Raw genomic sequence first — 72,089 nt, 5'->3', positions numbered from 1 at the left:
ATACTTTGGAGCTGAGTGATTCCCACATCTGATTGATCATTAGAAGAGCCTGGAGAAATTTTAAAAATTTATATGGCCTATCCCTCTCCCCATACCTACTCAATTAGAATCTCTAATTGAGATTGGAAGGTGCTGGTGCATGTATTTTGTAAACAATTCTCAGTGATTCTGATGATCTGGTATATGTGGGATTCCCTGCTCTAGGGCAGATGTATTTTAGAGGGGCCCACAGTTTACAGCACCAACATGAAATCCAGCTGGATGCAATGAATGGAATTTTAGGATTCTTAAGAGCCTTTTAACACTAACAGGTGTTATGGGTTGAATTGGGTCACCCAAAAAGATATTGGATCCCCAATATCTGTGAATATGACCTTATTTAGAAATAGGGCCTTCACAGATTATCAAGTTAAGACAAGGTCATCAGTGTCACCCCTAATCCAATATGACTGGTGTCCTCATAAAGGGAAATTAGGACACAAAAATAGACATGCACACAGATACACTACCCTGTGAAGATTAGAGTTATGCTGCTACAATCCCAGGCACTACCAGAAGCTAGGAGAGAGGGCCGGAACAAATCCTTCTCTAGTACCTTCAGAAGGAGCGTGCCCTGATGTCACCTTGATCTTGGACTTTAGCATCCAGAACTGTGAGACAATACATTTTTGTTGTTTAAACCACCCAGTTTGTGATACCTTGCTGCAGTAGCACAGGGGAACTAATGCACAGGGGAAAGAATCATGTACAGCCAAACCACCAAAACAGTGAAAATGAAACTAAGCCTAAAATGCCAAACCACCTTACCCCCTGCTTTTTTCTCTTCTTTTATATATATATTTTCCAATTGCCCATGAGAGACTGTCTACTTTTAGGATGAATAGTATAAAATATTCTAATCTAATTGTGATTAAAAAGAACAGTTTAATTTATGTTCCAATATTATAAGTAAATATGTACATTCTCAAAAACTTAAAAAGATACAAAAATGAAAAAAGAATATGAACAACTATACCAGTACATACAGTGTAAACATTTGGTATATTCCCATGTATTCTTTTTTCCCTCTCTATGTTTTTAAAATATATTTAAGAACTTATTAACATAGCATATTTTATCGGGGTGGTTGGATTGAAAATTATATCTATATTCCCATATTTTTAAAAATAGCCATAGACCTCTGGTTAAACATGTACATTTATCTATACTCCCTGAGAATAAGAGAAGAGAAAATAAATCCATATGTGCAAAGTGAATGAGAGAAAAGATGACAGCAGAAAAGAGGTGTCAACAAAATTACAGAAGAGAGAAAGCAAAGAACAAATGGTAACTGACCTAACAGATCAAAGAAAGGAGAAATTAGACTGCCTGTAGTGGAGGCTTACAAACAATGGGGTGAGTCATTTCCTTCTGAAAACACCTTGAAATGCTCAGGAATTGGAGCCAGCAGGTACATCTAAAATTGGAGGAGGAACTTAAAACAGAAAGAGCTGTTGAAAATTCTTGTGAGTTTCTTCCAGATCCCACATAAGGAGAATTCTTCTTTCATTTTTTGCAAGGCATGGAAAAAATATATATCCTACAAAATATTTTTATAGGATAACGCATGCCTCAAAACACTGAAATGTTCTTGTTAGAATGATGAATGCAAAGTGCAATATGAACTTATATGAATTAGGGAAAATTAATTCTGTCCTAAAAATAGCATCATTTCTATTACCTTTTTTAGAATAATACTTTTAGATAAATAATGAACCATTAAACAAAGGATGCTTATATGTGCATGGTTATCTTAATGCCAGTGTTTGCTAATAATTCAAATACAGATAATATTCAGTTGGTTTTTGTCAGACTTTGTTCAACATAAAGATATTCCTTGGGAGAGGAGTATATTGGTTAATATACTTTTTTGTTTTCTTTTTTTAATTTATTTTTTATTAAAGTATTGTTGATTTACAATATTGTGTTAGTTTCTGGTGTACAGCAAAGTTTTATATATTCTTTTCCATTGTGGTTTATTACAAGATATTGAATATAGTTCCCTCTGCTGTACAGTAGGACCTTGTTGTTTATCCATCCTATATATAATAGTTTGCATCTGCTAATCCCAAACTCCCAGTCCATCCTTCCCCCACCTCCCCCTCCCTTTTGGCGACCACAGTCTGTTTTCTATGTCTGTGAGTCTGTTTTTGTTTTGTAGATATATTCATTCATGCCATTATTTTAGATTCCACATATAAGTGATATCATATAATATTTATGTTTCTCCAGGACCTAATCTCTAGGTCCATCCATGTTGCTGCAAATGGCATTATTTCATTCCTTTTATGGCTGAGTAATATTCCATTGTATATGTATATACCACATCTTCTTTATCCATTCATCTGTCGATGGACACTTAGGTTGCTTCCATATCTTGGCTATTGTAAATAGTGCTGCTACAAACAATGGGGTGCATGTATGTTTTTGAATTAGAGTTTTCTAATTCAAATATAGAAATATACCCAGGAGTGGCTTTCTGGATCATATGGCAACCCTATTTTTAGTTTTATGAGGAACCTCCATATTGTTTTCCATAGTGGCTACACCAGTTTACATTCCCACCAACAGTGTAGGAGAGTTCCCTTCTCTCCATACCCTCTCCACCATTAGTTGTTTGTAGACTTTTCTTTTTTTTTTTTGCAATACGTGGGCCTCTCACTGCTGTGGCCTCTCCCGTCGTGGAGCACAGGCTCCGGACGCACAGGCCCAGTGGCCACGGCCCACGGGCCCAGCCGCTCCGCGGCACGTGGGATCCTCCCGGACCGGGGCACGAACCCGTGTCCCCTGCATCGGCAAGTGGACTCTCAACCACTGCGCTACCAGGGAAGCCCTGTAGACTTTTTAATGATGGCCATTCTGAACTTGTGTGAGGTGATACCTCATTGTACTTTTGATTTTCATTTCTCTAATAGTTAGCAATGTTGAGCATCTTTTCATGTGCCTATTGGTCATCTGTATGTCTTCTTTGGAGAAACATCTCTTCAGGTCTTCTGCCCATTTTTTGATTGGGTTTTTTTTTTGTTTTGTTATTGAGTTGTATGAGCTGTTTGTATAATTTGGAAATTAACCCTTGTTGGTCACATCATTTGCAAATTTTTCTCCCAGTCTGTAGGCTGTCTTTTCATTTTATTTATGGTTTCCTTTGCTATGCAAAAGCTTATAAGTTTGATTCAGTCCCTTGGTCATTATGATTTTAATTATGTATTATAATCATTAATTCATAGATTTGGGTGAACTTGTGATGAAACTATTCTAGTTTGTACCACCTGATACTACAGCGATGAAGTAGTACTACCCATCATATATAAGGCTATAATAATACCCTTATAATGGTTACTTATCTAAGTTATAAAAAAGTCTGGATGGAGATTTTAAAAGTGAGTATACATGATATAGTATATCCAAAGTTCAATTACTTCTTAAAGATAACTAGAGAATCCTTGAATTCTGAATTTAACAAATTCTTTTTAGCATCAGTACATTCAGTGTTTTTCTAAGAGCTTTGGGGTACCTAGGAATGTGCAGTATAATATATAATAACTATTTAATGGTGAATTAAAGCAACTAACAATCTGAACTTAGTTTCAAATAATTCAGTTCAAAATAAATGATGATCTTTCTCTGGTAGTCTTAATGGTCTTTTAGAGCAGGGCTATCTGAACCTGCTGAACCTTTTGACTGTTGACAGGTAAAAACTGAAATGGGAGAAGATGATGAAGCATAAATGGTTTCTATTATGGACTATACGGGTTATTTTGCTGAGAGGAAATATCTGTAACAAAAAGTAACAATTCATCTTTTCCTTGGAAATACTGGTTCCTCTTTCTTTTCTTTTTCTCTTTTTTTTATTTTGCTAAAAATGATCAAGTAGGTCTGCTTGGATTAATTTTGCATTGCTTTCCTTTTACACGTTTGATGCAACATACAGGGTCTTTTAATGGGTAACTAATTCTTAGCAAAAAAGTCACTGATAGTTGGTGTCATTCTTATCTTAAGATACTCTACAAGCCTATAATTTCCTTTCTTTTCTTTCCTGCCAATCAGCTACATAAAGTGTATGTATTATTTTGTTAGAACTCCATCAGGTTTGTAGCTTTTTAGTATAAACTCACTGATATAGATCCTATTTTATTTAAGAATGCAAACTAATTTCATTTTTTTCTTCTATAATGAGAATGCACTAAAGAATATAGTCCTGGTTATTAGATTCTTAAGATATTTTAAGTGGGTTATTTGAAAAGCATAATATAAGAAAAATTATTTATCAGATATTAGATAAGAACCAAACTTTATAGTTGAGTTTAGTTTGTGCATATTTGATAACTTCAATGAACTGAATTTATTGGAGGAAGAATAAATGGTTAAAAGGAGCTATTGAAACCTCCTCAAAGTCAATTGCCCTGAACTTTTTCACCAAGAACGTCATTCATCCATCATACTGAGTGAATAGAAGGGTAGAAAATTATGTTGGTGACAGCACTGAGTAGATTTTTCTGAAGAAGAAGATAAATTATTTAGCAGTGAAAATCTAAAATGATAGATTAATACATAAATACATGCAAACAAAGGGAGAGAACAGGTTTCTGAATATTGAAAATTCATTTAAAAATATTTAATTATGACCATCTAGGACTAGGCATTCTGCTATGGCTGAAAATGTGAACAAGTAGACATGATCTCTGGCCCTTTTGGGTTACATTCTGGTGGGGGAAACAGATAATAAGATAAGGAAACAAAAAAATAATGAATTGCAAATTGTAATCAAGTACTATTAAGAAAAAACATGGTACTGAGATGGATGATAGTGGGGAGGAAATTTTTATTCTTCTTTTCTTAAAATCTGACCCTACTTTAAACAAGGATAAAGAAGATACATCTTTGACAGTGACATTTCCAAAAAGATAGACTCATGAAATGGGACTAGTTAGGCAAAGAAAAGGGGGAAGGTCAAAGCCTTCGAGCCTAGGGAGAGCTTGGTGTGTTTTAGCAATTGAGAGAAGAAATGTTTAGCTGTAGTGGGAAGAGAATGTGACATTCTAGGTAGTTGAAGACTGAGATAGGTTAATGGTTAGAACAGATAGGTCCTTCAGGCCATAGAAGAGGCTTTGGATTTTATTCTAAGTGCAGTGCAAAGCCTTTGAAGGGAAGTAACATTATCCAATTGGAGTTTTAAGAACCTACTTTCTGCTCTTTGTAAAATTAATTTGAGGAGAATAAGAATGGAAGCATGGATTTTATTTAGAGTCATTTACTGAAGCTTGGCCAGAAATATTGGTAATCTAGACTAGGAAGCTGTCACTGGAGATAAAAAGAAAAGGATGAAATTGAGATCGGTTTTAGAATCAGAATCGTAAATCAGAATTGTTAATGTGTTGGGTGTGATGCAAAGGCGGGGTGAAGTCAAAGAAGAGAAACTAAGGATGATTTAAGTTTCAGACCTGGCAAATTGAAGTTTGACATGAACTACTCAATTGGGAGAATGTTGAGGAGCAGGTTTTATTCTATTTGAAGCATGTTATGTTTGAGGTATATGAGGCGTTTGAATACAAAGTCAAGGAAGAAGGCAAATATACAAATCTGGATCTCACTGAATGGGTTTATTCCAAAGTCATGTGATTGAATACATTCACCTAAGGAGGACTGTAAAAGGAGAAGAGGAGAAAGTTCAAGATAAGAAGCAAGAGATAGCAAATGAGGCTGAACCGAAATAGGCAGTTCAGGAGAAGGAACTCCTGGAGAGAGTGATGCCGAGAGAAGAGATTATTTCAAAAAGTAACTGGTAGCCATCTCTGATGAGGGCTTCAGACAGAGCAAATGAGATGAAGAGTATTTGGCAGCATGAAAGTGACTTTAACAAGAGCTGTTTTGGTGCCATATACCTTTGCCATTCTACAAACTCAGCTCTAGTCAACTCCGTACTAAAAATAATAGTAGAGAGTAAACTCAGGTGTGCATATGGGATTACCATAGATCTTGTGAAAGACAAATAGACTTTATTTAAACATAGCCAATTTGATTCCAGAAAGTTGTATGGAAACGTCTTATAAGATTTTAACTCAATTTCTCTAAACTCATAGAAATTTTTCCAACTTTTTTGCTAAAATATTTGAGATGATTACTAACATCATGCTGTGCCCTCTGCTAGATCTAGGTTGGATGGCAAAGTCAAGAAATAGCCAATGTTGGGTTGGGTTATTGTTTTGTGTCCTATTTCTATTTACTCGATTGCAGCTAGAAGTAGAATTCATCCCAAGTAGTTCAAATGAAGATGATTTTAGTGAGCAAATTATTTGCAGGAAACACACATTAGTGGTGAGACACACAGAAGACCTGCAACAAAGGGAAACTACTGCTACCCCTAGAGCTCCTGGGACAAAAAGAGGAAAGAGTGTTATTGGAGCCCAGAGAACTGCTGGGGAGGCAGACTGCTCAGTGGAAATGACAGTCAGTCCCGAGATGCTGAATTATTGCCAGGGACATTGCAATGAAAAGGAAAGGAAACCAGGAAAGAAATAGCCCCTTCTGTTTCTCATTTCATCCTCTGATACCTGCACCTCTCATTGATCAAACCTAAGCAGAGGCAAAGTGCCATGGTGATACAGTCTGCAGAGTTCAACCACTCAGAATTCAGATGAAGAGAGAGAAAATTAGAAAAAGGATTTGGGTGGCTTCTGGTGTCCAGTCCAGCATGTAAGGTCCTTAGAAGTTATCACTCCATCCTAGCAATAGGTTACAAGGCTGAACAAACTGAAAATTAACAACTCTTCTTAGATCCCTCAGAGAATTGAGATCCCAAGGCAAACCACTGCTCCAAACATTGGAAAGACAGACAGGCAGAGACTAACCAGTTTTCTTACCAGAGCAGAAACCTCTGTGGGAACTGCTGAAGTAGAACTGAAGTAGAAAAACCTAAATGAAACTGACAAATTGCTGGAGGCTCAGTGTAGACAAGCCTGAGAGTTAAACGCTTTAGGGGGCACCAAGTCTGAGGAGGGCAGACCCTCCCTTTCGTGAGTTTTACCTCCAGGATGTCTGCCAGGTTATCACCATAAAGATTGTAGAAAAATTCTTTTGCGTTTCCAGCAGGAAGAGGGGAAATGTAACCATTTGAAATATGTTAGAACAAGCCGTACTTAGCAAAGCCTGCCTTTGAGAGAAACTATTTTACCAGAGCCTAACCTGTTGGGATTTTATGAGAGCCTAACTGATCTGGGGGAAGGGGAATACTCAACTCTAGCCCCCTCTAGACATCCTGTCCTACATTAAGGAGTGGTGGAAAACTGAGAAGCACTTGTGAAGTTCACAGTCCAGGGGCACAGGCTCACTAAAAGGCTGAGACTTAATCAAGGACTACAGAATGTTCCCCTCTCCCCACAACTTGCCACCACATTACTAAACACCCATTTACTACAGTTCCTTTCACCAGTTTCCAACAACATATCATAAGCCATATTAAATGGCAAAAACATACTTTGAAGAGACAGAACCAGACTCAGATATGGAAGGAATGTTAGAATGATTAGACTAGGAATTTTAAAGAACTGTGATTTATATGCTGAGGACCACAATGGAAAAAGTAGACAACATGCAAGAGCAGATGGGCATTGTAAATAGAGAGATGGAAAGTCTAAGAAAAAGTCAAAAAGAAATGCTAGAGATAAAAAAACAACTGTTACAGAAATGGAGGATGCCTAATTAATAGATTGGACATAGCTGAGGAAAGAATCTCTAAGTTTGAGGATATTTCAACAGAAACTACCAAAACTGAAAACCGAAGAGAAAAAGGACTGAAAAAAAACAGAACAGAATATCTAGAATCTACAGGACAAGTACAAAAGGTGTAATGTACATATAATGGGACTAATAGAAGAAGAAAGAAAGGATCAGAAGAAACATTTGTAAAAGGATTTGGGATCAGGGGATGACAAATTATAAATAACCAGAATACTTGATTATTTTACTCCTGTTTCTTGGTAGGTAATATCAGCAAAAGTCTATTCTGTCTTTTGTCTTATTGTGGCTTGGGAAAAAAAATAAAAGAAAATCAGTATAAAATATACCGAAAATCAGAATAAAATAGAGAATTTATTTGCTACACTTGGTGATAGTTGGGAAATAGAAAGAGAAAGGGGAATAGAATAAATGTAATAGTGAAAGTCTATTGCAATATCCTGTCTCACCTTTTGCCATATCACCTCAAATCATTAATAAAATATGAAATTTCTGAAATTTTTGTTGTTAGGGGATCATTTCCGTATAACTATGACAAGGTTAAGCCTTGCACCTAGGTTAGCATGAGGTAAATATAATTTGTAGATGCAGATATTGAGAGAAGCGGAACCATAAGAAATTTAGGTACGAGGAAGAAACCAGAATCATGATTTCTGGAATCTTACATGTTGACAAGTTGCAGGTTAGAATTTCATTTACCTAACCTGATTCCAGATTATTAATGTTATAGCTTTTCAAGATACCATACCCCTCTGTATACTGAGTCAGTACTTAGAAACCACACTTGTTTACTTTAAAATAAGGAGATAAGAATCCAGTGAGCATTAGGAAATCAATAGGGTCCCCAGGCCATATTCTCAATTGGAGAATCCAAAGTGAAAAAAAACAACAGACTTGTTGAAGCTGATTATTATGGATTTTTTGTGTGTTGCTGTTAGCAGATTCTCAAACCATTGGTTAAACGTTGACTAGAACAATGTTTAGTTTATATTTATTTTTTCTAATGACTTTGTTTTTTCATTTTGGATTTGTGGGTTGGGGTGAGGTGAGAGGAATGTTTTTCTGAGTTTTGTCGGTCTATTCTTGTAGGTTGTACCGTGTGCTTCCCAAATGTGTGTATTAATTCCACGGCCTGAAACAGAACATTAATTCTTTTCTTGGCAATGAGTCCAAACAACCCATTCATGAGATCACCTATCTGTATTCATTATATAATTGTACTGATATCATTTTATTAGCTTCTTATGAACAAAGCTAGAGCTCTATACTCATTCATCTAACTATTCTTTCCATAAATATTTAAGTCCCTACCGTGCCTGAGGCACAATTATCAGTGACATTTTGCTGTGGTCTTGTATGTCATATTCATGCCTATATCATAATGCAAAATTAAAATGAAGTACTGAAGACAGGGCAGTAAAAGAGGGGGGAAAAAGAAATAGATTAATGAATTTCTCATCCATTTTCCTATGAAGTTGACTCCTAAAGGTATTTTCCAAATTGTGTTTGTGATTAATTCGATTTTTTATTTACAGTGAGGTTATTGATGACTTGCATTTATCTAACTAAATTATGGTTTTTAATATTAATGGCTATATTTATTTTTTCTGATCTACATAAAATAATACTTTTATTACAGGAAGATACAAAAATTAAGAAAAAACATAAATCAAATGCAGCAGTTCACATATTCTCCCTCTGCAGATTTAACATTTAGCTAAATGGAAGCTTAATAATATGTCAGTTAGTAACACATTAAATATTTGAGTTAATTTATTGTGGGATAGCTTTATTATTTATTCTTATTTTTCTGTGATAGTCATGGTGTTGCTGACTTCTAAGTCTTCAAGCATATTTGTTTATGTTGCTGGATGCCTGCTCTTCTGCTGAGAATAGAGGCTTGACTCTCCTCATAGAAAATTGTTTGTTGACTGTGTTAAAAATTTCAGTGAGTAGTTCAAGACTGAATATGACCTATATTCTTTATCTCCTTTAGGACTTTTATTGCTAGGGTTTGGCATGATAATCCATGATAGTAGTGCTCAATTCACATCTAGCTGGCAAATTAATACATCAACTAATTACACTAGGGCTTTGGGCTGCAGCTTGTGTTGCAAGTTTATACAGACCTTTATTAACTCAAAGGGAAAGATTCAGACAGAGACGGTTGAGGGCACCAAGACAACTCCTATTCAATGACTGGAAACATGAGAAATTATGATTCCAGTTCTGTCAACTGATTTCTCCAGAGTACCTTACACACAAAAATTTTCCTATACTAACCATTCCTTCTACTAGAGTTTGAAGAGATTTTCTTTTTTTTTTAATTCTCTAAATTTTTTTTAGTGTGTTGCTATATTTATTTAATGTTCTATTATTTTCTCTTTTAAAATGTTCAATAAATATAAAACAGGAAGCGAATTCCTCTCCCTAAAGTAATTCATATACTTGCAATGCTTATCTACATTGTTAGCACTCCTCAGTATTCAATAATTTAGGATTATTAATATTATTCAGTTGAAAATGATTTATTTTCTTAAATGTCCCTCTTTTCCTTTATTTCTAGACAGGATGTTACTAATGAATGGCTTATATTTTACATGAATTATTAATTACTGAGGGTGCTGAAATGTCAAGTTATAATTTCAAAATCATTTTCTTTTAAATCAGCTTTGAAAATTCTGGATTTCTTTTGTGAGAAATCATGGCATTTTGTACTTTTCTCTCAATTTTTTTCTCACCTCACTTCAAATAAATTTCTTAAGTTTGTATTCTAGACTGTATGTTAGACTGTGACTTCTGTGAAAGCAGGGACTATATTTTATTCTTCATATCTTCCCCAACATTTTGCCCAGTGTCTTGCACATGGCACAGTACGGGCAAACAGAAAGCACATGTAAGCCAGCCTTTGGATTTGAAGTGAATCAGAAAAGATGTCCTCAAGTAGGTCATATTAGAATTGAGTCTTAATCAATGAGGTAGCTCAAAGAGAGTGTGGCCTCCTACTCTTTTTTATTTTAGGACAAACTCTTTGAAAGCATTGAGGTAAAGCACAGCATGCAGTATTCTGTGAATTGCATAGTATTCAATGTGGTTATGGTGTCAAGCAGATAGATTGAAATTTTTGTTGAGGAAAGATTGCAGTCAGCTTGTATACCACGCTCATGGAATTTGAATTTTATCCTGAAAGCAATGTACAATCATTGTTTGGTTTTAAGCAGATTGATGATAAACTTTCTTTTGTCTCCCTTTTTATTCTCCCTTCTTCCCTCCCTCTCTCTCTCCCTCACTCCCTCCTTCCCTTCCTTCCTTCCTTTCCTTCTTCCTAATGATCAGTGTCATGCTAGGGTGTATATTTTGGGGCTTGCATAAGATTGTAGGAGGTAGAATACTGGTAATTGGATCTTCTATAAAGAAGACCAATTGCTGCAGTTCATCAATATTAGTTAGAACTCGAACTAAGGTATAGGTCACAATAATGCAGAAAATGGGCAGATTTGGGAGATATTGAAAAGTTAGAATTGAAAGATTTTGGTGACAGGAACTGGAGGATAAGGGAAAGAGTAGAATCTAAAATGATACTCAATTTTGTTTCTCAGTGTGAATGTTGGCACTGTTTATTGATATCAAAAATATTCAATCAAGATATCTGGAGATGATGAGTTTGGTTTTGTACATTTTGGATTTTAGCTGCCTATGGAACGTCCAGATATAAGGGCCTAAGAGACAGATATTTAATTGAGACTTGGATTTGCATACGAATAGTTTATTTGGGAGTTAATCTCAGGAAACACTGGTAGAGGAGTGGAGAATTGAGAAAGGAAAGAGAAATAAGTTAATACAGAGTGTGCTATTAGCAAGTTACCTGTGTGGCACAGCTGAGGTTTTGTCCCATTTAGGTCCCATGACAGACTGTGTAGAGCATGCCTTAGAGTGGTCCTCCCTGAAGGGCGAGGCTGCTGGGGTATTTATCCACTACCTCTGGTCTGTACTTGGTTGAGGCTTGTCCTGGGACCTAGCTAATCACACCTGTGGCCTAACCTTCATTCAGGATTCCAACAGGCTCCTGCCAACAAAGTATGCCCTCAGGCAGAGAGTCACAGATCCTGGCAGGAAGAAGATAAGCAACTGTATACAGGTGTTGGAGGCAACAACAGTTTTTCCTTAATGTGAGGTAGGTCTTATCTGGAGAGACAGTTCTGAAAGCCATTGGCATTTAAAAGATAATTAAAGCTAATACAGTATAATGAGATAATTCAGAGAAGAGGGTCTAGGATAGATACCTATAAACACCAAAATTTAAAGCCAACATAGGGAACAAGAAATCTGTGAAAAATAATGTCTATCATCTTTATGTTATTAATATATCTAAGAGACATGCCTTGAATATTTTAAAATAAAACAAGACAAGCAAACCAAAAGTTAATGGAGTCACCATTTATCAAAGTTAATGGAGTCACCATTTATCCACTGTTTTTATTTCTTTGATACACCCACAAGTATATTTGCTTCATAGTGGCTATGGCCACATCTAATTCATCAGTGAATCTTTAGTACCTTAGATGGTACTTGACATGGAACATGTACCAAGTATTTTTTCTTTTAAATGAGTTATTTAGAATTACTGAATTTACATACATAAACATTTTAAATAAAGTTAGAAAATATAGATATTATCAAAACATAAATATTTTATATAAAATATTTTAACTTCATACTTTAGTTTTCTAATACTCGGTTTTTTTTTTTAACCTTTTTTTACCTTTAAATTAAGAAGCTTTATTTTTTAGAGACGTTTTAGTGAAACATAAACGGTTCCCATATATCCCCTGTCCCCACACATGTACAAACTCTCCTGCTATGGACATCCTGTACCACAGTGTTACGTTTGCTACGATCAATGAACTAGAATTGGCACATTATTATCACTCAGATTCCACAGTTTACATTAGAGTTCACTCTTGGGATTGCCAATTCTATTGGTTTGGTCAAATATATAATGGCATGTATCCACCATTGCGGTATGACACAGAATAAGTAGTTACATTGCCCTGAAAATCCTCTGTGCTCTGCCTCTTCATCCCTCCCTCCCACTTCAATTACTTTAAAGACGGAAACTGATGAAAAGAGGCTCCCTTATTCCTCGTCCAGTGATTTATTTCAGGGTCTTGAGATTTGTTCCAAGTTAAGAGCACAAAAATGAAGACATAAGAGAGAAAACATATGTTTAACCTGTAATGAAGTGTTGGTTTCCTCAGGGCATTTTTATGTATTTGTTAATATTTGATTCAAGTTATTTCTCTGAGCCAACACATGAAGTCAGAAAACTGTGAAGAATGTTTCCAAATATTTCTGGCACAATTGATTATGGCATTTCTGCCAAAATGTTTCTTTTCCTTAGATATACATCCTCTGCATTAGTTCACCTGAATTTTATTTCTGCATTCTACTTCAAGTCATGACCTGTATTTACATGTAAGGTCTTTCTGTGATTTGCTTAGTAGCAGTTGGTGAGCAGGGAAACCCCTAATGATGATTTCTGTTGTTATTATTATTATTGAAAATGACTCAGAAAAGAAAAATATATATTGATGCCAGACATGACTCAAATGAATTATCTTTTCCAAAGAGCTTCCCAGCATTGTAGTTACATTAGCATGCTTGGACATCTACTGCATCCAGGGGGGAATTAGCTGTGGATTACTAAGAAATATATCACAGGCAGAAAATTTATAACAGGATTGCCTTTTAGAAAGAGATTATATCCTAACTTCTACTGAGAGTCAAGTCAAAAGTGACATTGATAGATTGGAATAAAAATTATTATTGAATGTTTGTGGCATTTTTAGATGCAATGGACATTCTGTGTCTGCATTTTTCTCTATTACTATTTAAAGTGAGTGTTCTTTCGTAAGTGCAGCCTTGCACTTCTTTACATACTTCTTCTAAGGGAAAGTTAATCTGCACCTGCTATGTTTGTCTGAAAATTTTGAAAGAGATAGCTTTAAAAAGTCTTTGAGTTTTTACTTTTACTTAACAGATTTGTTGTGTATTCTTACTTAATTTTTTTTTTCTTTCACTGAGAATAAAGATGATCCTGTCAAGCAAATATCATTGCTACTGGCTCTTAACTTTTGTAGATTGCACCAGTTTGATTCTTAATTTCAGTAGGATCCTTTACAATGGAACATCATTGAATTAAGTTGACACTTGATAGCAAAAATTTAACAGCCCAGAAAAATCCTTCTGAGAACGTATTTGCATCAGTGGATGCTTCTGCTTTCCTATTTTTAGAGATTTGAAGCTTATTTATCAATTTTTCGCCCTAAAAGTTAATGAGCTTTAGAATAAGAAAAACATCACCATTTTTGGAAGAGTGAAACAATTTTTAAAATTTTTATTTCAACCCGTATGAGACTGAATTTCCTCATAGTTAAACTGGGATATAGCTACCTTGCAAAATGATTGTAAAACCAGAAATATGTGTGAAGTATCTAATACAGTATCTACAGTAGTTCACGTAAGGTTTTCATTAATACTGGATGGTCTTCTTTTCCTTCTCCTCTTTCTCCTTTTTCTGCTTCTTCCATGTTTGATCTAGATCAGTGGTTCTCAAACTTTAATTTAAATCAAAATCATTTAAAGGGCTTGTTAAACAACAGATTGTGATGCTCTGTCCCCAGAGTTACTGATTCAGTAGGTCTGGAGTGGACTTGACTCTGCCTGTTTCTAAGAAGTTGACAGTTTGAGTCAAGAGACAACACTTTGAGAACCACTGAGTAGAAAAAATAATGCAAATGTAGTGAAGTAGAGCTTTGTGGCTACCAATACGTTTGCCTGTAGTCATCTCTGACTAATAAATAGCATCACTTTCCATTTCAAAAATTAGTACCCATATACTTTAAAACGTTTACTTATCTACTTCCAAATAAGTCTCCCAGTGTCTTCGTTTACTTAGACAGTAGTATGAATGTTGCTCTTCTGAAATTATGCAATCTTTTCATGAATTTTAGAATTCAGGTCAAGTGAATGAAGAAAATAGAGGTCTTTCCTCAGCTGCTCATGTTTGAGACAAATGACAGTGATGGAGTTTGTTAGTTTTGCCTTTTAAACTGACTGAGAACAGGAAGGCTGCCTGAAACTTGAAAAATCTGTTCTCTATATTTCACTGTTATGTAAAAAGAGTTGTTCACCATGGTAGGTATTCTTATTGTACTTGTTTATAATTTAGAGACTATTTGTTTAAACTGAAGGGTACTTCCACTTTCATTTTATCTGCCAGGTTTATTTATCTTGTTCAGTGGCCAATCATGTCACTGGTAATGAGAACCTGAATAACACAATTACAGTCAGGACTAGCAGAAATGAAAGAATTCCTCTTTAAAAGATCACATTTAATCAGAAATATCCTAATGAGTCATAAGTTAACAAAAACCTTCACTCTTGATATTCAACCAACAACACTGCCAAGTATTCAAAATCTAAATGTAGTGCATGACACATACACACTGCCGCTGTAAATAAGAATAATCGCTGACAAAAGAATAGATATCTAAAATGTTATGCGTTGACTTGTTTCATTGGTATCTTCTGAGTCAACTTGGATGTATTGTTAGTGCAATCTCAAAGCTGCAAATTAAAATACTATTAATGACCACAAAATAACATATGAAAAACTCTCACAGTGAATCTGGACTCTTGTAAACATCAGGGACAGATCCTCAGAGCTCTTCTTTTCTCTATACTCACACTGTAGATGATCTCATATAGTTTTACTGTTTTAAATACCATTTACAGGCTAAATTCATATGTATAGTTTGGATTAGATCTAAGTCCTTAAAGGTAGCTACTTTATTTAAACCACTCAGGTTACAAACAATGACCCCATTTTGACTCCTGCATTTTTCTTATTGCCTATATCCACAAACAAATATTGTCAACTCTGCTTTGAACATGCAGTCAGAATCTGATTATGTCTCACTCATTCCAAGTCCAGGGTCCATCATCTCTCACCTAGATTATTATAATAACATCTCTACTTATCTGTCTATGTATCTCATCTTACTCCATAGCATATCCACCCAAGACTGTAGAATAAATGTTTTAAAACATAAGACAGATCATGTTCTTTTCTTTTCAAAACCTCAAAGTGGATTCCCATCTTTCTTAGAGTAGAAGTTACTATTTTTATAATGGTTTACACATAATGTGGGCTACCACGAAGTGTGTGAGCTCATGTCCCACTGACTCAGGTCCAAGCTACTGTGCTGTTCTTGAAGTTCTGACACCAAAACCATATAAAGGCATTAAAAGGAAAGGTAACTGTGGACCAATATACCTCAGGAAACACATGTAAATATTCTAAACAAAATATTAGGAAATCAAATCCAATGATATATGAAAGAATATTAACTGATGACCAAGTGGAATTTATCCCTGGAATGCAAGGTCAGTTTAATATTTAAAATAACCAATCAATATAACTTAGATCAGTAAAAGAGAAAAACCATATTATCAGTCCAGTCAGTGCAGAAAAATATTTAACAAACTACAACATCCATTCCTGACAAAAGCACTCAGTAAAGTAGGACTAGGGGGAAATCTCTTATACATAATAAAAGGCAGCAATGGAAAAACCTACAGATAAAATCACACTTAATGGTAAAAAACTGAGTGCTTTCCCCCAAGGTTAAGAAAGACAAGTATTTCTGATATTGCCACTTCTAGTCAACATTGTACTGGAAGCTCAAGTCTGTTCAGTCATTCAAGTAAAAGACTAAAAGGTAAAAGGCACCTGAAAAGAAAGAAATAAAAACTGTCTTTATCTGCAGATGACATGATTTTATATATATATATATATATGTATATATATATATATATATATATATAATGAAATTTACAAAGAAGCCAGAACTGATAATAGGTTTTTAGCAAGGTTGCAAGATATGAGATCAATCTACAAAAGTCAAGTGTATTTATGTGTACTAGCAGTGAACAATTAGAAATTGAAGTGATAAAATAGTACCATTTACCATAGCATCAAAATAAGAAATATTTAGGGGTAAATCTGACAAAAGATGTAAAAATCAATGAGGACCTAAATAAAAGGAGATACATACCTTGTTCATGGGTTAAATTGATCTTTAGCTTCAATACAATCCAATAAAAATCCCAGAAGTCATTTTTTGAGGGATTAAAAATTGATAAGTTGATTCTAAAATCATATGAGAATGCACAGGATGTAGAATGCCAAAACAACTTTGAAAACAGATTTCAAAGCTGGAGGAATAACAGTCTCTGATTTCAAGACATATTTTTAAATTATAAAGCTACATTAATCAAGACAGTGTGAGGCTGGTATAAAGACAGGTAAATGATCAATGGAATTGATCATTTGGAAGAGATTCCAAAAATACACCTACACATATATGAACAACTAATTACTGACAAAAATAAAAAAGCAATTCAGTGGATAAGTGATAGTGTTTTCAACAGATGATACTGAAACACTTACATGCATATGCAAAACAAAAAAAAATCGTACTTCCTGTCTCATACTATATACAAAAATTGACTGAAATTGGATTATACACTGTAATGTAGAACCTAAAACTAAAAAGTTCTAAGAGAAAACCTAGGAGAAAAATCTTTGAAACCTTTGTTTTGTCAAACATTTCTTAGCTACCACATAACAATTTATAGCAGTAAAATTGATAAATTGAACTTTATCAAAATTGAAAATGTTTGCTCTTTGAAAGACATCATTAGGAGAATGAAAAGGCAAGCCATAGAGGGAGGAGGACACAAGAAGGAAGAGATATGGGGATATGTGTATATGTATAGCTGATTCACTTTGTTATAAAGCAGAAACTAACACACCATTGTAAGGCAATTATACTCCAATAAAGATGTTAAAAAAAGCAAAAAAAAACTACTTGATTAGAACAACAACAACAACAGAAAGAAAAGGCAAGCCATAGACTCAAAGGAAATATTTGCAAATCATATATCTGATAAATGTATCCAAATTATGTAGAGTTCCCAAACTTAATAATGAGAAAAGAGCAGCCCCCCCAAAATGTGGGCTAAGGGTTTGAACAGACCCTTCACAGAAAAGATACATAGATTGTAAACACACACATGAAAAGTTGTTTAACATCATTAGAAAAATGCAAATTAAAATCACCATGAGATACCTCCAAAAAACTACTAAAATGGCTAAAATTAAAAACACATATCCATTTTTGGAAAGGATGTGAAGGAATAGTAACTCTCATACACTGCTGATGGGAATATAAAATGGTGCAGACACTCAAAAATAGTTTGGCACTTTCTGAAAGTTAGACATGCACCTATCATATGATCCATTCATGTCATCCCTAAATATTTCCTCAAGATAAATGAAGGCATATGTTCATCCAAATACATATACATGAATGTTCACAGGAACTTCATTTGTAATAGCCCCAAATCTGGAAACAACCCAAATGTCTTTCAACAAATAAATGCTTAAATAAGTTGTGGTATCTCTATACAATGGAATACTACTCACCAACATATATCAGCAAATTATTGATATATGCAAATAAATGGGTGAACTTCAAAATAATTATGTAGAATTTTAAAAACCAGACAAAATAATACATGCTGTATTATTTCATTTATATAAAATTCTATAAACCAATCTGTAAAGGCATAAAGTAGGGAAATGGTTGGCTTGAAATGGGATGGCATCAGGAATGGCAGGAGGGGAGATTACAGAGGGGCACAGGAAACTTTTGGAGGTTGTGGATACATTAATTTCCTTGATAATGGTGATGAATTACAGGTGTGTACATATGTCAAATCTGATCAAGCTGTAGACTTTAAATCTGTAGTTTACTGTATATAAATATATCTATTATATGCCATTAAAAAAGAAATAACCAATGTTTGAATTTAAAGCATTTTCTTCTGCTCTGGTGGCCAAATGTAAAAAATGAAAAATTATTTAGGGTTATGTAGATTGTAACCAGTGACACTCTCAACTTCAATGTTTTTAACCTTTTGATTTTAAGAGGCACATTTTTCCTCATAAGAAAAAGTGATCATAAGCAAAAGGGTCTTGTCAAATTTTCCTTTAAATGTGTTTTTTCCCCTGTAATGAAATTGTTTTAACAAAAACAGTGTGTTTATAGCAGTAAATGAAGCATGCTGATAATATATCCATAAAGCATAGGCATGTCCAAATCACCAGTTCAAGAGGCAGGACGCCAGCTTCTAGTTCAATATCATTGGTGACTGGTCACTCCAGTAACTGTGTAACCTGAAGAGGGCCACTTAACTCTATCTCACAGTGTCCCTTGAGGTTTTATAGGGACAGCAGTGCTGTGTATTACTGGGAGGACAAATGTGATAACAGATGAGCTTTTGGCCGTCTCTTTAAGTAAGGTGAATTTACAATGGAGCTTATTGAATGCTGGCTATTCCTACTCTGACTCTCTGAAGTTCTTATGGCTATAAGCTGGACTAATTTAAGTATCCCTGAAGAGACTTATTCTAGGTGTGAATATCTGCTGTCTTTGAGATAAAATGCATACACTTACATTTGGATATACTTAGTTTGTCCTGTGTAACCTTTTTATGAAAATATTATGGTATAGATAATAGGTCTAAGAGATCCTTTGTGCCATAATAGGGAGCAGTATTATCAAAAGAAAGTAAATTCACTCAAAAAGAAAGTAAATTAAAAAGTGGCTTCAAAGTTATTTTAATTCCTTTTATGATTTAGAAAAATATGTATGTGGTCAAATAGTACAAGAAGAACAATCCTTTAACATGGACTCTGTGACCCTAAACAGTCACAACAGCTTTACTAAGTGTTGAGTGTGATATTTTATTTGCAACAGTCATAAGGCCACCATGTCTCAGCATCTTTTTTTTTTTTTAGAAGATGTTGGGGGTAGGAGTTAATTAATTAATTTATTTTTGCTGTGTTGGGTCTTCGTTTCTGTGCGAGGGCTTTCTCTAGTTGTGGCAAGGGGGGCCACTCTTCATCGTGGTGCGCGGGCCTCTCACTATCACAGCCTCTCTTGTTGCAGAGCACAGGCTCCAGACGCGCAGGCTCAGTAGTTGTGGCTCACAGGCCTAGTTGCTCCGCAGCATGTGGGATCCTCCCAGACCAGGGCTGGAACCCATGTCCCCTGCATTAGCAGGCAGATTCTCAACCACTGCGCCACCAGGGAAGCCCTCAGCATCTCTTTTTTAAACCTTTCTTCAATTTCTACCCCTCAAGCCCCCTTAACTTCCTCTGTTCTTTGTCCTTCTGCCACCCTGTCATCTCTGTAGTCACATGCCTATCTCTGCCTCTGGATGTTTCCTTGTCCTAAAGAATTTTTGCCCCTTCTTTCCCTCCTGGCCCTAAAGAAGTGTGTCTGTCAGTTTCCAAGACCAGGCCTTCTCCCTGTGTTGTGAATACCTTTTTCTCCTTCTTTCCAGTATGCCATGTTCCATTGATAATACTTTTTTTTTTTCCTGTTTCTTTGAATAAGGATTCAGATGATGCAGATTATTGATAACAGGTATATTTCTCCTTGTTTTATATAGATCACTTAGTGTATTTTGGAAAATCTTTTCTACTACATGAACACAGTTCTTAAGTTCCATCTGGCATGCATTCTATGGGGTTATAAAAAGAGGTTTTATTATCACCTTAAAAGTAGCACAGATTCAATATATTCACATCATTATCCACACAGGTTAAATGTCTCACAAAAAATCACTGTTCTTAACTAAGCGGGAATATCAATAAAATCCAATATGGAATAACCAGGGACACAAACAAGATAATTTCAGAGAATTGTAAATACTGTAGGAAAATGTAAGACAGTAGTGTGATAAAGAAAGTAGTGGGATAAGAGAGTAGTGGGATGAAGTGGGGAAAGAAGCGTTTTTAAAGAGAATGGTTAATGTTGTCTTTTCTAAGGGGCTGAGGCCTGAATGAAACTCAGTCAGTCATGTGGAGGCCTAAGCGAAGAGTGTACTAGTCAGAAAAGAGAGGAAGTACAAGGCAGGGCCCTGCTCCCCAAGGCAGGACCATGTTCAATGAGCAGAAGGAAGGACAGTGTGTCTGAGCATGGTGAATGGGAGGAGGCTGTTGGGCCATGAGTGGAGATATACCTGTGGACGTTTGGATTTTATTTTAAGGGAAAAAAGGGTCACCGAAAGGCATGTAACCCATTCTGACTGGAGCCTAAATTGAACAAAGGAATGTCAGAGGATAGAAGTTTTTTAATGGTAAGAAACAGGGAACAGAGCTGAGCCAGCTGTATCAGAGGCCAATACAAATTTCCAGGGCAGAAAGTTAAATAGTATAAATGAAAATGATGTCACCCAGTGTTTCTCAAACATTTAATGAGCAATCCTTCAGAACTGGCTATAAATAAGTCCAGGATTTGAGGGTGGCATTACAAGTTGTTGAAAATCTTCTTCATACATATATACTTTTAGTCTGAATTTCTTCTGTATGGTATTTTTTAAAAATTTTTTCACCTGTAGTTCCCATTTGTTAATCATCATTCACTTTAGAAATTGATCAGAAAGAGGCCAAATATTGTCCAAAAATATTTGGACAAAAGTATATTCTATTAGTTGACATCTTTAAGCCCCAAAGCATTAGATCAGTGCTGCTTATTGTGGCTGCTAATTTTGAAAATGCTGGCATATGATTACAGTTATTTCATACGGTGTTAAATATGCATTGGAATAGTCAGTCTGATGATGTTTCGGGGCCTTTAATGCTTGTACAGTGATGCTGTTTCAGGCCAATCAATTCAAATTCTTCCCTTGTGACCTACATTTGAATCCCTATTTTCAATTCTGGTCTACTGAGGACTGAATTAAAACCCAACTAGCTTAGGATAAGGTGTTTTATGTTTATAGTTTTCAGTGGTGAGAAAGTGTGATTTGTTGTATGAGTGTGTGTGTGTATGTGTTATAATGGGTTACATTACTGTTGCAGTATTTATAGGATCAGTCTGTAGGTCTGAAGAATATTGTGGAATACAAGTGCAGCAGCGTTTTTTTCTTTTTCTTGAAAAGTTGATCATACTTAATGAGTTTTGAAATTTAAGAAAATTCTGAAGTTGGAAAATGGCTAATCCTTAAGAGTGTCAAAGACGTGTACATTGAAGCAAGTGCCTTCACTGCCTTCATTTTGAGAATAATTTTCCATGCTGGTTGCTATTCTGTGCCCTGCATGAGTGACTCAGTGTGCACCAAAGGACCATTTTAATGTGTGACATCTGGATGGACACCTGGAAGCTCTGAAGCTTTGAACTAAGGAGCCATTAATGCTAAAAAAAAAATTAACATTAATGTTGATTATCCTCTTTAACTTGTTTCACCCACAACTGCTCAATCATTCTGCAACCAGATTACTGCCAGTTCCATATGCTTGTGTGTCACTTAGGCTTGACTAATTAAAATGTTCTGTTACAGGTTCCACATAAATTTTAAAACTCTGAGATGTCTCTTTAGCCAACTGAAGAGACTTCTCATGTTTTATGAGAATTAATGTATACATTTCTTTTAACTTGCCGAATACCAAACATATGACCTAAAATTTTAAGTTCTGTTTGATTTTGATTCAGAAAAACACATCTGTGAATATCAGCTATGCTCTAAGCTTTGCCAAACTGAAACACTGCTAGATTGTCCTTAATGTTTTCCTTTAAATTTACTCTTGCTAATGAGAAAAGAATATTTTTAGCTGAAGAATTCTATGAGAAAAAGATTAATCCTCATCAGCAAGAAAAGAAATGCAAACTAGAACATCAATCAAACACCATTCCCTTCTTTCAAATTGTCACTGATATAAAAGTTAATAATCAGTGTTTTCATTCTCAAACACTGCTAATGTGGGTGCAAAAATTGGCAAAATATTTCAGAGACAATTTGGCAACATATAGTGAGTGCCTTGATATTTTCATTTCTTTGATTCAATTCCATTCAAAAAGTGTTATGAGGAAATAATCAAATAAGTACAAATATTTATGAAATAAGATTTATCATCATATTATTTAAAACACCAAACCTTAGAAACATAAATGAGTAACAAAACAAAAACTGTTCCATTAGTCAATTCTTCCATGTGATGGACAAATGCGATATTTACAAACAATATTTTTGAAGTCTAATTAATGCTAAAGGAAATTTTCTTGATATGATAATATGGTGATCAGGGAGAGAAAAAATTCAAACAAACCAACCCACCACATATGTATTTATAGAAATACTGAACTGAAGGCCAGTGTATTAACGTTTTTTATTTCCAGTGCTCTTTTTTTTAAAAATTTATTTTCATCTATTTATACATTTCAATAATAACCATCTTTTAATAATCAGGGAAGAGTTATCAAAAACAAACAAGTGATTATGAAGAAATATTTTTCATCATGTTCTTTTCAAATAGCTTTAAAATTTACCTCTTACTGAGTGAATATTGCACATTTATATGCTCCTATTTAATTTATAGAAATATTTAAAAATCTCTCCAGCAAAATTCTAAATGTCTTGAGGTTGAGCCTGTGTCATTTATCACATTTTTATTCAGCACAATATCTTTCAGAATCAACTCTGTAGAGGTTTTGTTAAAATACATATGCCGAAAGACCCTATTTCTAGAGATTCTCACTCAGTACATCTGCTTTAGTGATTCTGATGTACACAAAGTCTCAGAATCAGTTCACTTATTTAATTTAATTGATAATGCTAATGAAAGACATTGTGCTATTTCCTATTACCTCATTAACGGCAGATATTTATTTGACCTTGGTTAAAGTTGGTTGAAATAAGTTCATTTGGACATCAGTTCAAATTGCAGTGATATCTTTTTTTTTAATTTGAACTTTATTTTTTATATAGCAGGTTCTTATTAGTTATCTATTTATTACATATTAGTGTATATATGTCAATCCTAATCTCCCATTTCATCTCACCACCATGACCCCCCCACACTGCTTTCCCCCCTTGGTGTCCATACGTTTGTTCTCTACATCTGTGTCTCTATTTCTGCCTTGCAAACTGGTTCATCTGCACCATTTTTGTAGATTCCACATATATGCGTTAATATACAATATTTGTTTTTCTCTTTCTGACTTCCTTCACTCTGTATGACATTCTCTAGGTCCATCCACATCTCTAGAAATGACCCAATTTCTTCCTTTTTATGGCTGAGTAATATTCCATTGTATACATGTACCACCTCTTCTTTATCCATTCACCTGTCAATGGGCATTTAGGTTGCTTCCGTAACCTGGGTATGTAAATAGTGCTGCAGTGAACATTGGGGTGCATGTGTCTTTTTGAATTATGGTTTTCTCTGGGTGTATGCCCAGTAGTGGGATTGCCGGGTCATATGGTAATTCTATTTTTAGTTTCTTAAGGAATCTCCATACTGTTCTCCATAGTGGCTGTATCAATTTACATTCCCACCAACAGTGCAAGAGGGTTCCCTTTTCTCCACACCCTCTCCAGCATTTGTTGTTTGTAGATTTTCTGCTGATGCCCATTGTAACTGGTGTGAGGTGATACCTCATTGTAGTTTTGATTTGCATTTCTCTAACAATTAGTGATGTTGAGCATCCTTCCATGTGTTTGTTGGCCATCTGTACATCTTCCTTGGAGAAGTGTCTATTTAGGTCTTCTGCACATTTTTGGATTGGGTTGTTTGTTTTTTTAATATTGAGCTACATGAACTGTTTAATATATTTTGGAGATTACTCCTTTGTCCATTGACTCGTTTGCCAATATTTTCTCCCATTCTGAGGGTGGTCTTGTCGTCTTCTTTATAGTTTTCTTTGCTGTGCAAAAGCTTTTAAGTTTCATTAGGTCCCATTTGTTTATTTTTGTTTTTATTTCCGTTACTCTAGGAGGTGGGTCAAAAAAGATCTTTCTGTGATTTATGTCAAAGAGTGTTCTTCCTATGTTTTCCTCTAAGAGTTTTATAGTGTCTGGTCTTACATTTAGGTCTTTAATCCATTTTGAGTTTATTTTTGTGTATGGTGCTAGGGAGTGTTCTAATTTCATTCTTTTACATGTAACTGTCCAGTTTTTCCAGTGCCACTTATTGAGGAGGCTGTCTTTTCTGCATTGTATATTTTTGCCTCCTTTGTCATAGATTAGGTGACCATAGGTGCATGGGTTTATTTCTAGGCTTTCTATCCTGTTGCATTGATCTATATTTCTGTTTTTGTGCCAGTAACACATTGTCTTGATTACTGTAGCTTTGTAGTGTAGTCTGAAGTCAGGGAGTCTGATTCCTCAAGCTCTGTTTTTTGCCCTCAAGATGGCTTTGGCTATTCATGATCTTTTGTGTCTCCATACAAATTTTACGATTTTTTGCTCTAGTTCTGTAAAAAATGTCATTGGTAATTTGAAACAGATTGCATTGAATTTGTAGATTGCTTTGGGTAGTATAGTCATTTCCACAAAATTGATTCTTCCAATCCAAGAACATGGTATATCTCTCCATCTGTTTGTGTTATCTTTGATTTGTTTCATCAGTGTCTTATAGTTTTCTGAGTACAAGTCTTTTACCTCCTTAGGTAGGTTTATTCCTAGGTATTTTATTCTTTTTGTTGCCGTGGTGAATGAGATTGTTTCCCTAATTTCTCTTTCTGACCTTGTGTTTTTAGTGTATAGAAATGCAAGAGATTTCTGTCCATTAATTTTGTATCCTGCAACTTTACCAAATTCATTGAATAGCTCTAGTATTTTTCTGGTGGCGTCTTTAGAACTATCTATGTATAGTATCATGTCATCAGCAAACAGTGACAGTTTTACTTCTTTTCCGTTTTCTATTCCTTTTATTTAATTTTCTTCTCTGATTGCCATGACTAGGACTTCTGAAACTATGTTGAATAATAGTGATGAGAGTGGACATCTTGTCTTGTTTCTGATATTAGAGGAAATGCTTTCATTTTTTTACCATTGAGAATGATGTTTGCTGTGGGTTTGTCATATATGACCTTTATTATGTTGAGGTAGGTTCCCTCTGTGCCCACTTTCTGGAGAGTTGTTATCATAAATGGGTGTTGAATTTTGTCAAAAGCTTTTTCTGCATCTATTGACATGATCATATGGTTTTTATCCTTCAGTTTGTTAATATGGTGTATCACATTGCTTGATTTTCATATACTGAAGAATCCTTGCATCCCTGGGTTAAATCTCACTTGATCATGTTGTGTGGTCCTTTTAATGTGTTGTTGGATTCTGTTTGCTAGTATTTTGTTGAGGATTTTTGCATCTATATTCATCAGTGATATTGGTCTGTAATTTTCTTTTCTTGTAGTATCTTTGTCTGGTTTTGGTATCAGGGTGATGGTGGCCTCATAGAATGAGTTTGGCAGTATTTCTTCCTCTGCAATTTTTAGGAAGAGTTTCAGAATGATGCGTGTTATCTCTTCTCTAAATATTTGATAGAATCACCTGTGAAGCCTTCTGGTCCTGGACTTTGGTTTGTTGGAAGATTTTTAATCACAGTTTCAATTTAATTACTTGTGATTGGTCTGTTCATATTTTCTATTTCTTTCTGGTTCAGTGTTGGAAGGTTATACCTTTCTAAGAATTTGTATATTTCTTCCAGGTTGTCCATTTTACTGGCATAGTGTTGCTGGTAGTAGTCTCTTATGACGCTTTGAATTTCAGCAGTGTCCATTGTAATGTCTCCTTTTTCATTTGTAATTTTATTGATTTGAGTCCTCTCGCTCTTTTTCTTGATGAGTCTGGCTAAAGTTTTATCAATTCTTTTATCTTCTCGAAGAGCCAGCTTTTAGTTTTATTGATCTTTGCTTTTGTTTTCTTTGTTTCTATTTCATTTATTTCTGCTCTGATCTTTATGATTTCTTTCCTTCTACTAACTTTGGGTTTTGTTTGTTCTTCTTTCTGTAGTTCGTTTAGGTGTAAGGTTCGATTGTTTATTTGAGATTTTTCTTGTTTCTTGAGGTAGGATTGTTTTGCTATAAACTCTCCCCTTAGAACTGCTTCTGCTGCATCCCATAGGTTTTGGATCGTCGTGTTTTCATTGTTATGTGTCTCTAGGTATTTTTTGATTTCCTCTTTGATTTCTTCAGTGATCTCTTGGTTATTTCGTAACATATTGTTTAGACTCCATGTGTTTGTGTTTTTTACGTTTTTTTCCCCTGTAGGTGATTTCTAATCTCATAGTGTTGTGGTCTGAACAGATGCTTGACATGATTTCAATTTTCTTAAATTTACTGAGGCTTGATTTGTGACACAAGATGTTATCTATCCTGGAGAAAGTTCTGTGTGCACTTGAGAAGAAAGTGTAATCTGCTCTTTCAGATGGAAATATCCTGTAAATATCAATTACATCTATATGGTCTATTGTGTCATTTAAAGCTTTTGTTTCCTTATTAATTTTCTGTCTGGATGACCTGTCCATTGGTGTAAGTGAGGTGTTAAAGTCCCCCACTGTTATTGTGTTACTGTCAGTTTCCTCTTTTATAGCTGTTAGCATTTGCCTTATGTACTGAGGTGCCCCTGTGTTAGATGCATATAGATTTATAAGTGTTATATCTTCTTGGATTGATCCCTTGATCATTATGTAGTGTCCTCCTTGTCTTTTGTAACATTCTTTATTTTAAAGTCTATTTTATCTGATATGAGTATTGCTACTCCAGCTTTCTTTTGATTTCCATTTGCATGGAATATCTTTTTCTATCCCCTCACTTTCAGTGTGTATGTGTCCCTAGGTCTGAAGTGGGTCTTTTGTAGACAGCATATACATGGGTCTTGTTTTTGTATCCATTCAGCCAGCCTGTGTCTTTTGGTTGGAGCATTTAATCCATTCACATTTAAGGTAATTATCGATATGTATGTTCCTATTACCATTTTCTTAATTGTTTGGGGTTTTCCTTTGTAGGTTCTTTTCTTCTCTTGTGTTTACCACTTAGAAAAATTCCTTTAGCATTTGTTGTAGAGCTGGTTTGGTGGTGCTGAATTCTTTTAGCTTTTGCTTGTCTGTAAAACTTTTGATGTCTCCATCGAATCTGAATGAGATCCTTGCTGGGTAGTGTAATCTTTGTTGTAGGTTCTTCCCTTTCATCACTTTAAATATATTGTGCCACTCCCTTCTGGCTTGTAGAGTTTCTGCTGAGAAATAATCCATAAACCTTATGGGTGTTCCCTTGTACATTATTTGTCATTTTTCCCTTGTTGCTTTTTATAATTTTTCTTTGTCTTTAATTTTTGTAAGTTTGATTACTGTGTATCTCAGCGCATTTCTCCTTAGGTTTATCCTGCCTGGGACTCTCTGACCTTCTTGGACTTGGGTGGCTATTTCCTTTCCCGTGTTAGGGAAGTTTTTGACTATAATCTATTCAAATATTTTCTTGGGTCCTTTCTCTCTTCTCCTTCTGGCACCCCTATAATGCAAGTGTTGATGCCTTTAATGTTGTCCCAGAGGTCTCTTAGGCTGTCTTCCTTTCTCTTCATTCTTTTTTCTTTATTCTTTTCTGTGGCAGTGATTTCCACCTGTCTGTCTTCCAGGTCACTTGTCTGTTCTGCTGCCTCGGTTATTCTTCTATTGCTTCCTTCTAGTGTATTTTTCATTTCAGTTATTGTATTGTTTATCTCTGTTGGTTTGTTCTTTAATTCTTCTAGGTCTTTGTTAAACATTTCTTGCATCTTCTCAATCTTTACTTCCAATCTTTTTCTGAGGTCCTGGATCATCTTCACAGTCATTATTCTGGATTCTTTTTCTGGAAGGTTGCCTAACTCCACTTCATTTAGTTCTTTTTCTGGGGTTTTTATCTTGTTTCTTCATCTGGTAATAGTCCTCTGCCTTTTCATTTTGTCTACCTTTCTGTGAATGTGGTTTTCATTCCACAGGCTGCAGGACTGTAGCTCTTGCTTCTGCTCTCTGCCCTCTGGTGGGTGAGGCTATCTAAGAGGCTTGTGCAAGCTTCCTGATGGGGGAGGGACTGGTGGTGGGTAGTGCTCTGCAGTGATATCTTAATACAGAGATCAATTAAAAAATTTGTCTCAGTTCCTTTTGGATATTTACAGCTTATAAATAGACACACAATGACAGTAATTTTCCTCCTTCATGAGTTTAGATTCCAAGTCAGGAATATTTATGTAAGCTGAGCTCAGTAATAAAAGAACCAATACACTTAAGCAAGTCAGGTCCCATACATGACTTGTTTAAGAACATATGTGTTGTTTTCATTTCCCTTTATAGAGCGAAGACACATATGCCTGGATTTTTTTCTTTTCATCCACTTCACCAAAGAAAATAATTTTCAGCCAGTTCTCTGATACTTCCTCATAAAATAGGACAGCAGCATGGATCAGCCCAATAACACAAACACCGACTAATTCAGTTATATAATCAATTGTTTAAAACCATAGTCTCCAAACACAGATATGCACTCATACTCGCACACCTACACATCTTATTTTAAGTGTATTGTAAGTATTTCACTTTCATTATTATTCTATCTTGATTTGTGTTAGTAACCCTTGTCCACCTACAGTTTCTGAACAGTCAGACCCTGCTTTGTCAAACGTGAAAGACAGTGCTCACTTGACTGTGGTTTTAAGTGGCTGAAGGAGATTAAAGAAGTGATTTCACCCCCTATTTTAAGGAATTTGAATGTATTCTTGTTAATTCTAGTGCTCTCCACATTTCACTATGGAAATGAGCAAACTATATGTAATTAACACGGGGAAATAAAACCAGAATGCTTGACTTGTAAGTGGCAATTAAAATTTTAAATCTTATTGCTAGTTCTACCTTAAATTCATTGCATTTGAACTACTGATTTATTAGTTTTTAGGAGTGAGAGCTGTTAAAGTAACTAAACAAGGAGGCGTGGAGACTGAGGTAGCTCTAATGCCTTGGCAGCCTACCTGAGCAAACTAAAACTTAAGCCAGAGTCAATAAACTTGAATCCAAGAAAATGAAAGTTAAGAACAACCATTCACAGCTGGCTAGGCTAACACAAGTTAGGCAACTGCTTAAGTTATAGCCAATCAAATAATTTCCTTGCTTTGCTTTCCTGTCTTCTCTATTAAATCCTCTCCCCTAGCTGCTGTGGGTGGAGTGCCCCTAAACAATTTCAGTTTGGTGCTGCCTGATTGGAACTGATTTATGCTCATATAAATTCTTGAAAGTTTTAATGTGTGTCATTTTTATCTTTTTATAGCACTTAATATCAGAAGAAATTTCTGAACATGATACTCAGGTGCTGAGTGGGTCCATACAAACCCAGCGATCAACAAATAAAAATATTTTGAGAAATGTTTCTTTAAACATTTCTGGAGATATCTCTTTCATAAATTTCTCCAATGTTTAAAACACTATGGTTTTCAAATTCTTCCTTTAATCTATTCAAAAAGTCCCCTGATTTGGTTTAAACTTTGCTAACCTCAACTTTTTTGTCCCTATGTAGTAGAAACCTATCTAAGAGAAATGCACCAATATCTTGATGACACATTAGTTAGCTTTGTGTATATAATATTAATCCTGAATACAAATATGTACTTCTAAATACTATGTACTTGAAAGATAACAGGTAGTCCTCATCACAATTCAGAACCATGAAAAGTGATTGTACAAGCTGAAACTTAGAAAGTGATCCTAATAATCAATGGAAAAATCATGATTATTCTATAACCTTTAATTTTTTTGCAAAAATATTTAAAAACTCTCTTAGTTATAAATATATAGAGGAATGGACAAAATATTAAAACTACTATTTATTTAGTGCACTGTTATTAAAAAAACTAGAAAAATAAAAAATTAAAGTTTTTGTTTCTTTGTAAAAATCTTACCAAGAATAGTTTGAACAGTGCTTGCCTTCTTTTTGCTGTATAACTTATGATAAAGAGTGAGCATTTTTCTTCTATGGGTTGGTAAATTTCTAAGTTTGGATCAGCTTCTAACATAATATTCATTGCATTTGCAATTTTGTGAAATATCTTCGAGAGTTTCTTTAATGTGAATTTTTTTTTGCCAGCATCACTTCCTCTGGGACACCTTTATCCTTTTCATCACAATCACTTTCCTCAATTATGCCAGTAAGTTCACCTTTGCTAAGCCTCTGGCCATATCTGTAGAGTCCCTCTCATGGAGTCAGTGTGAACATTTCCACAGGCAAGTATTTCATCTTAAACTCCATTTATGTACAATTCAAATTCTGCAAAGTTATTTGCACAGTGAGGTAAAAGTTTCCACTATACAGCGCACCTTTTACTTTCTGCCTCGTTGCTTGAATGTTCTCAGTTGCATACTTTATGTCATCTTTTTTCCCAAACTCAGCTAAAGAAATGGCATGATCTCCTGCTGTAGCATCAATAACCTGTCCAAAAGTCCATCTAAGGTAATAGGCTTTAAAAGTTGAACTACCTTTTTGGTCCAGTGACTGGATTAATGATATTGTGTTTGGTGGTAAAAAGTGTATTTTCACATTTTCATTCAAGTACCCAAGGAAATTAGAGTGATCTGGAGAATTATCCACCAGTAATAGTGCTTTAAAAGTTAAATATTTTTTGTATATAGTATCTCTTTACCACTGGGAGATAAGGAGGCACTAAAACTACATGTTTTGTTGTATATGCATGAGTGACATATGTACGGTGACCAATCACTGACAGACTTGCAAAGAAATGACATGATTTGTCACTGATCATGATATGTGCACCTGTTATTTATGTAGTGATTTGTGGATTGAGGAGATGGTAGCAGACAGTTCTTTATGCAATCACTCACAGTTAATATACACTGGGAACTGAACGTCAAACAGTTTTGTTGGGGGACTGGTGTTATTTAATTAAACCAGAATAACAGAAATGCTCTGCAAGAAAAGAACTGCCTTTACTAAGTTCAACAGATTTGTCTGAGGCTTCTGAATTTAATTGATCTCTTCCTGAAAAAGTGCTCAGCTGCTCATTTTTTAAAATGATATTAATAAGCTTTATAATGTAAGAAATAATTTTAATTTGGTGAACTTTAAAGTATAAATTATTATTTTAAGTTCCTTACACTAATAAGGAAGCTGATGGGTGGACTCTGGCTTCCCTCTTGATGTGCAGCTCAGGAAGGCAATAGGAAAGTACAATTTCCGTGTCCCCCCTGCATGTGGCTAGTCAAGCAGCCACTGAAAACTGCACCTGTAGTGTTCGTCAGTGGATAACGGAAGACTGGCACATCGGATCAGACACAGATCTTCACTGCATTAGCCTGCCTAGAGTGGAGTCTTAAAGAAGAAAATATGCCACAATTACATGCACAATTGAGAAATTGTGATTTGGGCAGGGGTAGGTAACAGACCTAGGGGAAAATCCCCAGTCTGGCCAATCAACACAAAGGAAAGTTTTTCTGGTTTCCAGTAACTTAAAAACATTTTTTAAAAACTAAAAACAGGTTTGTTGAGGTATAATTTTTGCAACATAAAATTTACTCATTGTAAGTGTACAGTTCAGTGAATTTTAAAGACAGGGAACAACTGATGAATTTGCATGTCATTCTTGTGCAAGGCCTTGCTAATCTTTACCAAGTTGAACCAATTTTCATTCCAACATGTGCTGCCAAGTCAAGCACTCTCGGAATTTAAATTTTTGGCAGAAAATTACCATCTAATAGTTTTCAGAACATAAGGGGAAGGATACCTTAGTATTTATTATTATGATGTATTTGGAAGTATTTAAATAATATTTAGATAAATAAATATCCAGCTTCAGCTAAAAGTTACTGAATCTTCATTTTAGTTTTAGGACATTGTCATTATCCCTATTTTATAAGTGAAGGAAGAACTTTCAGCAAGGTTAAGGAACTCAACTGAGGGACAAAACTGGCCCATTTTAGAGCTGGGATATGATCTTACGTCTTCTGACTCACATCACACCAGGATAGAAGGTTCTCTATCTGGTGATGATCCATCAACTATAGCAATAATAGGTAATATTCATTGCCGTCTCACATAAGCCATTCTAAGTTCTCCACTGTGGTATTTCATGTAGTTCTTATGAGAACTCTATGAGGTACACATGATTATTTTCAGTAGTACATAAATGTACTGTACCCTCCTATTTGAAACAGCAACTCTCCCTTCATTTTCTGCTATGATTCTGTTTTATTTTGCTCCTTTGCACTGATGACCCCCTAACCTAAATTCAGATTGATATTTCCAACTCAAATTCAAGATTACAGGGCTTTTACTTAACTTACTCTTTCTTACATCTGTATTTTCTTTCTTTATCACTGAGAATGGTGGTTCTCAAGGGCATGGAGAATAATAGAAGAATCTCCTAATCGCTTATTTTTTTCTATCTAATACTGCATATACAGCAGTCTTAGAGTGGCAAAACTGATACTACCACCAGTATGATTACTGAAACCATTAGCATTGTTTTCCTTTGGTTCTCCCTAATATTTCCCATTTATTTATAGTTGTTCTACACCTATATTGTCTGAAAATATAGTCATTTCATACCATATTCTCTCCCCCTTGTTCTTCATTTAATCTTACTGCTCTAGATAACTATATATTCATGCACCACCAGACCTCACATCAGTGTCTCTCTAGTCATTTTGTTTGTCTGAAGGTTATTCTCTAGTAGATTCCTTAGTAAGGACTCAAGAGAACAATATTCCTGGAATGATTTCATGTTGATAACAGTTTGCCTATGGGCTTTCCTGGTGGCGCAGTGGTTGGGAGTCTGCCTGCCGAGGCAGGGGACGCGGGTTCGTGCCTCGGTCCGGGAGGATCCCGCATGCCGCGGAGCGGCTGGGCCCGTGAGCCATAGCCACTGAGCCTGCGCGTCCGGAGCCTGTGCTCCGCAACGGGAGAGGCCACACAGCGAGAGGCCCGCGTACCAAAAAAAAAAAAAAAAAAAAAAAAAGTTTGCCTATGTCCTTTGAACTTGAATATCTGTTTTGTTGGATAAAAATATTCTTGGCTCACAATTTTCTTTTTCTTGAGCATCTTAAATATGTTACTACATTTTCTTTTGGCATAAAGTGTTACTGTTGAAGTTTGATGATAATATAATTTTATTTCCCTTATGAGTCTTGTGCTCTGTTCTCTATTTTCTAGGTACCTAAAGGACATCTTCCTTTCCTTTCCTCCTTCCCTCCCTTCCTTCCTTTTTCCTTCCTTCCCCCCACTTCCTTTCTTCCTTCCTTCTCTCTCCTTCCCTCCTCCCTCCACCCCTCCCTTCCTTCCTTCTTTCTTTCTTTATTCTTTCTCATGTAATTTTACTGGAATATGTCTTGATGTGGTGATGCTGTGTGCACTTTCAGTATGCAGGCTTACATTTGTTATTTTAGGAAAATTTTCTGTGGTTATGGGATTTACTATTTGTTCTGCTTTTTACTTTGGATTTTATCTCCTTTCTTCTCCTACTATCCTTATGCTTAAAATTTTGCCTGTCTTCAATATTTTAAAATTTCTCCTGAATCTTTTCCTTTTTTTAATTCCTTTTTGATTTTTAAAGCTTTTTTCTCTTTCACCTTTTATTTTACTTAACCTATCATCAGTTGTGTGTTTCCTATTGCTATTTCTTGACTATTTTTCTACTTCTTTTTTCCTGCATTTGTGGACTTCTTTTTTCTATCATTTCTAATTATTTCCAGAGTATGGAACATTGCTTCTGAAACTTTCTAGTTCTGATTTACATTGTTTCTTTTATGTCTTGTAGGGGTTAGGGGAGGGGTTGCATTCACTAACTCTTCACAATTTGAGCTGCTGTTCCTGTAGTGGTCCCTGTTTTCCAGGGAATACCTATTGGCAGTTTTATTGTCCTGCCCTCAAGCTCCTGAGACCCTGCTCTGTTGCTTTCTTCCTCTTCCTCCTGCAGAGGAGATGCAAATATCATATAATAGTAAGACTGTTGGTGGTTTACCTCTACCCCATGTATTTTGGGGCTCATGGGGATAACTATTCATCTAGTTTTGCTTTAAATGCTGCCCCTGGTTTACTGGTTTTGTTATCTAAATGCTCTGTTCTTTTATGTGAGGGTTTGATGAGTTTAATAAACTGCACAGTGCCACTGCCATCTTCCCAGAATCCTCTCTTCTGTGTAGATTTTCAACATGTGACTTTAATTGCATGGTCGCTATTGACCACCCTCAGTAAATACTTTTGAATATTCAATGGGTCACATGATATGTACATATATATATTAATTTAAAGCTAAAAATTACCAATCACTTAACCTGAAACTGTAATGATCTTCTATAGGTAGTACTGTTCTGGGAGATCTGAGTCCACTTTGATATAATTTGATATGAGTTTTACCTCAGAGTAAGCAGTAGATTCTTTTCTTTTTATGGTGATAGAGCTTTCAGAGTCATATTTCTCCCTGGTAGAAAATAATTTTGTTGGAAGCAACTCCATCTAGACTGATTGAAATCTCTGGTGTCACCTCAAACAATCAAGTTTGAAGTGTTTAAAAACCAATTTTACTCAGATGATGGAAATATTAAAAAGAGTAAAAAGGGAAGCATTGCTCTTACTTGGAGGCAATTTGGTTCCTTAGAAGTAGGTGTTTGTTGTAGGCTCTGGGAGACTATTGGGCTATTCATGACATTAATGGTGGCCCTTTCTAGACAAGGGAAGGCTTACACAGGTAACTCTTAGAGTGCTGTGAAATGATCCAAATTGGAAGGCAAAGAAATGAAAACATGTGCTGCTTGAAAGACCGTGTATGCTCATAAAAATGAGCTCTTATGGTGGTCTTTCATCCCAATCCCTGCAGATAAAAAACTGTCTCCACATGATTTGCTAAAGCCCTCTTACCTCGCTTTCACAGAACAAGGAATCATGATTGAAAACAGGGCAGGATTTTTGTCAAGTTGCTATGGTGAGAAGATAAAAAAAAAAAAAAAAGTCTAAATGTTCACGAAATTGAAATCTCTCTTTTAGTGGCCCTTTCTTGATAAATGACATGTATGTATGTTTTTTTTAAAGAAGAGAGCATAAGTGTATTAATATACCTTTAAGAGAATATCTCCCCTCCTTCCTGGCTAAGTTTTTGCATACTGTGGACAGATTTCTAATGTAAACCTGGTTTTCTTCTGCAACAATAATAAACAGTAGAAAGAATCTTCTTCATGCGTTATATTATAAAAGTTTATATGAATTTGGCCTGACTCTGCTACGTGTTTTTATTTGTTAGCACAATCGTAATGAAGAGAAATGCTCCCATATGCCAGCAACTATTGTCATCCCAAGTACTCTCTAGTGTTAATTCATTTTTCCTCTGAATTTGAATTCCTTTGACGTGAGAAAAACAGACTTTGAATTTTATTTATTTATTGTTCTTTGAGATGCTTATGTGGATGTGGATGCAAGAATATGGAAGGGCTTGCTCGCTGATTGTTTTCTCCACAATTCTGTGCAGACAGTTGGGAGCTGGGGAAAATTTTCATTATATAATTGCTACTAGGCACAAGTTACAGAATTTTATATGAGGAATAAGACATGTGGTGCATCTGGACTTTTCTCAGGCTAATATTATTAATGAAAAATAGGCTTATGGAAATAATAGTCTCCAGTGTTTAACCTGATATGCAGATTGTTAGCCAGTGTAATCCTGGATGCATGTTTTTTGAATATTCAAATCAAAACTTCCTTAAGATTGAGCAGGTTTGTGATGAGACCATTTACTTTATAGATTTAACCAAGATTTTACCAAAAGATAAAACTAACATAGTACATTCAATTACTCATCCATTCAGTAAGCTCTTATTGATCATGTATATTTCAGGTTTGTTGCAATATTATTTAAATTTTGTTTATGGAGATACTTATTTACTTTTACCTAGAGTGGTTTTGTTTTTGTTTTGCTTTTAAGGGTGAGTAACTATTTGAGCTGATAGTTATGGTGCCTGGTTCTAGATCTGTGTTCTGCAGTGAAATTGCAGTATGATCTATCACCAGATATTTAATCCATCTTCATCTCACATGGAAAAGGGACAAAACCCTGCTCTTCCTGGCTGCTGTATCTGGAAATGTGATTAGAATAGATACAGGATAGTTACAGCTTAGAAAGCATCTCACATTTCCCAAAGGATTGATGCTGAGAGGTGACAATTATTCCGAGAATCAATATCTGTTTTACATTAGACAACAAAGTTGAGGAAGATAACTGTTTGGTTTCATGAGAAACAACCTGACTTCTCTGGGCATGCACAAAAACTTACCTCAAAGCAAGGGTTGGGTGGCAGAAGCATAAGGAAACTGAGTTTTGCTAGGGATCAGAAAGTTAAGCATGAGAAGCCCTCTGATTTGAACCTTAAACCTTGCCTCTACCCCTCTCTTTGCCCACAAAACATAGTACTAGAGATAAGTGAGCATCCTTCCTCTGTCCTGCTCTCTTCTCTCTAAATCAGAGGAGGCGTCTGAACAGAAAAGTGGGGTGCACACATCTGATGGATGTACCTTATTACTGGCCAGGGAAGAAAGAAATGACAACCACTTCTCCTTCCTGCCAGTGACATATTGCAGGAACCTGAAGCAAAGTAATATCACAAGAAAGGGGATGCTCTCTGGTTTGATAGAGAGAAGTTAGGAAACTGTCTAAAATATGAATTCCTAGAGGAAAAACTATATGAAAATAGAAAGTTAATGATAGCATTGAAACTATCCTTTAATAGGTGTTTGTCTTGCTTATATATTTACAGTGAGATAGTAACGTATGAGCAATGTCCCTTCCTGGCATTGTAAAAATGTTGGCATTATAATTAATTAAGGTGATATATTGAAACATTGGCAAAATTTTGTGTTTCCTAATACATATGTGGCACAGTTTCAGCCAGTGTTCTTGTTGTTATTATCTAATCTCATAACATATGCTTTTTAGGACTGTCATCTTTTTAGAATTTACAAAGGAAATAAAAATCAGGCTATTATCTGACTTTTGCTCCTGAGAAACTAATGAGCAAGAGCCATTACTCATAACAGAATAATTAATTGGGTTTCCACTCTGTGCCAGACAGTGAGCTGGGATCTGGGCTCACTTAGATAACAGTTCTTTTTTTCATGGCACTCACAGTGTAGAAAGAAACAGGTAAATAAATCATTGCCATATAAGTTGATAAATGCTGTGATAAAGTTATGAACAGATGCCATGAACATAGAGGAGGAGGAATTTAAGTACCTCCAGCAGAAAGCAAGTATTATCAGAGTAGCTGGTACATGACTTATAATGAGACTTTACAAAGCTAAAAAGGAAGGGACAGGAAAACAAAGGTATTAGTATAGGCAAAGATACACAAAGTTGAATGACTGCAGGGTCAGTTTGAAAAATAGCCTTTCTATGATGCCAAAGAGTTTGAATTTTACCTTGAAGAAAATAGGAAGGTATTCCAGGAGATAGATGCAATCAAAATAATTTGCTCAAATTTTAATAAATATTGATTGCTCATCTACTACATGCCAGGATACCATGTGCTTTTTAAGTGCCATGTAGTTTAAGTGCCAAGTAGTTCATATTATAGTTGAAGCTAAAGGGTTAAACAGATTTGAGGGTTAATGGGGTGAAAATGTCCAGTAATGGGAAACTAAAGGTAGCTTTAGGAAAAGAAAGTTTATTCCCAGAGAACAAAACATCAGCAGATCGGCGAACCCAGGGTTGATTTAGGGGCTCACACTGCCATCAAGGACCAAAGATCTTACCACCTTCCATCTTTAACTTATTCCTTTATTGTCAGAAATGGCTCTTAAAGCTGTAGCTCTCATCTCTTTACACAATCTGTCCACATATAACAAGGAACAAAAGAAAGGATGAGTTTTGCTCTTTCATTGATCTTTTTATTTGTGAGAGAAATCTTTCTAGGAAGACCCTTAGAAGAGTTTTCTTCTTTCTTATTGGAGAGAACTGACCATACAGACATCAACATTTTCAAGGGAGTTTGGGAAAGAGAATAATATTCATTTTCTGCCTTCCTTACAGGCAGTGGAATTTTCCAGTGAGGGAAGGGGGATGGAAAATGGCTGTTTAATTAGCCACCAATGGTGTTTGACTCCTCTTAAGTAAAATTAATATTAGAGGGTTGAGAGGAAAAGGAGGCAGTATTAAATGGAGGCAGATGTGGAAATAGGGAGAAAACCAGATAATGGTGGTGGACTTGACCAATAGGAGGTCACTGTTGACTCTTTTTTTTCCACATTAAAAAAAAAAATTATGGGAGTATAGTTGCTTTACAATGTTGTATTAATTTCTACCATACAGGAAAGTGAATCAGCTATATATATATACATATACCCCCTCTTTTCTGAATTTCCTTCCCATTTAGGTCACCACAGAGCATTGAGTAGAGTTCCCTGTGCTATACAGTAGGTTCTCATTAGTTATCTATTTTATACTTAGTATCAATAGTGTATGTATGTCAATCCCTATCTCCCAATTCATCCCATCCCCCGCTTCCCCCTTGGTATCCGTACATTTGTTCTCTACCTCTGTGTCTCTATTTCTGCCTTGTAAATAAGATCTTCAGAAATTTCAGTGGAATTTACTGCTAGGAGTCAAATTTCAGTGTGCTAAGAAGTTAATGGGTGGTGAGGAAGTAGATGTATAAACCACTTTCTTAAAGAAGCTTCTAGTAAAGAGGACAGGAGGAAGCAGCACATGATGAAAGGAGGTTAAGGAAAAACTTTTAATTGAGGAGATGGGAGGTAATGAATCATATTTACATGCCGTGGATGAGGGGGGAAGCACACAGATAGGAGAAGAAATCATACAAGAAGCAAGTGTGATAAATGATAGTTTAGATTCCAGAGTAGATTGGAATGGATGGATCCAGGAGGAAGAATTATTCTTCAGTTCAGGAGAGAAAAGGAGGCTAGAATATGGAGTTAGGGGCAATTAGCTTATCAGTGATCATTAAAATCTAGCTTAAGTCTAGAGCAAAGGTCAACTCATGGGTGAGTTTGGAAACTGAGGGAGCTGAGGAATTGCTGCATGCTGGCCTCTGTTTCTACTGAAAATATGGAGATAATGTCAGATACTGAAGCTCTGTATGTGTGTGAGAGGAGCTAGAACAATTTGAGGTTGTATACATTTGAAATAAAGTAAGAATTTAGACATAATTTATTAGGAATCAATGGAAGAACTGTTGGAATATGTTCAGTACCAAGTTGTCATTAAAAACATCCCTTTAAATAATGCAGACTTGTAGGATTATGGTTTCCTCCACAATTCTCAATAGTGAGTAAATAGAAGTAGATAAAGCTACTACTTTGAATGACCCAGTATTAAACATTATCAGGGAACAGAGGACATGAATATAATAGAGCAATCTAGAATATCACTGAAGAGAGACCAGGAAGTTGAGTGTAAAATGAGAAGAATGAATCTAGGATGCTACTAGACTGGAAAAATAGAAGAGGTCTACACTTTTATACAGTGTCTTTCTTACTTGCAAACTCTTCCTTTGGTACTTAGAAGCCACATTTATCTGATTGTACACTCGATTACCAGCCATAGCTAATTGGTCTAGGAGTCAACCCTTCATGGTTTTCACTGACCTACCAGTCAACACCAGATTGTTGAGAAGTAAGTTTTTTCTTCCATGAGTTGGAATTCAGAAATAATTATTAAATCTGGGTTAGACTGGCAGTGCAAATATAAGAGATTTATAGTAGGATTCTGCTACTCATGCTTGGCAAAGCAGAGAAAGCCAGTGTTGTGTAAGAAAAAAGACATACAGAGAGAACAGGGATGAACACACACACAGCAAATACTGCTTGGGATCCTGATGCCTTTGCAGTTTTGAGTCTAATACATTTTGATGTTTGGCTCTATTCCTACTATTCATTTGATTCCATGAGATATGCCTGCATCTTATATTAAACTTTCCTTTTATGCTTCAGCCAATTCATGTTGGCATTACTTGAATCCCAGCGGGCCTTATGGAGGACTAGATCAAAGGACTGGAGGTCTTTGCTAGTCAAAGGAGAGATTTATCGCTAATGGGTATTCTGGAGAGGTAAAATAATAGGGAAGTTTATGGGAGAGTTGTTATAAGGATGGCATGAAATTAAATGTGTTTCCGTTTTGAGAATTTCAGAAGTCAGTTAAGCAGGTGTGTATGATAACAATCCAGTGTAGGGCAGTAGAAGAATGTTGTTGAGAGAAGCGGAGGTCAAGTTATTTAGGTAAAAGAAGACCAGTATTTACTAGCTAAGCTGCTGGATGCATAATCTATTTAGATTTTGAAATTAGCTAGGAGTTGTAGCGAAAGAAAGAGTATGGATGAATTGACAAAAACTTCACTGCATGTGGAAGTGTGATCTAAATGTTGGTAGACAATATAACGAATTGTGGAAAGGGTGAGAGAAGATGGCGTGCACCTAGAAAGATAAACACTTCCTTGGAGAAATGAAAAATCACAATGGTATAGAAAGAGCAATGAAGAAAAAAAAAAATCCCCCTTGCAGTTTAGCCCTGAGATGCTTGGCCACCAGAGACTAAATAATCTCTGGTGAATAATCAATCTCCCACTCAAAGTATTTGAACATCATTATTCACCAACGACATCCCAAGGGAGTCTTATGGGGCACCAAAAAAGCAAGAACTCCTCAAAGAAGAGAAATAACCAAAAAAGATAACTATTAATACTAAGATGATGTTTAGCTACAGGGTCATATAGAGAGTATATTTATATAGAATTATCTATACTTCAGTGAATATATTTATCTGTGTACTTTCTAGAACAAGAATATTACTGTTGGTTCTCAGAGTATGAACTCCAAGGGAATGCCACCTGGAAACCAAATACCAGGCCTCATCAAGTGATCACTCACATAGACTACTTTTCCAAGAAGCAGGGAAAAGCATTTAGGGGCCACAAATTCAATGCACCTGTATTTATTCATCCAATTCAAGCAGTTGTCTAGTGGTGATGCCCTGTGAATAAAGTGGTCAAAGAGAACAAGAGGACAAGAGGAAAAGAAGACTGGCTTTTCAAAATAGTGTTTGGGGCTTTAAATTTAGACTTAGATCTTTGAATATTTTCAGAAACTTGCATTCATAACACTTCTGATTTTTTCTGCTTCGTCTGTACTCCTTCAATCTGTATAATTGGCTTTGCTTTAGACAACCTCAGCATCCTGTGCTCTATGCAATTAATACAGTTCATTTTAGGTGTGGGGGTTGTTTTTCTGAATGTATACCTTGCACTGCTAATGGAAGTGTAAGATTCTCAAAAGCAGGGGCATTTTACTTTCAAATTCATGTAGTTTCTAAAACAGTGTTTGAGCATATAGTAAGTGTGCAGCCAGTGGATAATGCCTAAGGGATTGACTGATGGAATTGCTGAGTGCAAGACGAAGACCTCCAAACAGGATCTAGGAGGAAAGGATAGAAAAAAGGTTATTGTTGCAAAACTTTGTTTCTATATCAGTTCTACTTCCATGTGGGTTCATGAGTACATTCGCTGAGACGGGAAGGATTTTAACCAAATCTGATGTTGCTAACACATGCTTGTTCTGGTAACCAAGAGATAAGTAGCACACATGCAGGTTGCAGTAAGTACATTTTGGGGAGGGGAGGACAGATGGCGTTTCTTTGCCAGCCTTGTCTCAAGTAAATATAGCATGATGCTAGAGAGACTCTTGTACCCTGTGACTTACATTTATTGTGCTAATCGTTTAGAAACCATCACATCAAAATGAGCCCCAATAAGACATAGGAAGAGCTGTTTTAATCATAAATCTGCAACATTGTAGGCAGAGTGTTAATAACAGATAGTATTTATAAATTACATTTAGTTTTATGACATCCTTATGATAATTCTGTGAAATATCATTATTAATACCTTTATTTTAAGGACAAAGAAAGGGAAATTGCAGACATTATTTGACTTTCCCAAGGTCACACAACTAGTAAATGATAAAGACAGAAGTCTACTTTAGATCTCCTGATTTCAAAGGTGGATTATTTTGTTGCTCTGCCCTTTTGCAGAAAATTCTACATTCTTCTCCAAAAAGTTTACTAAGTTCATAGTCAGTAGCAGTAGTGTAACAATATTAGTGGTAGCAGTAGCAGCAGCAGCAATGGCAATAGTAGTAGGTATTTATTAAACGCTTGCTATGTGCCAAGAACTGTTCTAAAGCTTGACATCCACTAGCAGAGTAGGAATATGATGGAAAAGGAGGCAGTCACATTCCAAGATCATTGCTTAGTTTAGGTGTGAGCTTTGTTTATCTAAAACATATCTTTTACCTTTCAAAAGTACATTAACATTAGGACATGCAGTCACATATGTAATTTCCAGGTATCACTATCTTCTAGCAGCTTAAACATCTTCCACTCTTTTATTTATGTGTAAAAAGAAAGCAGCAGCATGTTTTTGTTCCATATATATGCCTGTTTGGAAGCAGATTGCCAGGGTCTGTTCTTAATAGTCAAGGACACAGATTTCATTCTTGTGCCCATTATGTATCAACAGCTTGAATCAGATTATAATCAGAATTATGCCTCTTGGCTGCCTTACATTTCCTAAGCTGCCGTGTTAATGTTCCTCTGCTTCAGACTGCTACATGCCTATGACTGTCCAATGGTAACTGATTCCTACAGAGCCTGTGCATCTCTAAAGAATTATCAAGGGTGTTAGGTACTGAGTTAACAGTGAATGCTATTTTGGGCTGCACCGAAAGCCACGAGAAGATAATAGAGCATTGTAAAGTGTACAAAATAGGAAAACTCAAAATTACATAGAGTTACACATATTTACAGAAATAGATTTCCTTCTTTGCACCTTGAAATTACTTAAAAACCAACTGATGCCAAATAAAACCACCTTTTCCCAGTTTCCTTACAATCTCATGTAATCCTATTCTACGTACAAAACGTGTCTCCAAGGAGCCTACTTATCCCTGTATACAAAGGCAGCTAAGGTGGGGAAAGATGGTGGGATATCTGGAAATGTTAGAGGTGGGCTGTGGGATTGAAGGAGAAAATTAACTCACCTGAAAGGCTTGAATATATCTGATTGAAAGGCAGTCAAGAAAAGTTGAAGTCACTGTGGGATGCACAGTAAATGCTAAGGGGCCACATCTTCCCTCATTTTATATTATTATATGGGAGTAATATGCTACTTTATCTATTGCCTTATGTTCATTAAAATTTGTCAGTTTCCTGAATCTCAACAGAAATATTTGAAACAATGATTTTTATGTTTAAAGATGAATAATATTTGATTTACACCCATTCTGGAATAATGTAGAGGTATGCATCAGTAAACAGTAGTGACATGGGAAACACTTTGTATAGTAATTTAAAATTGCATTTTAATTTAACATAATATTTAAAGTACAGATCTGACTGCAGTTTGAACTTATTTCTATATGAATATCCTGTGATTATAATTAGCAATTAATTTTTCATAATACTATTCATATGTCCTGTTCCAGTATCTAATCTTGTATAATTTCTTGCCTATTTTCACTATCCATAATATATGGAAGCTTCACAAACCTGTATTTCTGTGTTCCTTGATTTGATAATTTCTAGAAAAATGTATAATGGAGGAAAATGTATTTGGTATAAATATTAAGAAGGACATGTGTTCACTGAGGGTAACTAAAAAAAAACCAAAACACCAAAACAAAACAAAACCCAAAAACCTAAAGAAAGGAGCCCTGAACACAAGCTTGAGTAGATATGGATCCCAAAATAATTCTAAACAAGGAAGAATGTCTACACCTATCTCACCTTAGATATCAAAATGTATATATATTTCATATATTCTTCTCTTCATAACAGGAATAATAGCATACTATGTACCACACCAAAGCTTATCAAGCAATTTTCCACATGGTCTGAGTTAGTAGACACTTAGTGACAAAGACCAACTAATTGGTAGAAGCATTCCTTTTAGATTTGATCATGACAAACCTCATCATAAGAAGAAAAGGAAAGTGTTGCCCATGGTGTCAAACATAAACTTTCTCCAAAATAATAAATATTCTCTTATCATTGATTTTAAGGAATTGATTATACCTAATTATCATTCTACACCTTAGTTTGTTCTAGACTTGTGGTGGTCTATCTTTCAGTATTGTTTTTATAAAGTATTCAGTAGACACAGGAAACATAAAACTCATGGCAGCATCAGTCCTGTTAGAACTTCTGTGTACTTTCATACAGTCTTTTTCCTTTTTCTATATTTGTACAGTTGTGATTACAGTGCTTATATAATATTTTATCTGGTTATTTTAACTTTATATTATGATGTTTTCCAAAATAATAAGATATTTTTCATAATTGCAAGGCCTGCATACATTCTATCTAATAAATGTACAATAATTTACATAACTACTTCCAAATGTAATGATGAAGATCTTTATATAAAAATAAATTCACTATTTTGTATTATTTTCTCAGGCTAGATTCTCAGAAATAGATCATTGAATTAGATGAACTGAACGTGTTTTGACTTGTGGTTTATAATTCTCAACACTTTTCTACAATACAGTTCCTCAAGCAAAGTAGCAGTGAACACGTTTTCTATATTTCCACTAGCTTTAGGTATTAACATTTTGAGTCAACATTTCTTTCACAGATAAACATGATATATATGATTATTTAGATTTATAATTTCTTTTATTCCTATGAGTGGACATTTCCCATATGTTAATTTACTAGTTATGTTTTCCTATCTGTGAATTGTCTATTCTCCTATTTCATCCATACATGGATTGGAGTATAGTGCTGTGGAAATAACACAGGCTTAGAAAGTTTGAATTTTATACTCCATTGCCTATGTGACCGCTAACAAATAACTTAGCTTCTTTGATTCTCTCTTTCTTATCTGCAGGATGAAAATAATATCCACTTTAAAAGGATGTATTGAAAGTTAAGCACATAATATACCCAGCAAAGCAGCTAGCAGATACTCAGTAAGTGTTGACTCCTTTTCTCTGATAAAATTACTCCTGGACTTTACTTTCATGACTATTGAAGGAACTATAATAATAATCAACAGATGACTTAATCGTGTCTACTAAGCAATTCGTGATTGATTTTTATGCTTATTTACCTGTGTTAAAGGCTTTTTGGTCCTTTAGCATATTCAAAGTGTTAAAATATTCAGCATTTAACCTTAGGGAAAAGAGTAAATAAACACATTTAATTACTTTTCTAGGATTAGCTAGCATCATTTTAATGTGTTAGCAGGGTCTAATGGAGATAGTAGCAAATAGCTAAATTTACAAGGCATACAATGAAAGAGATCTATTAAGCAAGACACAATTTACTAATTTGCCAATCACTGATGGGCACTAGTGGGTTGATGAATTTTTAAGCATTAATGCACACCAAGACCGTGAAGGATGATATCTTGTGAAAAATTCAGGCACCAGTTTCATGGAATTTACAAACTGGCTCCTTGCAGGCAGCTAGTTAACTGTCATCAAACTGAAGCTTAAAAATACTCAGGGTTAAAATGACAGGCACTAATTAATTTTCCAATTAGTTAAGGATTGATTCAGGATGTCATTCTTAATCTGTTCTGCCATTTAAAGAGCCAGTCATTTATGTTGACAGAAGTTGCTTTGTGTTTAACATTTCCATTAGCTATGCAGTCTCACCCTATAGCTATCAATCTTCGTAGTTTTAACCCAGCCTGTCCTAAGTGAAGCAGTGAATGGTTGGTCAGCCTTCATGCATGTGTCATTCTTTTGAAAGGTAGAAAGTTTATATTAACAGCAATTTTGATCAAGCTCTAATTACCAAGAAAATTGTAAAGAAATGCAGTTTTTAGACGTTCATGGAGTACTGTGGGACAGAATGCTTATTAAGATGAAGGACACCCAGCTTCTAGTGTGTGATTTTCAGAAGAGAACATCAAATCTCAACTTTTCTGCACATATTTTTTATCATCAAAATGGGATATTAATATATTTTCTACTTTGATAGATTAGTTACTTCAAAATGTATGACGTGTAATAAGTCTGCTCTTAGATTAGTATCTGGCACATACTAGGTCTTTAATAGAAGTTCTGAATGAGTGATTGATTCCTGAATTATTTCTTTAAACTTAGTTTCCTTTAGAAAGGAACTAACGTAAAATGTGTAAAATGTATGATTCTTTCTCATTGGTTATGTAGACCTGTGTCATGAAGTACCAAACATATCAAATTTTCTGTTTAAATTAAAGGCTGAGGTTTGAATGTATCTTTTATTTTCAGTTATGAACAGTCTGTTACCCAAATACTATACAAATACACTTCAAGTGTTAGATTGCTTTGTAAAACATTCTTTCAGTTTTGTGGGTGAGGGTGAGGGGATGAACAATGTTAATTCTGACTGTATTTTGCAAAAACTATTAATGAAATTTCAGAAGAATGTGACCATAGCTCTCAAAATAATTGCAAATATTAAATCCATTTTCTTGGGCCAGTGGAAGTGTTGCAGCACTAGCAAATTAATATAGTTTTGAACAATATCACTATAAAAGCCTTGTGTCAGATATTTAACTCTCTAAATATGAGTGTTAACTCTTCTAGATAACATGTTATGATGAGGACAGGGTACTATGTAGAACTCCCTCGCTGTTCCCCCACCCATCCACCCAGAGAGGTAGTGTCTTACAGAGGCTAAAAGCCCAGACTATGGAGCCAAATTTGTCTCAGTTAAAAATCCCAGATCTGCTACTTAGTTCCTGTGGCATTTTGTTAAGTCACTTAAATTCCCTATGTCTCAGTTTCCTTATTCATAAAACGGAAATAATAGAAGTCATATCTCCTAGATTCTGTGAGCGCCAGTGATTCATTATGAGCATTATAAGCCTTTCCATAGAGGATTTGAAGAACCTTACTTGAATGCTGAAGTAGACATTATTTGCAATGTCTGCCTGACTCACAAATACCCATCATCCTACTGTACTTTTCTGGACAATAATTTGTGTAAGGTGACCCACAACCTTCAGGCCTCCATATATATGCCTATATGCCTAATGGAGGTGGGCATTTTACCCAAGCCGATCCGATCGGAGTCACTTTCTTAAAAATGTAGGAATTGGTAGAGACAGTGAAAGTGATTAAATGAGTGTGGAGAGGGAGGAGGAAGAGAGAGAAATAGAGAGAGAGAGAGAGAGAGAGAGAGAGAACACTATAAACTGATACGTTTTTCATAGTATAAGACCTGTAGCATGCAAGTTTTATATCTATGAGGTAGGCATATTCTAGCTTCCACATGTAGACAAAATGAACCAAAATCATAGAGAGCAGCAGGAATAAGACAAAAAGGAGCTTGACAAATTTAAATCTCTGGTTCCACACATACCTGAGACTTTTATTCCACATTTTCCTTTTCTATTGATGACAACAAGATTTGGTTTCTGTTAAGGAAAAACCAAAATTCTAACATAAACACAATTACATGAGGAAAAGTAAATAAAAAATCAGGGAAATACTACTTAAAATGACAGATCAAAGCCAGGTTGAAAGTGAGCATATTGTTTCAATGTAATCATTAAATTTGAGCCACAATTCTAAACTTCCTGGTGGCCAAAGGAAAAAAAGGAAATCTAGTCAAATACATTGCTTATATTATACATAAGAAACAAAATGCAAACTACCTTATCAGGTAAGTAACTTTTTTGATTTATAAGAAGTTTCCTGTTTCATGTAGGTAATAACTGAAATGATGTATTGAAGTGTCTTCAATAAATCTTTAAAATAAATGAAATGCTATGCTTTTTAAAAGTGCTTCAGCCCTTCACTATAATTTGAGGATATAACAAAGTAAGTTAACTGAATGAAAGAATTTGAGGTTAATACAAGTCAGCACATATTAGCAGCTTGGCTAAAGAATAAAGTCTAGGATAAACAGAGCAGTAAATGTCCTGCATATACAATAAAATATCTCCCACCAATACAAATTCTCTCAGACTGGTATTCTGATAAAAGTGAAACATGAGACAATTTAATATTGTTTGGTGTAGTATGTCTGAAATGTAGGTTATTTTGCATGGGAATATTGTACATCATATTGGTAACTATTGATAATTAGTGAACCTAGCCAAGATTTTTGCTGGCAAGATAACCATTCACTGTGGCATGAAAATAAACAAAAGTTCAAGGAAGGATGAGATTTCTTTATGCAATTTTCACATAAATATCAACATTATCCATATAAGTGCCTAAGTCATAAAACTGAGCATTGTATTTTATTCTATTTTGAAAGTTTTATTAATGTATAATTTACCTACGTAAAACTGACTCATGGTAAAAATATAGTTCACTATTGTAAGTGGTCCCCACTCCTGTACTTAGGTTTTGGCCATTATCATTTCTTATCTCCATCTGTGTGTGGTCTTTCAGTTGACTTTCCTATCTGCAGTTTTGTCTTTCCCAGTCGTAACTTCCATACTGCAAATATATCAGAATCATCTTTGCAAAAACAAGTCTTATTAGTCTAGTTATCCATTGCTACATTACAAACCAACTCAAAGTTCAAGGGCTTAAAATTCATAATTTACTTAGCTCACGAATCTGCAATTTGCTTAGGGACTTCACACAATATCAGTGGGACACACAATTAAAGGCTGGAGAATAACTTTCAAGATGGCTTATTCACATGGCTGGCAATTTGGTTATAGTTGGAAGCTCAGCTGAGGGGCTTGAATTCCTTTCCACATGGGCGTTTCTGGGCTGCTTGGAGTTCCTTCTAGATGGTGGCTGCTTTCTAAGAACTTCGGTCCCCAGAGATAAGAATTAGACATTGCCTGGAAAGGCAAATTCCTAAAAACTGGCACAGCCAGTTTTTACACTTCTGCTGTATTCTAGTGCTCAAGCAGTCATAGAGCCTTGACTCAGTTGGAGTAGTACCAAAGAGTATGGGGCCATATTTTAAAACTATCACAAGCAACATATCACTTCCCTGCTTAAAATTCAGCAGTGTCCCTATATTATTTTATTCAGACAAGCACATTTCTTCATGACCTTTATACAGTTTACCTCTGCAGCCTCATTTCTTTCTACTTCCATATTTGGCACTCATGTTCTTTTTTTCATTCTTATCTATGCTTGGTGCCTGGCTTAGTACATTTTTTAAAAATAAATTAAATTATTTATTTTATTTTTGGCTGCCTTGGGTCTTTGTTGCTACGCACGGGCTTTTCTCTAGTTGCGGCAAGCGGGGGTTACTCTTCGTTGCGGTGCGTGGGCTTCTTATTGGGTGGCTTCTCTTGTTGCAGAGCACAGGCTCTAGGCGCGTGGGCTTCAGTAGTTGTGGCAGATGGTCTCAGGAGTTGTGGCTCACGAGCTCTAGAGCAGAGGCTCAGTAGTTTTAGCGCACGGGCTTAGTTGCTCCGTGGCATGTGGAATCTTCCCCGACCAGGGCTCGAACCCACGTCCCCTGCATTGGCAGGCGGATTCTTAACCACTGTGCCACCAGGGAAGCCCTGGCTTAGTACATTTGTCATCCCTTTACATTCAGCTGTCACATCATTGCCTCTTGAACTCCTACTAACTCTTCAGAGCTCAGCTCAGATGTCTGTTTTTCTGGAAACATTTTCACAACCTCTGCCTCTGCTCTTCCCCCCCTACCCCTATGAAGCCTGAAACAGATACCTCTCCATGGATCCTTGTACATATAAATCAATAATACCTTTTATCATATTTTACTTCTTCGCTTACTTATTTGACCTTATTACTAGACTGTGTGCTTCATAAAGACAGGTACTGTGTCTTATTTGTCATTGTATTCTCAAGGTTTACTGAATGAATAAATGGAAAAATGATCAAATGTTTACACCCTAGAGTGCAGAAATTATTGATTTACACATATATAAGACTGTTACATTTTAGGCATGCAGTTCTGGAGCCCTTCCATAGTTGAATAAATTATTCAAGACTAATTTTCAAATAAAAATTTATATAAACTTGGGTTTATGTAGCACATAAATATGCAACTATGACAACAAGTTTACTTAAATACTTTTTAAATGTTCTCATTATTATCTCTAATATTTTATAAAGTGCTTTCCCCTAAGTGAGCAGCAGGGTAGCTTTTCACCTTATGTTTTATCACATTTAACATCTAATGCAATGTTATTTATTGTGGGATAGGGTTTTTACACTAGCACTAGCATGATCAAGAGCAGTTCATAAATGCTTGAATGATGTCATTATAGGATGTAAAAAGATTTTCAATTATCATATACATGACTGTTAAAAAAAAGCATAAAATGTACTAAAATCACTTGTACAAGTTCCAATGTATATACAGTTGATCCTCGTTATTCGCAGATTCTATGTTAAGAATTGCCCTGCTGTTTATAACCCTAAAACCAATACTTGTAAGGGTAGGTCTTTCCCGGATCCTTTGTAGACATTTGCACATACGAAGTGGTAAAATGAAATTCCAGTCTCCTGATGGCACATATTCCAGGTGAAGTAACACAAGGCAATGCTCTGCCTTCTGGTTTCGGCTCTCATACTGAAAACAGCTGTCCTTTGGGGGTCTATTTAATGCCACATTTTTTACCTGTTATGCTTTTGTTGGTGATTTTGCTGTTTCGAGTGGGGCCTGAGCATAGCATTGAAGTGTATTTAGTGTTCCTTAGCATAGGAAGTCTGTGATGTGTCCTGCGGAGAAAATCCTTAAATAAGTTTTGTTCAGGTATAAGTTAAAGTGTTGTTGGTCATCAGTTCAAAGTTAATGAATCAACAATATATATCAAATAAAGTGTCATTACACAGAAATACTCATAAAACAAGGTTTTGTATTGCTTGGTTGATGAAATATTGTGACCAGCAGCTCACAGGAACCTAACCCTGTTATTTCCTCTATGGGTAATGATTCTGATATTTGCTAATTCAGTGTTTGTGGTGACATTATTGAATATTACTACAACAAATAATAATAATCCACTGTATAACCCTAATATGGTTCCTGGGATACTGACAAAGGATGAGATTATTTCTGTTTAATCTATAAAATGCTTTGCCAAATTGCTATAGGTAAAACATGGCTTACCCATCACTTGGCCTACCAGTTTTAAAATTATTACTTGAAGGTAATTATCTGTCCAGTCACAATGCTTCACATTTTGTACACAAAGCAAGACATTATTAACATTACATATGACGTTTCAACAGCACCACATGATTAAAAATATAGAAAATACAATTAACAAATTTTTTAAAGTTCAAACGTTTTTATTAATTCAAACTATTTGTTGTAGTTCCAAAAAACTATGATTTTCGCAATAAGGGCTACTTGAAGAAGGCTTTCTATATTCTTTGATGTAAGCAGACATTTGCTAAATGGAGTTGATAGTTGGTGTGAATTTTAAAATTTTAAGTGCAGCTTATTTCTCAAAGTAGAATAATATCTGCAATAATACAAACTGAAGATTGAATCTGATAAAGTATAATATTAAATCTGATTAGTTATGAGTAGAAATGCTGGTATATTACATTTTTGGGTATACTATGCTACTAAAATGCTTTAAGGGTAATTTGAGGTTGCAGATGGAATTATACGACCTTTAATAAACCAGAAATAAGTTACGTATGGGTGTGCTTAACTGACATATGCCCTACCGACTGTATGTCACAAAAATAGAGATATACAAAAATGTTATACATCACTAGATATTGATTCTTGTAAATCATGATAAGATTTCTGATTGGAATTTCCATCAATACCTTTGGGCATGCATTGCTCTCTATATAAAAGAAACAATTAGTATACCTCTGCTCTAATGTATGTTTGGTGGGAATTGAAATGTACTTCCACTGCGCTGCTGCAAAAAGTTGCCTTTCTGTCCCTTTCATAATAATGTTACAGTGAATTCAGTGTATCAGAATACTTGATGTTTCATTGGAATTTTCTAATATCTCTTGGAGATATATTCTAGGTAGACATGATAACATACAGCAAGGCAAGAATCATTAAGTTTGGACTAGGAAAACTTTGAAAAATAAATTCAGGAGCTCTAAATATAAAAATATAACAACTGAAATTATTAGGAATATTTTACTTGGAACTCTTTCAAAGTCTTTAAAAAAGACTAATTTTGAAGAACTCTGATGACTATTTTTACAATCAATTAAATGTGAGAAAGCTTTCAAAATTTATGGAAAATTGTTTCCTAATATGGCATTTGGTCTAGTCTTATAAGTTCTAGTTTTTCCTGAGAGGCCTCTGTAGGTTGTGTCACTCAAGTTACTTTTACAGTAAACCATAGTGAATATACCCCAATACTTTATCTCTGTTAAGCCATAAAATACACCCCATAGGAATTACATTAAAGCTGTCTTCTGGCATACTTAAATGCACCATTAAACAGAAACATAGAAATTTACCCAGGCCTGATTCCCCCTTCATATATTAAAGTAATGAAAAGATTCCCTGACTTATGGGAACAGGGCTAACTTCTCTTCAGTGTATGGTGGGGCGGGGGAGTGGGGAAACAACAAAGTAATAGAACATACTAAATAATTTTTCTGGTCAATGTAGTAAAATTTTATTTCAATAAACATAAGTACATTAATTTGGAAAACATGTTATTGGTATCAGGAAAAGCCAGAAAAAATCTGTGGTTTCTAAACATTGAAACTACTCTAAGGAAAAAACTTGTGCCCCTTTGTCACTCTCCATCCCCTCAAGACTGCAAACAAAAGTCATAAATCTATATTTTTCCCAAATAAAAGAAAGTATCTACTAACCAGCTAAGCACAATGGGCATAATAAAATCATAGAATTAGTCTGGCTTTCATCTGATAAAATACTTCAGAAAGGCCAGTGATGGTTTTAATGAGTGGCCTTGAGTAATTTCATTTAACATGTTTCAGCCTCCATTTTACTCTTTTCTAATCTAAAAGACTAAGATGCATCTACTTCCCAGCAGTGTTGAGGCTTAATTTCATTTGATTCAAAAAACATCTGGGCTTTTTCCATGATCATCTGTGTTTGGTTTCAGAAAGTTCTGAACTGTCAAAATTAGTCATACAAAAGTGATGTCACAGAGTACCTCCTTTGCTGAAAGCTCTGATTCCTATATTTTAATTTAAACTTCATGGTGTGTTAGGTCCTCTAAATATTTTTAGTAATATATACATATGTCACATATCTCTTGATATAGCCTGCCTTAGGATACTCTTCAGGACTAGTGTGGTTTTCTTCACCAGCTTGAATTGCAATTCAACCCACAATGAGGAAAACATCAATGATTCAATGCCCTTTAGTCAAAGCCCTTGGGCATTACCTGTGAAGAACAAATTCTCAAATATACTTGACCACATGTAAGAGAATATGTAATACGCTGTGTCATTTCTGAACATAGTTTTCATTCAGTCTCATTATAGTGACTAAGCATGACATGTATAATCAATATCATCAGACAACAGGGTGAAAAAAGCAATGTGGTACAGACATTATAATTACAGAAAACTGTTAGACTGAGAAAAATATGCATACTCTTTTTAATCAGCAGTGATCTATGCAAACAACAATGGATTACATATTAATTTATACTTCACTGAAGCTGAAAATATACTTTTGACTACAGCACAAGTAGATTATAAATCCATTTCTCCTAAATTGCTGTGTGTTATGGAGCGAATGTTTGTGCCCCACCCCCCCAATTCATATGTTGAAGTCCGAAAACTCAGTGTAATGGTACTTGGAGACAGGACCTTTGAGAGGTAATTAGGATTAGATGAGGTTGTGAGCATGGAGCACTTGTGATGAGTTTAGAGGTCATATGAACACACAGTGAGATGATAGCTGTCTATAAGCCAAGAGGAGACCTCAGAATGAAACCTACCTTACCAGCACCTTCCAGTGGACTATAAAATAACAGAATTAAAGTAACTCTAGTTCTTTACTTTCCTCTTCACAATCACTGTGCTATCATTGTTTACTTAAAACTAGTGTGTAAATATAGGACTAGGTAGCATCACAAGGGTTGGAGGCACAACCTACACCTGAATTGAGCTCAATGATTTGGAATCATTTGATAGTGAGTTTCTAAATATTATAAATGCTTGTAACGGAGTCCAGGTGTGTTGGAGGCTGGATATATAACTGGGAATTTGCCAAATGTTCCTAAAGAACAAATTATTTTTCAGTCTTTAATTTGACATCTATATTATTAAATCTCAGTGGTAATCACAGCAATAGCATTTTATAAGTGACATTTAGAATTGATGGTGCAGTGGTAAGAAAAAAGATAAATTTTAGTAGGTTTTAATATTGTTTTAAAACTTTCTACACGCAATACACCCCTTTTATGCTTACATTTGGTTGCTTACACTTGGTTCTCAAGTTTTTAAAATTATAATTAGATAATATAAATAAGTACATAGTACAGTGCCGGATGCCTCTAATAAATGTCATCTGTCACTATTATACTATTATTATTAAAATATTGCTATTTACAAGAACATTCTTGTCTAAAACATTTTCTGCATCTGTAATTTTTCTTTTTGGTAAATTTATAAAATCGGAATTTTGGTACATGAAGGGTAGCAATGCTCCCATAAAAAGTATATGCTCAAGAATAGTGGAAATTATCATTGCAGAATGTTTGCTATTGCAAGTGAAAACTGGCATTTCATTTGATTTACTTTTTTTTTTCTTTTTGCTCACTGGTGGGATTTTAAAATATTTATTGACCTGTCATATTACTTATTTTGAAATTTTATTTTTAACGTCTTTTGGCAACTTTTCTATTTGGATACTATTATTTATTTTATATAGCAGTTAGTCTATAGTGATCTTTATTAGGAATAGTAACAACTTGCTTGTCTTTTGGGCCACTTATGGAATTTTTAAAGAAGATTTTGCTCTTTGAGTCTGAACAGAAGTGGTTAAAATGTGATTCACTTACAATCTATGGTAAAAAATATATTTGTAATAATTGTACATATGTAGGAGACTTGCTTAGAAAATGGCTCCAGATAACAATTCTGTTAGCTAAACTTTGTCCCCAAAGAGTTACTGTAATAGCATTTATCACAGTAGTATTATAACAAAATGAAGATGGAAGTTTCATAGGTGATGGTAAAGACTTTAGTTTTGTATTGGATAAGATGAATGGATGTAAAGAAAGGCCTTGATCTGGTTGACATCTAGCAGATTAGCTCTAAAGCAATAATAGTTAAGTGAGTGGAAAAACTTCTATAACAAGTCAGATAGAGAATAGGCCCATAAAAGCTTCTGACATCTGGACATATCTTACTTTCTGCATTCAGTTGTAGTTACTTGTTTTTATGTCTGTCTCTTCCTTTTCTGTAAGTTACTGCTGTCTGTTATACATTCCTGATTTGGAATTTCCCCAAGACCTATCATACAGTAATTGCTCAATAATGTTGAAAAATTGAATAAATAATCTAATTCCAGGTCCACTGCTCTTCCAGATAAACCTTGTTGCTTTCTATGATTACAAGGGCATTGGGTGTCCTTTTGTTGATCTAGGTTCAAAGGTTCTGGGAGCAGCAAAGATAAGTCATAGCAACATCAATTTGGCCATGGATGCTGCCTAATGGTGTGTTAAAACTCTGCAGTGAAGAATAACTTGCCGACATGATGCCTCCTGAAGGGACACACAAAAGCTGACTCCTCCGTTTTTTTTTAATTAGTCAGTTGCATCCTATAAAATTTGGCATGAGAAATACTCTGCCCTTTTAGGTTGCTCTGGACATAAAAATCCCTAACCAAGCAAAATCCAGATTGCTCATGTGTGGTTGACTGCATCTCTTCCCTTTAGGGGAATGATGTACTTTTCTTTTTGAAGTCATGTTTAATGTTCTGTTTGGTAAACATGTACCAAGGTGATCCTTTGGTCAACTAGACTGATGAGATTACTGCTTTGCATATAGGAAAGTGAACAGCTAGATAATCTAAGACACAGGGAATATGAAGAGGGAAGAAATGAGTAGTCTGCTGACACGTGAGATCTAAAAGAAGTATCTTATTTGAAAAAATGAAAATAACCAGGGGCCAATGTTAAAAATAAACAAATGAATAAAGCCAGCCAGCCTGGAGACAGAGGAAATCCTCAGATTTTATGAAGTCTAAGGAAGTCCTTCTGCTCTAAGTGGTTAAGCTGCTGTGAAACTCAGCATAAGTATATTATAATGACTGCAATTTATAGATATTCATGCAGCAAATACTGAGTCTACAGTGTCAAAGCATCCTGTAGATTATAAAATGGACTCCTAATGAAAACAGGTATGCTTTTCTAACATCAGGTTTTAAGACAAATCTAATATGTAAGGAAAATAAAAGGAACCATTTATTGATTGATTAGCATATGGATCTTTAAGGGTATATTACTATTTTATCTATTTTAAAGATCAAAACAGAGGCTTAGACAAACCTGTTATGTAGTAAAGCTGCCGGGAAGTAGAAGGTGAAAGTTTAATCCAGATATGAATTTTTAGCTAATGGTCTTAACTATTTTTCATTATCCTGTGTCTTCTTGTACCAGGATTTAAACATAGTCCTCACCTCTGTCTCATGGTAGAAAACCTGAGATAATTAACTGAAATAGAAGAAAATATACAAATTTACTATAACATAAGGAAGACTGTAGTCAATTCAACCATAAGAAAAGTTATGAGAGCGGGTTCCCTTTGGCTGTGGCTTCATTACCAACATGATATTTGAACAACCTTGGAAGATGGGTATAATTATAGTAAGTAAAGATGGGGAGAAAGGCATTTAGAAGAATAAGCAGTAAAAGCAGAGATCCAAAACTGGGGGCTTACCAGTGAATATCAACTAGTCCAGTGGTACTAGAAAAATGAGGTGTAAAGACAGAAGCAGTAAGAGGTAACATTAGACAGTAACATGTAGATAGAGTATGCAGAACTTTGAATTCCTGGGGAGAAGGGCAAAAAATTATTCTGTGGGTATTTGATTTTTCAAATAAATTTCAAATTATTCTGTGGGTATAGATTTCTAACAATTGGAATGTCATGCTCAGAAAACTTTTTTAAGGAAGATTAATTAGACAATAGAATGCAATATAGATGAGAATTGGGAGATGCCAGAGGCAAAGTTACCAAATAGACATCCTTACAAGGACATCAGTTTGAAATACTTAACAGTAATATTAAAAGCCTTATGGGAAAGAGAAAGTAATTAGAATTGAGAGCCTACTATGGACCAGCACTCTCCTGGGTATTCTGGATGATTAAATACAGTATATCATTTACATGTCATTATCCCTATATTATGGTAGTGCTCTTAGAAATGGAGACAAATACATGAGAGGAACGCTGCATAGAGAGAATGAACGCAATTGACGGTGATAGGTTATAGAAACTTTCCAAAGATAATTCTGAAGCTTCAAGTTCAAAGTTCTAAATGGGGCTAGTCAAGGTGGTTTCAGTTGCAGATGATGAAACTATTCTTAGAAATCTTGAATATGGGAGGTCAGCTTCTTTCTCTTAAGCACAGTGGCTGATTGTGATATGTGTCTAGTCAGAGAGGTTGGGTCAGGAAGGACATTCAACCAATGGTGAAATAATAGTGATGAAAATAATAGCACAGGCGCTGTGCTAAATGCTTTCTCTTGTATATTTTCCACTACAATCCTATGAAACATATAATATTTTAAAATTTTTTACACTTATTTGTCAATTTAGAGAATAGAAACTAGTTAGGTATTTTAGCAGGAAGGGATTCGATAGATTATATACTTTAAAAACTTTGGTAGGATGAGAGTAAAGTCTAGCGAAGACCACTACTGGATATGAGGAAATTAGAAATTGTTAAAATGACATAACAATGCTGGTGATCTCTATTGCCTGCCATACAAAAGCAGGTGATTTTTCAGGACCTCTCCTGAAGCTACTAGAATCTTCTGAGATACCTTCTGTCCTTGTGTACACCTGTTACCGTTAGAACAGAATAATGGTTTCCCCTTCACTTGTATCTTCCAGTTCTTGTACAAGTTTTGTGTCATTGATTGGAAAGTGAACCTGACCTCTCATAGCAAGTGGATCTGGGAAATGCATTTTCTAGGCTTCCAGTCTTTGAGGAAAGAATTTAGACCTGTGTTGCTCCTATATAACATGACACAGACGTTTCTATATTCTTGTAATGCTTTAAAAATAATATGTATTTCAAAATATAAAATAGAAGTTTGCTTAGCTAGAAAAAACTTTTTATCCTCATGAGTGTCCCACTTGTTTTAGTGCTCAAATTACTAAGGGCTGTTAAGCAAATATCATTTTTGCTGTATCTTGCCTTTTCTTGCTTAGACAAAATCTTGGGTTTTTTTCCCCTCTTATGTTTTCACAGTATTATTCTATCACTGATAAAATTCCATTGACATGTTTTATATTTGAGAAACTTTAAAGTAGTGTTCACTGTACATCTTTACTGTAAAACGTGATAATAAATGCATTCTGATTTATTTTTTTCTCCTAACAGGTTCTGACTAGTTTTAAATGAGAAATCATTGAAAATGAAAGTAGGAAATCAAAGGTGGAAAATCTGAATATTTTCTTTCTAAAAGTTATGTAGTGCTGGCAGGAACAAATGCGGGGATTACAGTTTTGATTTAAAGCAGTTGTATATGTGTGTGTATGTGTGTGAGAGAGAGATATATACACATATATGTATCACATATATCACATAATATGTGTATGTGTCCTATATAGAGAGCAACAATTATATATGTATATACATAAAACATACACATGTGTATGGCATATATATGTTTAATAGCCATACACACACACACACAATTCATCCATCATATTTTTGTTTACTAACCCATGCTCTAAATTTAAGGATTTAGTTGCAGTTAACTCCAAGCTCCTTGTTTTTCAGTTTCAAAATGCTAAAATAGGGCTTCCCTGGTGGCGCAGTGGTTGAGAGTCTGCCTGCCGATGCAGGGGACAAGGGTTCGTGCCCCGGCCCGGGAGGATCCCACATGCCGCGGAGCGGCCGGACCCGTGAGCCATGGCCGCTGGGCCTGCATGTCCGGAGCCTGTGCTCCACAACGGGAGAGGCCACAGCAGCGAGAGGCCCGCGTACCGAAAAAAAAAAAAAAAAAAAAAAAGCTAAAATATATTACTTTAAAAAATCAGTTCTAGGTAGTGATAATTTCCAATACACATGTATTTTGACTGTCTTGGAAGAAATGCATATATATTCTAAGTAGCCTTTCAATAACTACTATAATTATTACCAGGGCTGATATTTAGCTGGTACACATTGGCACAGTTATAGTATTTAAATAATTCCATACTTGTTGTTAAAACTCCACTCTCTGAGAATCCTTTACTATCCCAGAAGCCAACAGCCCTCCCCCACACCCAGCTGAACTTCAGCATAATCCAATAACTAAAGGATTCACCAGCACAGCAGGGCCTGCAGAACTCTTTTCTAATGTGTTCTGATTGGCTGATGCTTGGGCAATGCCAGTTATTAACTGTAAACTCACCCCTGATTACTACAGTTAAAAATAAAAAAGAATACTTAGAACAAAACTATATGTGTTATACATTTAACAGAACATTTTATAATACTTTCTAAAACATCTGCGAAGGTTATTAGCTACTTTAAAAATTCATTCCTTTTTAAATACTGCAGTTCTCCCTGATGCCATCTAATCGTGTTTTTGAAATGACCACAAATATCTTTTGTAGGCCAAATAGCATATTACACATCTGTCAAAACCATACTTTATTAGCATATAACTCTGTTTACAAGCACCTCCAAATCCTTTGGATTGGCTGCTTGCTTTATGTTCATTTTTTTTCCTTAAAATGTTAAATATATGTTTATATTTTTTCAGTCATTTGCAGAAATGAGAATGTACTAGAATGGACAGTCTCATCCCTCTGAGACCCAGTTTCAATTCCAAGGTTAATATTGTATTCTGTTCTTCATTTCAATATAATAGCAAAGGTAAGCTAGAATAAGACACTAATGATAAATATTTATGATGAAGATAGTGTATTTATGAAATCAATAATGAACTCCAGGACATTAAAGAGATGGATGGGCCCTCCATTGAAGTCCATGGTCTCTATGGTGAATTTCACTTATTTATTAGAATAATTGATTAAAATTTTAAATTCTCTTCTAATGATATTTACACAATTTGCCTTGAGATTGCTATTGGGTACACTAAGTATTCACTGAGCAATCACCTAACACATATATTCTTTCAGGTGCTTGTATTGACTTCTAAATGAATGATAAAATAATGCTCCTAGGATGCTGTGGCTTCATGAGGCCTCCCTAGACTCCTGGCTATCAAGGTAACTTAAGAAGCAAGTATGAAAAAGGGAAAGGACCACCCATGGTTTTATAGTACCAAAAAGAAATTTCAACTGTGTAACCCCCCACACCCCACTGCTGCTTTTCCCAGTCACCACCTGGCACTATTATCCCTTTGCTTTCCCACTAGAAGTTGGGTGTTCACTTAGATTTGCCTGAGCTGAAAAGAAAGGAATTTCATACACACAAAATGGCACTGTTAGTAAGAACATTCCAAGAATAAGTATGTACTTATTCATCGAGTCCCCTCCCATGTCAAACTGCCCAAGTTGTTTAAAGGTTTGCTGTTTGTTTATTAATTTTTAATGAAGTTGCAACTTGGGGCAAGATTAAGGTGAACAGATAAAGTGGGATTACAGAAGAATTAGAAAAATGGGCAAATCATTAACCTTAACTATTTGCATACCCGAGAGGGGGGCAATAAAATAATGATAATGATGATAAAGCAGAAGGATTCTTTAAATTTAGAAAATAGGGAGAAATATTATATTTTCATAAAACTGTATTTCCAGATATTTCAAAAGGGAAAATAAGGCAGAAACATTTTTTGTTACAAATTATAGAAAATTATTTCTATAATCATAAAAATCAGTGAATAAGGAGGGATGGTTGTTACTGAACGTAGGTTCAGCTGCTAGCTGATCAAAAGCCCATAATTGAGAGGCAAGTGTTGTTAGAAAGGAAAGTTGCTTTTTTCAGAAAAGCCAGCAATCTGGGGAGAAGGTGAACTCATGTCCTGAGACCAACTCGAATATTCTTCTCAACCATGACAGTTTTTAAAGGGAAAAAGGGGAGTTTCAGTGAATCTTTGAGGCAGGAGGTTGGATTCTGCATCATTCTTCATTGCATGCAGACTGGCTGATTCTTTCTCTAGATGTATTCTTGCCATGTTATCTGCCTGAAGGATTGCTAAGGGGGCTGCTGGGGGTAGGGAGCTAGTCATTCTTTAACTATTTAATTCTTCGTTCTTACTTCTTTTAATCTAGGAAAAGAATCAACAGGTTGTGCAAGGCATGGTATGCATTCAGGAGAGCATAAGTCAGGAGTTAAATTGCCTAGTGATCTCATTCCTATAATTAGGGTCTTTTAAGGTTAGAGAGGAACAGAAATAGGCAAATGAGCTGCTTTCAGTTCCCCACAGTCAAACATCATTCCATTTCTATGGGATTAGGGGCAAAGGTTCATCTTCTGCAACTTCTTCATGCTGACATAGGGTGTCAGCATGACATGGAAGATGTCAACATGGGTCTGTAGCATCTCTTTGCTGACAATTTTAGTTGCCCACTTACATATACAGGCAGAGCAAGCTACAATTATTTTGGTGCCCACAAAAATATAGATTACTGTGAGTAATAATGTTAATCACATTATCTTGAGGCCAGCTCATGGAATTGTGCTAGCCATAGATTCAGTACTGCTCAAGATGGAGTAGCTTATGTCATAGTGACAGTCTGGTCATCATGCAATTAGCTTTTTCTCTCTGGTGGCAGTTGTAGTATCTGTAAAACAACTCAGGAATGTTCATCTGACCCTGAAAGATTCTGTGACTTTATTGTCTAATAATTAACTACTTGAGCCTGCTCTTTTGTGAACCAGGGAGGCCTGGGAGACTTCAGCTTTTCTACAGACAAGAGGCAGGGGACATGGAGAAGCCTTTGTACTTGGAAGGGGGAGTGGGGTGCTGGTTTTTGCTTGGTTTCATGGTCAATAACTAAGAATTAACTATAAAAACAGAAAAATTCTGCATATTTCAGAACAATGATCTAATGGCCTGAAAGAGGTGGACAACTTAAAATAATATATAACTTCCACCAACAAAAAATTTACAACCCTGAGAATGATCAGTTTCAAATTATGAAAAACAAGTTTATCTAGAAGTATAACATTTAACAGATTAATTGCTCTTTCTTGTTTCAAGTCACTTAAAAATGAACTATAGTGTGCAATAAAGAATTAGATTCAGAAAGAGAAATAGGAAAAGGATTAATTTATGATGGGCTGACAGATAAATTCATGAAAAAAATTAAAACATATTTCAAAACTCTAAAAGACCAAATGCAGTGGTGGAGGTTAAGAAAACTCAATATAATCAGAAAACAGTTGGAGATGGCAAGAAATATTGTTTTTCCTATAGAGTAATTATCAAAACCATCTGAAAGTTAACTATGAATGCAAAATATAAACCGTGAGTTCAATACTAAGCTTTTCATTGGAGAGAGTCTGTTGATTAAACTGAATCAATTTTAGTAGAAGTGAATGAAACATCTGGTTGCATTTATACTGTTTTGCCCTAATAAATGTCACTAGCTGATCACTATCAAGAACTGCATGTCTGTTGCCTGATTTATTTAGATAAGGAAAGTTTTCTATATTATGATTGTTGTGTTACTTCCCCTATTCCTACTATTTTGGACAAAGAAAATGAAATATTGTATTATACTATGATATTATCTTTAACTCTTTTACTTCCAAAATAACTATGCCTTGAGATTTTAGGAAAAATAGAAATAATTATCTTCTAGAAAGAATACTGATAACCGACAGATATAGCACTTATAACTTGCCTGTCACTCTTCTCTCCATATATAAACTTACTTGTTCTTCATGCCAAACCTAAGGATTGGGTACTACTGTTATTATCTCTATGTTATAGATGAGAAAACTGAGGCACAGAGAAGTAGCTTGCCCTGGTCCCATAGCTAGTAAGTCTCAAAGCCCAGGTAGTCTTGTCTGGCAGCAGATTCTAAGACGTTTCCTAGTGATCCTCACCTCCTGGTACTACACGTATATTAGTTTTCTATTGATGCCTTAACAAATTACCACAAGTTTAGCAGCTTAAAACTACACAAATTTATTGTATTATAATTTCTTTGGGTTAAAAGCCCGGACACAGCAAGTCTTACAAGGTCGAAGTCATGATGTTATCAGGGCCGTGTTCTTTCTGGAGGCTTCAGGGGAGAGCATGTTTCTAGGCTCTTTGAGGTTTGTAGCTGAAATTAGTTCCCACGGTTATAGGACTGAGGCCCTGTTTCCTTGTTGGTTGTAAATCAGGGGTCATTTTGAGCTTCTGGAGCTGTCCACATTCCCTGGCATGTGGCTCCCTTTCTCAATCTTCAAAGCCAGCAAAAGCAGGTGGGATCCCAGATCACCCTAACATTCTCTTCTGCCTTACCTCTTCTCTGCTTTCCTTTTCCACCTCATGTCTCTGATACCAGTCAGAGAAAATCCTTGTCTTTTAAGGGCTCATGTGATTAGATTATGCCCTTCGGATAATCCAGGTGGATCGTCTTACTACTAATTAGACGGGTTGATTAGTAACTTTAATTTCATCTTCAAAGCCACTTCACACCAGTGCCTAGATTAGTGTTTGAATGAATGACTAGGGATGAGAATCTTATGGGAGGATTTTACAATTCTGCCTACCACACACCCCCTTGTGTAATTTCCTCTCTTCAAAGATGGTCTGGCCTAGCCACTCATATCTGACAACAGATAATGTAATAGGATGCTGCTTCTATGATGATATTATATAAGATTGTGATTTCTGTCTTATTAGCAGACTATTTAGCTGGCTTTAATGAAGCCATATGCCATATTTGAGAGGACGGAGTGGCAAGGAACTGAGTAAGGGTGGCTTCTTTAACCAGTGAAGAATTGATATCCTTAGTCCAACATCCTGCATGAAACTAAATCCTGCCAGCAACCATGTAAATTTGGAAATTTGGTCAAGGCTTTGGCCCACACCCCGGTCAATACATTGATTGCAGCCATTTGAAAGTATCTGAAGCAGAGTATAAAGTTAAGTCAGAATTAACTCCTGCCCACAGTAAGGGTATAATTAGTAAATGTGTATTTTTAAGCCACTAAGTGTGATAAGTTGTTATCAGCAATAGATAACTAATACATCTGGCTTCAGAGGTTATTCTTTTTACCACTAAGCTGTACTTCAGTATGAGATACAATTCAGTCCAGAGACAAGCTCTTGACTTGGAAATATAATAAATCAGAGTTGTAGTTATACATTTGGAAACTATCAATATTGAAATGATGGATATGTATGAAACCTCTCAGAGATATGTTCAGAGAAAAAAAAAAGACGATGGATGAAGACAGGATTTAGTACAATAACAACATATGAGAGTAAACACAAAAATAAGAGCAAGTAATAAGACAGACACTCTGTATTAAGATAGGTGGAGAGAACATCAGAAAAGAATGGTCAGGCAGAGGTTAAAAGAAATGTTTTCAAAAAATTATACTGTCTCCTATCAATTTATTACACTTTTTGTGCAGTTCTTTAGGCTAATTTTGAAAAGATGGTGTTAGAGTTGACTTATCCAGTTATTATAAAATGGTGGCATTAGTAACTCAAAATTAATAATATATATTTTTGTATTTGGAATATTTTGGGGTTCATTTATTTTATTTTCTTTTACTTTATTTTCTTTTACTACTTTAATTGATGTATAGTTGATTTAAAATATTATATTATTTTCAAGCATACAACATAAGAACTCAATATTTTTATAGATTATACTCCATTTGAATATATTACAAAATAATAGCTTTATTTCTCTGTGCTTTACAATCTTTCCTTGTTGCTTATTTATTTTATACATAGTTTATATCTTTTAATCCCCTCTCCCTTTCCTGCCCCTACTCCCTTCCCTCTACCCACTGGTAACCACTAGTTTGCTCTTTATATCTGTTTCTATTTTGTTATATTCATTCATTTATTTTATTTTTTAGATTCAACATAAGTGATAGCATAGAGTATTTGTCTTTCTCTGATTTATTTCATTAAGCATAATACCATCTATGTCTATCCATGTTGTTGCAAATGGCAGAATTTCATTCTTTTTTATGGCTGAGTAATATTCCATTGTGTGTGTGTGTGTGTGTGTGTGTGTGTGTGTGTGTGTATAATTTCTTCTTTATTCATGCATCTGTTCGTGGACACATAAGTTGCTTCTATGTCTTAGGTTACTTACATAGCTATTGTGTATGTGCTGCCAAAGTGATCACTATACAGCCATTGTAAATAATGCTGCTATGAACATTGGGGTGCACGTACCTTTTCAAATTAGTGTTTTCATTTTATTCAGATATATACCCAGGAGTGGAATTGCTGTATCATTTGAGGAACTTCCATACTTTTTTCTATAGTGGCTACACCAGTTTACATTCCCACCAACAGTTTATTTGGGTTCCCTTTTCACAACATCCTTGCCAACATTTGTTATTTGTAGACTTTTTGATGATAGCTGTTCTGACAGGTGTGAGGTGATATCTCATTGTGATTTTAATTTGCATTTCTCTGATGATTAAGGATGCTGAGCATCTCTTCATGTGCCTGTTGGCCATCTGTATATCTTCTTCAAAAAAACATCTATTCAGGTCTTCTGACCATTTTTTAATTGAGTTGTTTGCTTTTTTGTTATTGAGTTGTTTGAGTTATTATATATATTTTGAATATATACTCCTTATCAGTCACATCATTTGCAAATATTTTCTCTCATTCAGTACATCATCTTTTCACTTTGTTGATGGTTTCTTTTGCTATGCAAAAGCTTTTAAGTTTAATTAGGTCCCATTTGTTTATTTTTGCTATTTTTTGTTTCTTTTGCCTTAAAAGACAGATCCAAAAAATACTGCTATGATTTATGTGAAAGAGTGTTCTGCTTATGTTGCCTTCTAGGAATTTTATGGTTACACATCTTACATTTAGGTCTTTAAACTATTTTGAGTTTATTTTTGTATATGGTGTGAGGAAATGTTCTAGTCTCATTCTTTTACATGTAGCTGTGCAGTTTTCCCAGCACACTTATTGAAGAGACTGTCTTTTCTCTATTGTATATTCTTGCCTCCTTTGTCATAGATTAATTAGCTATATGTGCTTGGGCTTATTTCTGGGTTCTCCATTCTGTTCCATTGATCTATGTGTCTATTTTTGTGCCATTGCCTACTGTTGTGATTACAGTAGCTTTGCAGTAGAGTCTGAAATCAGAGAGCATGGTATCTCTAGCTTTGTTCTTTTTTCTCAAGATTGTTTTGGCAATTTTGGGTCTTTTGTGATTCTATATAAATTTTAAGATTATTTGTTCTAGTTCTTTGAAAAATGTCATGAGTATTTTTTAAAATATCATACATCAAATCTGTAGACTGCTTTGGATAGTATGACCATTTTAACAACATTAATTCTTCCAATACAAGAGCACAAGATATCTTTCCATTTCTCTGTATCATCTTTAATTTCCTTCATTAGCATTTTATAGTTTTGGGGGTATAAGTCTTTCAACTCCTGGGTTAAGTTTATTCTGAGGTATTTTATTCTTTTGGATGCAATTTTAAATGGAATTGTTTTTAAAATTTTTCTCTTTCTGATATTTCATTATTATTGTATAGAAAAGAAACAGATTTATTTATTATTTCTATACTAATCCCATCTCCTACAACATAACGGAATTCTTTTATTGGTTGTAATAGTTTTTTGGTGGAGACTTTAGGGTTTTCTATATATAGTATCATGTCATCTGCAAATAGTACCAGTTTTATTTCTTCCCTTCTAGTTTCGATGCCATTTATTTCATTTTCTTGTCTGATTGCTGCAGCTAGAACTTCCAATACAATATTAAATAGAAGTGATGATAATGAGCATCCTTGTCTTGTTCATGATTTTAGAGGAAAAGCTGTCAACTTTTCACTGTTGAGTATGTTAGCTGTAGGTTTGTCATAAATGGCCTTTATTATGATGAGATATTACCTTTATGCCAACTTTGATGAGAATTTTTATCATGAACGGATGCTAAATTTCCTCAAATGCTTTTTCCAGATCTATTGAGATGATCATGTGATTTTTATCCTTCCTTTTGTTAATGTGGTGCATCACATTGATTTGCAAATCTTGACCCATCCTTATGACCATGGAATAAATCTCACTTGATCTTGGTGTATGATCCTTATTATATATTGTTGAATTCAGTTTGCTAATATTTTGTTGCGGATTTTTGCATCTATATTTATCAGAGATACTGGCCTGTAATTTTCTTCTTCTGTAGAGTTTTTGTCTGGTTTTGGTATCACAGTAATGGTGGCCTTGAAAAATGAATTTGGGAGTGTTCCCTCCTCTTCAAATTTTTGGAATAGTTTGAGAAGCATAGGTGTTAACTCTTCTTTATATTTTTGGTAGAATTCTCCTGTGAAGCCACTCAGTCCTGGAGTTGTTTGCTGGGAGTATTTTTATTACAAATTCAATTTCACTACTAGCAATCGGTCTGGTCAGACTGTTTCTTTCTGATTCAGTCTTGGGAATTTGTATGCTCTAAAAATTTGTCCGTTTCTCTTAGGTTGTCCAATTGTCATATAACTGTTTGTAGTATTCTCTTATGATTTTTTTTTTTTTTTGTGGCATGCGGGCCTCTCACTGTTGTGGCCTCTCCTGTTGTGGAGCACAGGCTCCAGATGCGCGGGCTCAGCAGCCATGGCTCACGGGCCTAGCCGCTCCGTGGCATGTGGGATCTTCCCAGACCAGGGCATGAACCCGTGTCCCCTGCATCGGCAGGCGGACTCTCAACCACTGCACCACCAGGGAAGCCCTCTTATGACTTTTTGTATGTCTGTGATATCTGTTATTATTTATACTCTTTCATTTCTTATTTTGTGTATTTGGGCCCTCTCTCTTTTTTTTTCTTCATGAGCCTGACCAAAGGTTTATCAATTTTGTTTATTATTTCAAAAACCCAGCTCTGGACTTCATTGATCTTTTCTATTTTTTTGTCTGTATTTTATTTATTTCCTTTCTGATTGTTATTATTTATTTCCCTCTGCTGACTTTGGGTTTTGCTTCTTCTTCTTTTCCTAATTCTTTTAGATGGCAGAGTAGGTCACTTATTTGAGATTTTTTCTTGTTTCTTGAGGTAGTCCTGTATTGCTATAAACTTTTCTCTTAGAACTGTTTTTGCTGCATCCCATAGATTTTGGAAAGTTGTGTTTCCATTTTCATTTGTCTTGAGGTATTTTCTGATTTCCTCTTTGATTTCTTCATTGACATATTAGTGTTTTGGTAGCATGTTGTTTAGTCTCCATGTGTTTGTGTTTTTCCCATTTTTCTTCCTATTGTATAATTGATTTCTAGTTTCATACTGTCGTCAGAAAGAAGTGCTTGATATAATACCTATCCTCTTAAATTTGTTGAGACTTGTTTTGTGGTCTAGCATGTGATGTGTCCTGCAGAATATTCCAGGTGCACTTGAAAAGAATGTGTATTCTGCTGTTTGGGAATGGAATATCCTCAGATATCTATTAAGTTCAGCTGGTCTGCTGTGTCACTTAAGACCACTGGTTTATTTTAATTGATTTTCTGTCTGGATGATCTGTCCATTCATGCAAGTGAGGTGTTAAAGTTCTGTATTATTATTGTATTATTGTCAGTTTCTCATTTTATGCCTGTTACTTTTGCTTTATACATATTTAGGTGCTCCTGGTTAGGTGACTGTATGTTAATGAGTATTATATCTTCTTCTTGTATCAATCCATTTATCATTATATAACACCTTCTTTGTCTTTTATTATATACTTTGTTTTGAAGTTTATTTTGTCTGATATGAGTATTGCTACACCCACTTTCTTGTCATTTCTGTTTGCATGAAATGTCTTTTTCCATCCCTTAACTTTCAGTCTCTGTGTGTCTTTAGCTCTGAAGTGAGTCTCTTGCAAGCAGCATATAGGTGTTTTTGTTTTTGTTTCCACCAATCAGCCACCCTGTGTCTTTTGATTACAACATTTAGTCCATTGACATTTAAAGTGATTATTGATAGGTATGTACTTATTGTCATTTTGTTATGTGTTTTCTGGTATAGTTCTTCTCTGTTCATTTATTCTTTTAGTTTCTTTTCTTGTGGTTTGATGGTTTTCTTTAGTGGTATGCTTGTGTTCCTTTTACTGTAGCTGTTGTGTATCTATATGTTTTATGATTTGTGGTTAACGTGGGGTTCATACATGTTGAACTATAACTATATATACATTTTTACTTATTTTTTTAAACATCTTTATTGGGGTATAATTGCTTTACAATGGTTTGTTAGTTTCTGCTTTATAACAAAGTGAATCAGTTATACATATACATATGTTCCCATATCTCTTTCCTCTTGCATCTCCCTCCCTCCCACCCTCCCTATTCCACCCCGCCAGGTGGTCACAAAGCACCGAGCTGATCTCCCTGTGCTATGAGGCTGCTTCCCACTAGCTATCTACCTTACCTTTGGTAGTGTATATATGTCCATGCCTCTCTCTCACTTTGTCACAGCTTACCCTTCCCCCTCCCCATATCCTCAAGTCTGTTCTTTAGTAGGTCTGTGTCTTTATTCCTGTCTTACCTCTAGGTTCTTCATGACATTTTTTTTTCTTAACTTCCATATATATGTATTAGCATACGGTATTTGTCTTTCTCTTTCTGACTTACTTCACTCTAACAGACTCTAGGTCCATTCACCTCATTACAAATAGCTCAATTTCATTTCTTTTTATGGCTCAGTAATATTCCATTGTATATATGTGCCACATCTTCTTTATCCATTCATCCGATGATGGGCACTTAGGTTGCTTCCATATCCTGGCTATTGTAAATAGAGCTGCAATGAACATTTTGGTACATGACTCTTTTTGAATTACGGTTTTCTCAGGGTATATGCCTAGTAGTGGGATTGCTGGGTCATATGGTATTTCTATTTGTAGTTTTTTAAGGAACCTCCATACTGTTCTCCATAGTGGCTGTACCAATTCACATTCCCACCAGCAGTGCAAGAGTGTTCCCTTTTCTCCACACCCTCTTCTATATTTTTTGATGATGGCCATTCTGACTGGTGTGAGATGATATCTCATGTAGTTTTGATTTGCATTTCTCTAATGATTAATGATGTTGAGCATTCTTTCATGTGTTTGTTGACAGTCTGTATATCTTCTGTGGAGAAATGTCTATTTAGGTCTTCTGCCCATTTTTGAATTGGGTTGTTTGTTTTTTTGTTATTGAGCTGCATGAGCTGCTTGTAAATTTTGGATATTAATCCTTTCTCAGTTGCTTCATTTGCAAATATTTTCTGCCATTGTGAGGGTTGTCTTTTGGTCTTGTTTATGGTTTCCTTTGCTGTGCAAAAGCTTGAAGTGTCATTAGGTCCCATTTGTTTATTCTTGTTTTTATTTCCATTACTCTAGGAGGTGGGTCAGAAAGGATCTTGCTGTGATTTATGTCCTAGAGTGTTCTGCCTATGTTTTCCTCTAAGAGTTTGATAGTGTCTGGCCTTACATTTAGGTCTTTAATCCATTTTGACCTTATTCTTGTGTATGGTGTTGGGAGTGACCTAATCTCATACTTATACATGTACCTGTCCAGTTTTCCCAGCACCACTTATTGAAGAGGCTGTCCTTTCTCCACTGTACATTCCTGCCTCCTTCATCAAAGATAAGGTGACCATATGTGTGTGGGTTTATCTCTGGGCTTTCTATCCTGTTCCATTGATCTATCTTTCTGTTTTTGTGCCAGTACCATACTGTCTTGATTACTGTAGCTTTGTAGTATAGTCTGAAGTCAGGGAGCCTGATTCCTCCAGCTCCGTTTTTCGTTCTCAAGATTGCTTTGGCTACTCGGGGTCTTTTGTGTTTCCATACAAATTGTGAAATTTTTTTGTTCTAGTTCTGTGAAAAATGCCAGTGGTAGTTTGATAGGGATTGCATTGAATCTGTAGTTTGCTTTGGGTAGTAGAGTCATTTTCATAATGTTGATTCTTACAATCCAAGAACATGGTATATCTCTCCATCTATTTGTATCATCCTTAATTTCTTTCATCAGTGTCTTATAATTTTCTGCATTCAGGTCTTTTGTCTCCTTAGATAGGTTTGTTCCTAGATATTTTATTCTTTTTGTTGCAGTGGTAAGTGGGAGTGTCTTCTTGATTTCATTTTCAAATTTTTCATCATTAGTGTATAGGAATGCAAGAGATTTCTGTGCATTAATTTTGTATCCTGCAACTTTACCAAATTCATTGATT

The 72,089-nt window shown here is 35.2% G+C and overlaps 1 long non-coding RNA gene across 1 annotated transcript; it reads left to right on the top strand.

Moving 5' to 3' along the window:
* The first annotated feature begins 30,770 nt into the window (after positions 1–30,770).
* On the top strand, positions 30,771–61,029 carry LOC307185682. The gene is made up of 4 exons (XR_013828145.1): positions 30,771–30,934; positions 45,605–45,686; positions 60,560–60,629; positions 60,939–61,029. It is a non-coding gene; the product is annotated as an uncharacterized lncRNA (long non-coding RNA).
* Positions 61,030–72,089: the final 11,060 nt, after the last annotated feature.

This window comes from Stenella coeruleoalba (genome assembly GCF_951394435.1).
Source record: "Stenella coeruleoalba genome assembly, chromosome: 4".
Taxonomy (NCBI): Eukaryota; Metazoa; Chordata; class Mammalia; order Artiodactyla; family Delphinidae; genus Stenella; species Stenella coeruleoalba.
The sequence above is the reverse complement of the archived record's forward strand: the minus strand, read 5'-3'. Positions and strand labels throughout refer to the sequence as shown.